The 72089-nt window shown below is 43.0% G+C and overlaps 2 protein-coding genes across 3 annotated transcripts in view; both read right to left on the reverse strand.

The window, feature by feature from the left end:
- Positions 1–12656: 12656 nt before the first annotated feature.
- Positions 12657–39168, reverse strand: Gcnt4 (glucosaminyl (N-acetyl) transferase 4). 2 transcript variants are annotated; one of them, XM_028790214.1, is made up of 2 exons: positions 38976–39168; positions 12657–14651 (listed from the first exon to the last, which is right to left on the reverse strand). In XM_028790214.1, exon 2 carries the CDS (start codon positions 14648–14650, stop codon positions 13244–13246), a length of 1407 nt encoding a protein of 468 aa, XP_028646047.1. In that variant the 5' UTR covers position 14651; positions 38976–39168; the 3' UTR covers positions 12657–13243. The 2 variants fall into 2 exon arrangements, with proteins under 2 accessions (XP_028646047.1, XP_028646048.1); XM_028790215.1 differs by lacking the exon at positions 38976–39168 and adding an exon at positions 38385–38568.
- An 11449-nt stretch (positions 39169–50617) lies between these two features.
- Positions 50618–72089, reverse strand: part of Ankrd31 (ankyrin repeat domain 31) — a 171945-nt gene continuing 150473 nt past the window's right edge. Inside the window, exons 22-23 of the mRNA XM_028752046.1 lie at positions 57122–57224; positions 50618–50849 (exon numbers count right to left, since the gene is read on the reverse strand). Coding sequence (XP_028607879.1) covers positions 50704–50849; positions 57122–57224 — 249 coding nt within the window. The 3' untranslated portion in view covers positions 50618–50703. The remainder of the gene's footprint in view (positions 50850–57121; positions 57225–72089) is intronic.

Here is a 72089-nt window from a genome sequence, read left to right on the forward strand (position 1 = left end):
TATGTGCCTTTAAATCTTCATTCCTTTGGGATATTTTACTCTTATCATCTTGTTAAAAAATTGAGTTACTTCCTCTGTGATTGTCTTAGTTAGAATGTCTATTGCTGTGAACAGACACTATGACTAAGGCCACTCTTATAAAGAATAACATTTAATTGGGGCTGGATTACAGGTTCAGAGGTTTAGTCCATTACCATCATGGCAGGAAACATGGCAGCATCCAGGCAGACAGAATACTAGAGAAGGAGATAAGAGTTCTACATCTTAATCCTCAGGCAGCAGGGAGAGATCACGAGACACTGGTGTGTCTTGAGTATCTAAGAGCTCAAAACCCACCCCCAGTGATACACTTCCTCCAACAAGGCCACGCCTTCTCCAAAAGGCCACACCTCCTAATAGTGCTACTCCCTATGGGTAAGGGGCCATTTTTTAAACCACCATAGTGACATAAGACTAGGATCTGAGTTGGTTTTATCATTTATTTTTCTATTACTGGGGCTCAAGACTAGTACTTTGTGTATGCTCTTTAAGCATCCTACCACTGAGCAGCATTCCCAAATTCTGGGAGATGAAGAATTAGTTTTCCTTAAGGGTGTGGCCTCTGGTAGGCTGTTCACACTCCAGTTGATAGCCCCATGCCTATGAGTCTGTGGATAGCATAAATTGAACTTGGTGGATAATTTTAAAAATAGAGAGGACCAAAAGTTGGGAAGGAGTGGAAACGTGGGAAGTGAATCCGGAAGGAGTTAGGAGGAAGACTGGGAAGATAAATTTGACCAACTAGATTGTATGTATGTATGAAATTCTCAAAGAACTAATAAAAATATTATATTTAAAAATTCAGTAGAAGCTCTCAAAGGTACAAGAATAAAAATTTCAAGTAGTTGAACAAGAAAGACAAAAAAGGAAGAAAAAACAAAATCATTACAGGTTTTGATTAAGAGAATAAGGTCTTTCAATTAAAAGTACCTGTGGAAAAAATAAAAGCTATCATGTAAAAGGGGACTGGAGAGATGGCTCAGTTGTTAAGGGCTGCTCTCCCAGAGATCCTGAATTCAATTCCCAGCAACCACATGATGATTCAAAAGCATCTACACTGGGATCTGATGCCTTCTTCTGTCGTGTAAGGATACATGCAAATAGAGCATACACACACACACACACACACACACACACACACACACACACACGCGTGCCTTTAAAAAGATACCATGTAGTAGGAAATTAAATTTACCAAATGGAGGCCCACATAGGCCTGTAGAATTGAAAGGATAACTGACTGTTCAGCTCTAGAAATCAAAAGACCCATGTAAGATGCATCACGACAAAATTGTAGAATGACTGGATAAAGGTTAAGACCTCAAAAATGAAAAAACATCAGGAAGGGGCTAGACTTGTTGGCTCAGCTGTGCAGAGCACTGAATGCTCTTGCAGAGGACAAGGATTCCATTTCCAGAATCCACATGATCGCTCACAACTGTGCCAGTTCCAGTTCTTGGGGATTCAATACCCTCTTCTGGCCTCCACAGGCACCAGGTACGCAAGTGGTGTACAGACACGAAAACAGGCAAAGCATCCATAAAATAAAATAAACACCAGGAATTGTCATAGCAACACAGGAAGCAATAGGACAATGCTGAATGCCTACAGCTCCTGAGGGAACATCATTTTCACTAAGAACTGTGAACCCAGAAAAGCTATCAACCAAATGGAGTACAGTGGAGTCGGTGTGAGAAGCTCACAGTAACAGTGGCTCTCCCTTCCACCTGTCCTTTCTCATGAAAGAGAAAATGATCTACAAATCAGTGAAAATTCCAGTGGAAAACACAGAGCCTGGAAGACCGTGAGAAATCTCAAGCAAGAGGTTGTAGGAAGACCCAGCAATGCTGGAGGGTGCCTGTAGGGCTATAGCTATGCAGCAAGCACAGGACAATCAGACTCCAGGCATGGCTTCCAGAGAGGATTAAAGGAACTGTATTGGCCTGTTGTATCTGTGGCTTCTTTCTTTCGGGATTCAACCAACCCTAGTTTAAAAATATGTTCTAAAACGGTATATGCATATAATGGACTTTTTATTTCTTAAAATTACATCCTAATACAATGTAACAATTATTTAAATAGCACCTACGTTGTATTTCATATCAGCAATCTATAGATTACTTAAAGCATCTAAGAAGATGACTGTCATTTAAATCCAAATATTTCACCGTTTTATGGAAGGGACTTAATATACGCAGACTTTGGTGTTTCTGGGAGTGGCTGGAATCAGCCCTCCACAGACATGCGGAAGGAGGAGAATTGTCTCATATAGTTTAAAGAGTTTTGTGTAGCATATTATTTAGCAGTTAAACGTGAAGGGTGGAGATGCGGCGAACGGATGATGGCTCAGACCCCATCATTGTCTAGAACAACCCTTTAAACACTAACAAAAAGGAGCCAAAACATGGTGAAGAGGGTTTAAAGTGGGTTGTGGGAGGGCTTCGGGCAGTAGCATTTTTAAGTTTCATACCTGTTTTTATTCATGTATTGTTTGATTTAAAAAGTAAGACATATTAAAGATCAAAAGGCCTAGAAATGTAAGGTCACAGACGCCGAAGACGCTCCTTATCTCCCACGGGATGCAATGTAACCCACCCACGTGCTCTGATCCCATAGGGCCCAGACATTACAGGCTCATCCCAGGTCCACAGCATTGTCTTTCCACCCTGTAGATCTGGACCAGTGACAAGGGATGCTGGATGCTAAGTCTAGGGGAACGGTGTGTGAGTTTGTGGAATTGTACCAGAAGGCCAATTAGTCATTTACAGGGCAAACACCGCTGTCCAGGATGCTGGGAAATCCTTAGTAACAAGTCTGAGGATTTCTCTTAATAAGAAAACATACTTCAGAAATACAATTACAGTTAGAGGTTGCTTGATACAGAGGGAATCACGACAAATAAGAGCCTTGTAGAGTTGTTAGCAATATTTCAACCAGACCACAATAGTCTGGGGAGTGGCTCCTTTAATAGTTCCCAAAGATCAGCAAATGTTTCCTATAAAGATACGCAATATTTGCTGTTTCTTAGGCTGTCTCTGGCAACCACTGACTATGAACTCGGTTATTTAATCACAGACTGGGCACAGATGGTACGTCCTAAACAAATATGGTTTTCACAGAAGCCTTTCTGGGCACTGTGTACCCAGGGCTGAGTGCTGGCGGCCAGAGCTCTACACCCTGTGCAGTCTGGAGCCAGAGTCTGCCTTTAACCCCCTTTCTCTAGATTTCATCATTCTACAATATTTTTAGAAATATTTATTTTGGAAAGTTTTATGTGTGTGTATGTGTGCCTGAGTATCTGCATGTGGACCATGTGTGTGCAGGTGGCCACAGAGGCTATCGGAGGGCGGCAGATCCCCCGGAACCAGAGTTAAAGTCAGTTGTAAGCCACCATGTGGCTGGAACTGAACCTGATTTTTGGAAAGAGCAGAAAATGCTCTTAACTGCTGAGCCATCAATCTACTCTTCCTCCATTATGTATGTGCATATATATATTATATGTATATATGTATGATATATTTATATATATGTATCGGTATGTATGTATAGATATGCATATATACATACACACACACACACACATATATATACATATACATATATATATATTTATTATGTCTTCAGACTCGGAGGTAATAATCCATCAGATCTTAGTTCTAAATGGCAGCATTTGGGTTAAAGAAAGAAAAATACCTTACAGCCCATATAGTGCATGAGCCTCTGGAATCACCCTGTATGGAAATATATGTAGGGGATTTTTCAGACCAGTGATGAACTTAAGTTCTTGTGCTTTTTCAGAGAGTAGGCGTTCCTCTCCCTCCCTCCTTTCCTGGTCACAAGCTTCTGTATTCTCAGTCATCATACCTTCTTTGTGTTTATTATAGAGCAATGGTTCCCAACCTGTGGGTCAGGACCCTTTTGGGGGGTCAAATGATCAACACTCTCACAGTGGTCACATATCAGATATCTTTCCTGTTAGAGATTTACATTACGATTTATAACAATAGCAAAATCACAGTTATGAAGTAGCAATGACATAATTTTATGGTTGAGGGTCACCACAACATGAAGAATCGTATTAAAGGGTCACCTTGTTAGGAGGGTTGAGAACCACTGCTATAGATGTTATATAAAGTGGTACCCAACTCTTTAGGAAGACGCCCAGATAAACACATGGTGGTAGTACCCAGCATTCATTTCCTGCGTGTTGGAGGAAAAGGGCCCCTGGAGGAGCATCCCTGTGTAGAACTGGGCTGCACCACAAAGCAGCACTAGCAGAGATGGACAAGGTATTGTCTATCTGTACATCCTTGAATATCTGTGCCAACACATGCTATGCACCTCAGGCTGAACTTCACCCTCACAAGAGGATGTACACTGCTTCTAGGTGATAAAGTAAAGTGCTTCCCTTATCCCCCAAGCATCAAAGGAGTCCATGTGCAAAGCAGGCAAGCGTTCAGAGCCAGGGCTTATGGCTGGATATCACACCGGTGGTAATTGCTTGCTTTTCCTTAATTCTCAGGAGTCTCGGTATTGATTCCATGAGGCTGCTTGCCTGGGATTTTATCCTGGGTGATCCCAGGATATGTTTTTGAAGCACTTATTCCCTTTTAGAAATTCACATCATATTGATCCAGAGACCTGGCCTCTGGCATATATGTCCAGCTCCAAGAAGAGGCATAAATCTGAGGGAGAAGCAGATGGTCTGAGTGTTTATTAATGAGCCAGGTTCTCTGAACAAGTGAAGTTTGTTCGTTAAAAAGATGGATATTTAAAACCTCCTATCTGTCAGGTGTTGGAATCTTGCAATTAGCAGAGCAACAACTATGAACATATACTTTATTTTAATTAAGTTTAGGTTATATGATAAGGAATGCAGGATCACACAAAATAGACAAATAGAGTTAGGTTGTAATAAGAACTATGGAGAGAAACAAAGTGGGCCAGAGGCTGAGGCTGTTAGAAGTCAAACGTCTGCTGTGTCAGTTAGACAGGGTGGTCAGTGATGGCTACAGGGGTGAATGCCATTGGTGCTGAGACTTAAATATACTGGAGGTGGGGCATGTGGGTGTGAAGAAATACTTGGGGTGGGGTGGATTGCATTTCTGGCAGACAGAAGAGTGACCACAATTCCCCAAGCACACAAGTCTCTCTCAATTGCACCCTCAGGAGTTAATACATGGTCACTGAAGAACATAGTAAGATCCCTAGAGGAGCAGCATACTACGTCACACTGGGCCACACAGGAGAAGCAGGAACATGGGTCCAGAGATTTTTATTGGGATTTTTTTTTTTATAAGAAAGGCAAGGCAAGATTCCAGACATCCATCATCCTAGCCCTCAGGAGACAGAGGCACAAGAATCTTAGTTTTAAAACTGCTGGATTATATAGTGAGTTCGAGGTCACTGGGCTACATATGGAAAAATGTCAAGGCCAACAGGGGAAATGACTTGGGGTTGGTTGCCTAGTACCTGGCCGTAGGTGGTTTAGTGTGGGGAGAATATTGATGTTAGACAAGATGGTATATGATACGTGTATTAGTCAGCTTTCCATTACTATAATAAAATGTCATAATAAATATATATTAATACATTATATTATATATTATATTATATATAGTTACTATAATATATAATAAAATAAAATAATCAACTTATAAAGAGAGGGCTTCAGTTCAGAGATTCCAGCCCATTATCAAATAAATGGATTTGCTGTTTCTGGGCCTGTGGTGAGGCAACAAATCAAGGTGGGAAACTCCTGAGATCAAAGCTGCTCATCTAGTGGACAGGAAGTCAGCTAAGAGAGGTAGGGGAGGGATTAGCATCCCAGTATCCCCAGGAGAGCAGGTTTCCAATCATCAAGGAGATTTCCCACTAAGTTTGGAGATTTTTTTTTCTTCTGTTTTCCTTTGTATAGGGGATTGAACGCAGGGCATACTAAGTGTGCTATAGCACTAGGGAATCTGGTTTCCAGGGGAACTGGAATCTGTTTAGCCCATTATGCTGGCCCTGTGATGGTAGATGCCGAATGGACAAATACAGACTCTATGGATATGCGGAACTCAATCATCTACAGTACTGCAGATCATATTAACGATTCCCACTGTGTAAGACTGGATAGACCAGGGAGAGGTAGGCTTGTCTGCTCACTGCAGACCTAGTCCCCAGGTCCAACGACTAGCGTGGCACTCACATCGTGACCCCCACCCCTTGGATGTAGTTTTCGTTAAGATTCCCACCTGCTTCCTGCCTTCTGCTGCGCTCCACATCCATGACAGATTGTACGGCTTATTATGCTTTCTCTAACGAATCTGTGGCTCAATAGATTATACTTTCTACTGGGCTTTGTTACTCTCCCAAAAGAAATAACAAAACTTCTAAGAAAAGACATTCTGGAAAAAGACTCTTGTTGGCCAAAATGTCCAAGAGAGCCTATTCATTTTCCTTTGTTACTAAACTTTCATTTACTAGAAAGAGGTCTGAGGACACCTGTACTCACACACACAAGCAAGTTAAGGTTTATTCTGTGACTCTACAGATGCTTTTCCAATTTGTATTTATTTATTTTGTGTTCACATGTATGTATGTATGTATGTATGTATGTATGTATGTATGTGTGTGTGTAGAGGCCAGAGAACAGCTTTCAGGAGTTGGTTCTATCTTTCCACCACGTGGGCATCAGGGATCAATTTCTGGGCATCAGGCTCATCAGCAATTGCCTTTACCCCCGAGCCAGCTGGCACATCCCTTTAAATCATTGCCTTCCTCCCTGGTTCCCAGCCTTACATTCATCTTATAATGAAAAACACAATTAAACCTTAAAGGCGACCATAGTGTTTAACAACTTCACAGTTTAAAAGACCAAAATCCATGCCTCATCTTAGGTCAAGGCAATCTCTTAACTGTAAGCTCCTGTAAAATCAAAACCAAGTTGTATGCTTCCAATTCACAATGGCACAGAATAATCATTCCTATTCCATAACAGAATTAGGGCACAGCAAGGATGATCAGACCAAACGTCTCACCTACTTTTCTATTGCTGTAATAAAACACCACGACCAAGGCAACTTATAAAAGACAGTGTTTAATTGGTTTATGGTGTCATGACAATGTTTTGTGAGGCAATGCCACAACCTAGACCATAAAGATATAGTTGGATTTATAGAACAGTTTTCATTACTATGCATAAAAAATAAAATGTAAATATTTTTATTTGTAATATTCATAAAAGCTCATTACTACATTTCAGAGAGTTATACTACATAGCACACAGGAGTTCTGTTCATGGTCCTGCTTGTTACTAAAAATGTCTTTGCATTAGTGTTTTGATGGAAAAACACGTAGTTGTGTAGGGAGTCATTGGGTGAAACCAGGAAGAGGCCTAAATATCACGGCAAGTGGGCATGGGTCGTGTGAAATATGAGATAGTACAAGGCCCAAGTGCCAATGCCAGGAAGGGAGGAGGGTCGTGAGAGGCTGGGAGGCTGAAGAGAATTCGAGGAGCCCCAGACAGATGAGATATTATCCATGCTGGGTTGAGACCATCACACAGACTGAGAGGCAGGCGGATGCAGGAAAGCACCCAGACACAAGTCAGAGCTCTTGACCTGTATGGATGCAGACACACAGACCTACAGAAAGAAGTACATACATAGGCAGGCTGGCAAAGGTGAAGGCCAAGGGGCTTTGGGCTTCAGAAAAGTATTCATTACTTATGTACAGAATATGTGAAATATATATATAATTACATCTAGCATCAGCCATTTTGTATTGACACACAGTCCCCTGGATACTCAGAGTCAGCCGTCTTGTCCATGCTGGATACCCATATCAGGACCATATGGTCTAAACATAAACTGGCCTTTACTGCCCTCTGTTCCATACAACATGACAACTCTTGTTCGGTTCTGTTGACATTTCTTCCCCTATTTTGAATTTAGGTTCAATATATTACATTGCTTTCTTCTCCACTGTTTCTATAGCATGATGATATCACATACTCATGTGTGCTCAGGTTTAAAGACTGGCTAGTATGGACAGGAGTATAACATCGTTCTCATTGTGGAAATTCACTGTGGATCTGAGGAACAAAATGGTGACAAGATAGCCAGAACCTAAATGTGACACCCTTTGCCAGCAATGCCTGATTAAAAGTTCAGGGTATGCGCGTTTCCATCAGGTAAGAGGATTACCTGACTTTAATTACAATTTTGGAATATAAAGAGATTGAAGTCTTGAATAATTCCAATGTCATCTTTTTACTCTATCCTACCATAAAACTTCCATGTTCACATTTTTTAGTTTTTGCTTTTTGTTGTTGTTGAGACAGGGTCTCTCACATAGCCTAGGCAGGCCTTGAACTTGCTCCATACCTGGGAGATCCTCGAACTCCTGATCTTTCTGCTTCTATCTCGTTAATTCTGGGATTATAGGCAGGTTCTCTGATGAGTATCCATGTTCATGGTCTTAAATAACTAATGAGATTCCAGCTAATGCAAACATTGCAGGCATTGAGAAAAATTCAGGGAGGGAGGGGGAGGAGAGCTTTGAGACCTACATTCTTTTTTTTTTTTTTTTGGTTTTTTGAGACAGAGTTTCTCTGAGTAGCCCTGGCTATCCTGGAACTCACTCTGTAGACCAGACTAGCCTCGAAATCTCGAACTCAGAAATCCGCCTGCCTCTGCCTCCCAAGTGCGCCACCACCGCCCTGCGAGACCTACATTCTAAACACTCAGATGCCCAGTGATTTCTGCTTAAACCCATGGATCTCAATCTGTGGGTCACCACCCCTAGGAGAGTCAAATGATCCATTCTCAAGACTTACCTAAGACAACACAGATATCTATATTACGATTGATAACAGTGGCAAAATTACAGTTATGAAGTAGCAAGTAAACTAATTTTATGGTTGGGGGTCACCACAACACGAGGAACTGTTCTCAAGGGTCTCAGCATTAGGAAAGGTGAGAATTACAGCTTAACCACATTTGCCACTCTAGTGAGAAGGGAGGCCAGGACTTGCATGTTGGTGGCATTGTTATTTAGACTGAGACTAGGAAGTCAGGGAGAATGGAACTAGTGACCACAAAAATGTTATCTTTTACCATTGACATATGACATTGTCATTTATGAACATGTGAGGTCACAGGTTGGACACATTGCTAAGTCATTTTTAGGAAGGAGTCAATTATCAATGTTAAACCTTTAAGAGCAGTATCCCAAAACAGCTCTTTACTAACCATACATTAAAATACTGTCTTTGGGTTTTCAGATGAAATCTACACCCCTACTTTAGACAAATGTCTTTAATTATTTTGAGAAACAAAATAGCTATTTATCAGAATAAGCAAACTGACACTCTATTTCACAGGTCAGAGACTATAGTTGACACACATTGATCAAGCATACTATGTAGCTTCCAGACATGGTGATTTGTAATATATGAAAAGCAATTTGAAAAATCCATTCTTTCCAGGATTGCACTTTGACTCTTAGAAATTAATAATCATAAAGTAATAATTGAAAAAGGGAGGCTATATTTGCAAAGCTGTTCACTCACATTACTGTTATCTATGACAGCAAAAAAGGAGGGTGGTTTACAGTCTAAATAGTCCAAGATAACAGAGAGCCTGAGTGAATTATGTTATAACATTATACAGCTGTAAAGACCATGAAGCCAGGTGGCAAAGTTCTGTCAATATATAGGCAGTGGGAAGAGACATCAAAGTGCTTATTATGTGCAAGTGTCAGATTAGAAGAGCTTTCAGACAACTAGTGATTTTACCAGCATGTTAGAACTATGGTCATAAGCTGTTTAAGTTACACACACACACACACACACATTTGCTATGGCAATAGTACAGGTTTACTCAGGTCTATGCCCCAGCTTCTTTTCTGCACCATTCATTCTGAGGCTCTCTCGGAAAGGCATCTTTGCTGGTGGGAATTCTGCAGGGCTAAGGTTAGCAGAGTGGCCTTACTGAGGTTCCCAAGTGCCAACCTGGGCCACTTCTTTGGTCACATCTCTGAAGAAAAGATCAAGGTATTATGTGGAGCATAAGAATATCTTCTAACCATATGGGAAATTCCCAGTTATCTTCTACTCTATTGTGCCAGGCTTTCCTCATAGCTGGGGTCAGGAAACTATGATTTGCTAAATGAATGTGGATTTATGGGCAGCAAAGAGAACAGAAATGTATGGAGCTTTCCATAGGGGTCCAATCTATAGTGCTCTTCCTTTGTGTATTTGAGATAAGGTCTCACCATACAGTGACCATGCTGGCCACGGAAACGTGCAATCCTCCTGCCTCTACCTTCTGAGTGCTGAGAATACACATGTGCATCAATCACCACTCCTAGCTTAGAGCTGACATGTGATCCTGTACCCACCCACGACCAAACACACCCAAGGTTTCCTGGAGTTCTGACGGCTGTCAGGACTCAATTTGGCAAGAGTTAGAGACACCCTTAGAGGAAGAAAAATGCTAATTTCTATTATGTTGATGATTCCTAAAATGGTCATACTTGTTGAAAAGGTTCCTGATCTATGTACAGGACATACATATATCTACATATCTACATATGCAGATAAGGTAGGTGTGTTACTCCTACAGCATTAGACAAGGTATTTTCCTATCGTCAGAGCCTGGGGGTTACCAGTAGGTGCCCAGCCCTACTTCTGCACGACTTTTCAACAAAGAACTCTTCCAAGAAAGAAAATAGCATTTTCCAAGGATTAAAGGGATAAAAAGTAGAGAACTCTCTTGGGAACTTCCAGAAAGTTATCAGGCAAACAAGATAATCTTCGAAACCTAGATAATTAGTCTTGGAAGAGAGGTCATGGTGAAGACTGATGACAGGCCAGTCCCAGAGATTCTGCAACTTCATCAAATAAAGATACCTGAGTTCCCTCCCTGTGTCTACACTCTGAGAGCGAGCACTCCAATGAAATGGACTCTGATCGCTAGGCCACTTCTACAAACAAGAACTTCAGGGGAGGCCAGCACATCCAGAGACAAAGTCCAAGGTGTTTCATCTTAGGAGCACATTTTATTTTGCAGCGCCAAAGAATGAACAAAATTTAAACAATAAATCACTATTTAAAACTCATACACGGGGAAATTTGTTACTAAAATGGTAAGGAACAAAGACAACACAGTAAAGGAGCTATGTGAGTGAAAAGGAAAAACTGAAACACTGTACCATTGACAGAAACAATGTATACACTTAATACATTCACTTCACATTACGTACTTAAGCCCGTATAGATTCACATTCTGGAAGCCAAGAGGCAGCTTCAACTTTAAACTTATTCTGCGTTGTATGAGTGTTTTGCTTGCATGTATGTCCATCTACATTGTGTATTCCTGTGCCTGCAGAGACCAGAAGAGGACATCAGATCTCCTTGAACTGGAGTTACAGATGGTTGTGAGTTGCCATGAGGATTCTGGGAATTGAACTTGGATCTTCTGGAAGAGTGGCCAGTACTCTTAACTGCTAAGGTATTTTTCTAGCCCTAAAATCTTTAACTTTCAATGAGATTTGTTAAAATTTAAAATAAGCAAAACAAAAAAATAGCAATACTGGCTTTTTGATACACACAGTGTCTATGATACAGTAGACTGCTCATATAATATATTTTGACAGCTTTCATTTTTCTTCTAAAATTCACATATAATTCGTAAACTCTCACCTTTAGTAAATTAGAGTCTAAATGCAATAAATACTACAGAAAGAACAATTATTAAACAGTGTTGTACATTCTGAGACTGAGGAAGGCTCATAGCAAATGGTTTTTGCCAGAATGAATTCTGAAGACTAGCAGGACCCTGCAGGATCCCTAAGGCCAGCGCCAGTGCTTTGGCTAGCTCCCTGAAATACGAGCAGCTCACATTTCGGAGTCCAGAGAAACATGTCCATGGGGAAAGGAAGGCAATACCACTTGGTCTGCCCATTGTCCACTTGAAAACAGCAGGGCAGCATGCAGCAACTTGAGACAGTTCCTAACAGACAGAGACAGGGCCCTTTCTCGGCAGAAAGGCAGAGGACCAGCAGATGCTACCTGCATGCAGCCCTTATAGTCTACTTGATGACCAAAGTCATAAAGATATTTTTTTTTATTAAAAAAAAAAACCCCAAGACCTTGTGAGTTTGACCCTACATGGTTATCAAAGTTTCTCTAATTCTCAATCCCCATCTAAACCATTCAACCAGCATGGGAATATGCTGTTGGCTGTAGAAGAAACTGCAAATGCCCTGACAGGGCTTTTTCTCACACCGGAATCTGGTGGCAGAGCTTCCGGTGACTGTGGCTTACTGACTTAGTACTTACATAGAACTATGAACCCTGTTGGAAGTGTCCAGCTGTGGCAAGGATACAAGCCTATCTGTAATGTTACCTTAGGAAATGACAGAACCCAGGCCTACGACACTTTGAGCTAGCTCTCGGCTTTATCTTAATCAGTGTCTGTGTTTTAAAGAAACAAGTGAATTAAAAAAAAAGTCATTCATGACACCACTGTATAACAAATGCAAAGCTGAATAGAGCCGGGTGTTCCTCTTCCCAGTCCTCCCCCACCCACCCCTCTGCTTCTCAGACAATCAATCATACCCTACAAACACCACAACACCAGCACTCCCTCTGCCCTGAGTCAGGGAAGTGAGGCACCGAAAGGTAAATTATACTTTGGCAAGCGGGCGATCGGACAGTTCTTTGAGCTTCTCTGAGGTAGTGGAATCTCCTCCTAACACTCTAACGGTTCAAAACCGCCTCAGTGGCTGAACTGAGAAAAGGGGAGGGCTGGCTTCAGACTCCCATGCTTTTCAGAGGGAGTGCTCGTATGATTAGTACACACCCCGAAGTCACCTTCAGTAGCACCCTCCTTACATGGAAGTAAGAAGCATGACAGTTACCATGTTAGGAGGGTAAATGCTGCCTCCCGAGGGCACAAGTCATTGCAACTTAGATTTAACTCCTTCATGTATTCTGATAAAGTGCCAGGTGCACTGTTAGGTGTTCAATAAATGTGATATCACTGAACATTTAACATCTCTGACTCAGCAAGACAACAAGCGAATTTAGCACTTAAACACCAGCCAACTGCGGCTAGAAGTCCAGGCATGGAAGTCTGTAGAAGTTTCAACCTTGGAAACTATTAAGTTCAGATGCTTTTGGGCAAAGTATGGGTGCATAATTCTCTCTCACTTAACTCCTTGGAACAGATTCCCTCAGGCCCGTAGTCATCTTATGATGTGTGGCTTTGGGGTTTCCTTCTGTAATGAACTTCTCTGAAGACAAAGCAATCAACTTTCTCTGTTGTTCTTCAAGCTTTTCTGCCAGACATTTAATCAAGACAGGGTCTACTTTAGAATCAAACTTATTCGCAAACCAGTGCCCTTCCTTTATGAGCCACCGTAGTTCTGCAGCTCCGTAAATACACACACTTCGAAGGTGAGAGCCAGTGCAATTGGGGTAGAAAAAGCCTTCATAGTAATTCCATTTGACCAGGCGGGTCTTACTCTGCAGGTCAGACACGTCCTGGGATGACCTGGAAATCCCTCCGGGTATTCCTGGTATCCGGATTAAGGTGGCCCAAAAGTGCTCATCAGGAGAGTACGTATCTTTAGACCAGGTAAAAAAGTCTTCAACGAGGGAGCTGTTGAAAATATATTTAACAAATGCTTGACTTAAAACAAAATAGGCACTGCCCACGAATACCTCAATGTTATGAGGGGGTGCCCCCTTGGAGATGTTTGTCTTTACTGGCAGCTTCATATATTCATAAGGCACCTGTCTGAGCTCATGGTGATAGGTGAACCTCTCCATCTTACCACTGGGAGGTCTCACTGTCTCTAACATACTCCTTCCTTGGAGTTTTTTCAGCTCTGACACTAATTCAAAATTTGACTTTAGGGGAAAGTCTTGCCCACATAGGTTGATGACATACTTCCACTGAACGGAAGACTTGAGAAGGTCTGATAAGCAATTCCAGTCAGCCTGGAGCCTGGAAATGTGGGCATACTCCACAGCCTCTAATTTGGAAGCAATGAAGATGTTGGGGAAGCAGTTAGCTAGGTTGTTCATGGCGGCTTTGAACGAGTCTGGTGACTTCCGGTCGTAATGGATACAGTAAAGGTTGTGCTGGTTGTAAATAGCACGGATTAACCGCTCAACCATGATGGCGTCTTTGTGGACGACCAGGGAGTAGGCTATAGGGAAGTCCTCCTCCTCTCTGGAAACGAGCTTCTCGTGGTACTGTCTTAGGGTCTGATAGACGTCACAGTCACTTGTCATCGCCACGACATCACTGTCCTCCAAGTCGATGATGGTCCGTCTTCTGATTTCCAGACTTTTGCCGATTTCCAAAGGCTCGTGCTCGTAGACCCCTGAGCAGTTAACTTCATCCCTGGCTGCGTCCTCCATCTCAGGAAACCTGTTCCTTACAAATGGTGAGGTACTTAGGGAGTATTCAACCAAGTAAATGTCTCTTTTAGGGAAGAGCAGCCTGCCCACATTTAGAAGCTTTAACAAGGAGAACAGCCATAGGGTTAAGAGGAGGACGAAGAGTTTCTGCTGGAGAGTGTATTTAAAACAACATCTGAATATCTTCATTCTGCAGAGGAGAAAGGGATAGTAACTGTTAATTATCTGATACAAAGCGAAAAATTAATTCAGTTTATCCAAAGTTTACTATGTACCACCTACTGTACATGCCACAGAATGCTGAATGCAAAGATAAAGGAAGCAAGTCCTTGAACAAATCCCCAAATAATGAAATAAAAATATAGTAAGCTGTGGGACCTTGTGACAGTCAGTGTTAACTAATATTAGCTCATTTTGAGAGATGCTGGCTATAAAACATAGGAGATAATAATAATCCCAGTTGTTCCCTAGTATGGCTGAGGGCTGGTCCCAGGACCTCCAGGAGATGACCAAGATCCACAGATGCCTACGTTCCTGACACAGAATGGCTTAATATTTGCATACAACCTACATATGGTGTCCTATCTTCCCCTTCTGTTTCTGGGTAATTTATAATACTACTGTAGTACTCACACAATACTTGTCTGCATGGATGTATTATAGCGCCTGAGGCAGGGAAAATTCTAAGTTTTGTTTCTAGGAACTTTCCAGAAGTTTCTTTTTCAGGTTTTTCAAATGAGAGTTTTGCTGAATTTGCAGACAAGCAACCCAGAGACGCAGAAGGCTGGCTATACAATGTGCCACTTGCAGCCTGCAGTCTTAGTGTATGTCAGGGGCAATGACTGTGGTTTGGGCAGAAGTAAAGAGAACTAGGTGATCAAGATGTCCTCAGAAACACACTTGAGGCCCCTCAATCATCTAACTTTATTCAACTTCAGATGCTTATCCGATGGAGGCCTGAAGTCTGTTAGAGCAGTCCGGAGAACCCCGTTTCCGAAATAGCAGCAAACGGATGGTAAGATGCAGATTCTAAAAATTGCAAAAGTCTTATTTCTTTCTTTGCTGGTCCCCATTTTCTCACAGGGTTTAGCATAATGGTCTTCAGACTGAGAAAAGTCCAGCACTTATTCAGAGTAGAGTTATAAAAACGTCCTTGGGCTTACAGTGTGTAGCCTTGCCTGTGGAAAAGTCAGTGTTCCACAGCTTGTAACAAGACACCTTGGCCTTGAGCTCCAGTGGCCAGGATTCACTCTGTGTTTGGAAGAGCAAAAGCTAAGACCCAACAATGTACCAACACCCCTGAACTGGGGCTGCCATTCAACAAAGGTGGGGTGTGGACCTGGCAGGGGGCGGAGAAGGAGGGACACGTGGGAGCGGCCCGGTTCTGCCCGCACTGAGCCAAGCCCCTTCGGATCCCCACATGGAAGCGTCCACCAGGGAACTAGAAAGGCCACCCACTCAAGCTTGGGTGAGGGGCGATGGCTGCAGAGAGATGTGTCAGTGACATAAATGTGGAACTGCAAATCCTGATGCCTGGGTGAGCACGGAGGAGATGGTGAGCTGAGAAAAGCACCCCAGGCAACTACAGAGGGTAGGCTGAGATGTGGTCTCAGGGAACGGGACTCGGCAGCACAGGCCAAGGGCGCCATGCTGCAGGCTTAGACACCTGCGCGTACACGTATAGAGGCACTGTGATAAAACAAGGAGGAGGAGTCCACTTCAAGCACACTTTATAGGTCAGGGATCTTAACGGACATCCGTTATTTATCCCTGTTGTAGTGGGAAGATGTTTAAGAACACCAACACAGACTTATCACCCACAATTCCCTCTTCTTTCTCCTCCAGCCGAGCAAGATGCCCAAAGGAAAGAAGGCCAAGGGGAAGAAGGTGGCCCCGGCCCCCGCCGTCGTCAAGAAGCATGAGGCCAAAAAGGTGGTCAATCCTCTGTTCCAGAAAAGGCCTAAGAACTTCAGCATTGGGCAGGACATCCAGCCCAAAAGAGATCTAACACGCTTCGTTAAATGGCCCCATACATCAGGCTGCAGCGGCAAAGAGCCATCCTCTATAAGCAACTCAAAGTACCTCCTGCCATTAACCTGTTCACCCAGGCCCTGGACAGGCAAACAGCTACTCAGCTGCTTAAGCTTGCCCACAAGTACAGGCTAGAGACAAAGCAAGAGAAGAAGCAAAGGCTACTGGCCCGTGCTGAGAAGAAAGCTGCTGGCAAAGGAGAAGTCCCAACTAAGAGACCACCTGTTCTCTGAGCAGGAGTCAATACAGTCACCACCTTGGTGGAGAACAAGAAGGCTCAGCTGGTGGTGACTGCCCATGATGTAGATCCCATTGAGCTCATGCTTGCTTCTAGTTGGTGGTTTTCCTGCCTGCCCTGTGCAGAAAGATGGGTGTGCCCTACTGCATCATCAAGGGAAAGGCCAGGCTGGGTCACCTGGTCCACAGGAAGACATGCACCACTGTTGCCTTCACACAGGTTAACTCGGAAGACAGGGGTGCTCTGGCTAAGCTGGTGGAAGCTATTAGGACCAATTATAACGAGGTATGACGAGATCCTCCGCCACTGGGGAGGCAACGTCCTGGGTCCTAAGTCTGTGGCCCGAATTGCCAAGCTGGAAAAAGCAAAGGCTAAAGAACTTGCCACTAAACTGGGTTAAAAAATAATGTACACTTAAGTTTTCTGTACATAAATATAATTACAAAATTATCTTCAAAAAAAAAAAAAAAAAAAAAAAAGAACACCAACACAGGCTCCTGGAGTCGTCGGGCCATGGTTAACCTAACTTCACATTCACATAAAGAGACACGGGTCAGCTCTGCCCCTTGCCAGGGCCTCAGCATCCTGTTCCTTCCCTCTGTGGGTCCAGCCCTGGGCTTGGAGAGTCTGAGCTGTCAGGGAGCCAGTGCTAGCTGCCCCAAACAGGCCAGTCCCAGAGGACTGGACTAGTGTAGGGGAGGTCCTGGGAGAAGCCCTCTGGAACAGGCTGTGACTCCCTGCTCTGGCCTATTTCGGGGAGGGACAAAGGTGAGTTTCAAAAGACAAAGGGGAGGCGCTGGGACAGCCCAGGCCTGTCCTGGCTCTGAATGTCTGTCCTGCTCCCCAAGGATCTTTTAGGAGGAAAGCTTGTCTGGCCGAGGGCAGCCTTTGATTTGAAAGAAGTACCTTCCAGTATTAGTATCCTGTCCCAAGTCAAAATAAAAACACCCCGATGGATTCCCAGCACAGTCCTTTAGCTAAAAGCATCCCAGTGTTGGGAAAGACAAAGTTGGGTGGCCAGGAAAGGGGGACAGCAGGTGAATATAATCAAAGCACGTTGCATAAAATTCACAAAGAACAAGGAAGGGGTTTGCAAAAGTCGAATTAAAAAAAAAAAACAAGAAGAACAGAAAGGAGGCGGGTGGCATGCCCTCTGATTTTAATGAGTTCCTGCCAATTACTAAACAGGGATGTTGGCCTCCTTCCAAGCTACTGGCCATGCTGAGAAATCACTTCTGATTCCTGGGTACTACAGAGGGAACGCTCCCCCAGGAGGTCCCAGACTAAAACCTCCAGCCTTACACAGCACCCTTGTACCTAGCCACTGGGTTCGGCAGAGACCAGAATGGCCCAAAGGACCTCCAGCTTCAGGGGTGAAGGTGGCCAGGCCAACATCTACAAATTATAGTCCCTTCTATCTTCCTGCCACCTGTACTGTAGACCTGAGGAAACCCCTGACACCTCAGACACAGAGGATATAAAGGAGCCCTGAGGCCTTACACAGGTCAGAAGGGTGGGCTAGGCTAAGCTGGCCCTCAAGCTGGCCACACTGTTCCTAGGAGGCCAGTCTACCACCTCCTGTAAACACTCCAGTGGCTACTTTTCTCTCTAGGCTTATGGGCAGGCAAGCAGTTTGCCATCTGGGAGTATATAACAGTTACACTATCAATGGCTTCTAATTGAAGAAGGGGATCTCCCTTCTCACCTGGGTACACTAGGAAGTTGCCTTGGGGAGTCTAGACCACATAGACACAGGTTCCTATGCCAATCATACTGCAAGAAGATAATTCCGGCAATGTTTGACAGCTCACATAAATAAGTGATTCAAGCGAAGACCATTCCTCACTAACGCCCAACAAGGAAGACATGAAGCATTTCCCTATCCACGCTCTTCTCAGGTCTCCCAGGCATCAGAGACAGAGACAGTGAGTGACAAGATCCACAGCAACTGAGTGCTGATACCCGCACGCAGGGCCAGTGGCAGCAGGCACCGGCAGCTGGACAACCATCTTTTAAGCTAACCATCTTGAGAGCCCAGGGCCATCAGAGCAAGAGAGTGCCCCTTTTTCCAGAGAAGGAAGGGGAATAGTAAATCAGGAATAAAAGTATGAAGACTGGGAAGAAAATTAATGAGTGAGTTTCAGCTTTTACCAACCAAAAACCGAAGGCTGACGGGATGTCTTAGTGGCTAAGAGCACTAGCCGCTCTTCCAGAGGATACCAGGGAGATCCCTACCACCCATTTGGAATCTTAAAACTCTCTGTTACTCCATCTCCAGAGGATCCAATGTCCTCTTTGGGCCTCAGAGGGCACTTCACACACGTGGTGCACAGACATACACGTAGGGGAAACACCCATACACATAAAATGAAAATAAAATTTCAAAAAAAAAGAAAAAAAAGAAAAAAGAATTTCACGCTTATAGTGCACTCTGGGAACTTACAGAGCTTGCCAGACATTGGAGAGAAAGAGATGGAAGTGGTGGGCTTTAGGATGTCACAGAGCTGGGCTTGAGGACTCCGGAAGAACACTCAGTAGCTGTGTCTAGGTGACCTCTCTGAAGGTCAGTGGTTTTGTTCAAATATGGGATTTAGAAAACCAGTCCCCCTCTAGTGTCCGGCATCTTAAATTGTATGCTGTATATGAGGTCACATAGCTGATTACAGAGTTCATGAAAATTTTAGTTACAATAAAAGATTTATGAAACCTTCCCTTACTTACAAGGCTCTTTCTTTCTCATGGCTAGCTTGCTTAACACATTCTGAAACTTTTTCAGTGCACTAATTATACAGGGCTTACTGAGTTTATCTATCTTAAAAGATTGACTTCTATTTTGTGGTCATATATATATATATATGTGTGTGTGTGTGTGTGTGTGTGTGTGTGTGTGTGTGTGTATGCATGTGTATCTGTATGGGGTTATATACACAGGAATGCCAAGTGCCCACAGAGGCCAGAAGAGGGCCCTGCATCTCCTGGAGCTGGAGTTACAAGAAGTTGTGAGTTCTGGGAACTGAACTCAGGTTCTCTGCAAGGGAAGTGCATGCTCTTAACCACGGAGCCATCTTACTGCGAACTAGCTTTTAAATAGAGAATCTGTAAGGTCCTTTTATGTAGGCAGTGTTAAGAACATGGCTGTCCTAGCCTTCTTCTGATCAAGATAGGAGGCAGCAATGTTCTAATTAATCTCAGACTTACGTTTATCCCCTTTGTTTTCTAGCACTGGAGATGGAACCCAGGGCCTCAGGTAAGCTAGGCCAGCTCCACTGCATCCAGCTCTACTGCCCATCTTCCCAGTCTACCCTAAAGCCTCAGTACAAATCCAGTATTTCAAAATCAGTGCCTGACAGCCTCCATCCCAAACTCTGTGCTAACTTAATAGCATTGTTGTGGGCACGGACTTACTCAGACCGCTGTTCCAACTCAGTCCCTTCAGTAGACTAATGAGTTGGTAACTGTCAACGTCTCTTATGAGAGAAGAGACTGTGGCACATGAGACAAATAAACTCCTACCCAAGAGCAAGGCAGAAATCTCTCCTTAGGGCGACTTCTCCATGATGGTGAGCTGAAGCTTCGTGGGACCCTACCAGCACCTCCCTGGATACTTTTCCTTTAGAGCGTTCAGGTCACAGCAGGTGATCAGGGATGCCCATTCTTTATGCATAATGAGCTTTCTTCTTACTCCAAGTCTTCCCAACTTTAAATTCATTTTTACCAGGGTCTCAATTTAAAAAGAAAATCTGCAAAAACCGCAAACTGTTCAAGGCCCTGATGTGAAAAGGCTGGAGCTTGGCGCCAGGAAGTCTTGCTCTCAGACCTACTCTACCTCCTATGTAACCCCATCGTTTGGCTATACAAACAAAAATTCTCCATATTTTCTTGACTGATGCTCCCGTTGAAGTCTTATATAACTGTATTGAAACAAAGACAAACGAATTCCACTCATGACAAACTATACCCGTCTGAGAAAGAATCCGCATTGGAGAATTAACCTATGGGGACCTAAGTGATATGTCACATTTCCCTCCAAGGCCCCAGGCCCAGGCCAATCAATGGGCTGACCGAGAGATTAACCAATCTTCAGTCAGTAGGATCCTTCAGAGGAGGAGGAACAAGCTAATTTTAGGGATCCAGTCACCAGTGATGCCTGGCTCACAGCTTGTCGCTATGCAGTTGGGGCTGTCTGAGAATTCCTAAATATTTTAGAAAACTTTCTGGATGTTCCCTTGAGGCAGAGAACATTCCCTCAAGGCACCCACCCTTGTTTTATTATATGTCAACTTGAAAAATAGGAGATGAAAAGCTTATTAACTTGGGAATGTCAGAATATTTTTCTAAAGCCTTACAAAGGAAAGTCATTATTTACCACATAAGGACAGAAATATAAAGATGATTATACTAAAAAGAGAAACAAAAATTAATAAAAACTCAAATTTCCTCCTAGACAGAGGGACCCTGACGGCCAATAGCTGGAGGAGCTAATTCGCTACCACAGAACCCGACCTCAGTGAGACCACCGATTCTCCAGGATGGCTTGCTCATCTGTAAACACAGAAAAATTCTGGACTGGGACCACTAGGTGGGAGGGTGACTCAGCTCTGGTGTATTTCCGTAACGCCTCCACAGTACCTCAAGAGCTGTGCTAAAGAGTCAGAAAACAAGGTTCTCCATGAGCTTACACTCGTTGTTCTAGCTTAGAAGGAATATTGCCAAGGCAAATAGCTGTCACAGCATGAAGCAGGTAAACACAGCACCTATATAAAATACAAGAGCCTCATGACTAGGCCAATAATGCAATGTATGTGAAGACAGCCAGCGCTGGAAGGGCAAGTAATTACAGTCTTTACAAGGAAAAGACAAGGGGTTTTCATTCTCATTTAATAAAACAACCAACCAACAAAACAACCAAACTCAGGAAGTCAGAGAAGCTGGTAGTAAAAACCAGAGCTTGCACTGTGGTGGTCCATAACTTGGCTAGACATTCCTTGGACAGCATGTCCTTCATGCCTGCCCCAACCCTTAACAGCAGCCTCACTGTGCAGGCTCTGTCCTACACAACATTCTATATGACCAGTCCTATTCTCACCCGAGTCTTTAACAGCAACAAACATGCTTTCCAACAGAACAACAACACTACGTAAATAACAGAGTTCCTTCTTCTAGGTCCTTTCCACCAATACTTAGCTAAATCTACAGTTTCCAAAGAACTAAATGTAAAGTCTTAAAACTGAAAGGGCTTTAATGGTGACTAGGTCCACAGCCCTCCCTGAAAGAAGCCTGCCTCACAGCTTCAAGTCAGTCCTGGGATGCTGGGAACACATTTTATCCATTACAAATGTGTCTTAGTCTGCTCCTGTTGCTATCACAAAATACCATAAAATAGGGGAGTTTATCAATAACAGAGTATTTCTGATGGTCCTGGAAGTTGGGAAGCCACGATCAAAGTTTGGATTCACATCTAGTGATGGCACTTTACTGTGGTGCTCTCCCATGGCAGAAGTCAGAAGGGTGCGCATGTAGGAGTTGTGAACAGCTTCCTCATACCTCTTACAAGGTCACTAATTCTGTGTGACACTGCCCTAGGCATTACTAAACTCCTATACGTCTTAATTCTATCACATTGGCAGTTAAGTTTCAACATGACTTTAGGAAGGACACATTCAGATTGTAGAGATATGCATCTAGCCAATGTTGTCCATCAAGGGACTCCACAGTGGGTAGGATCCCCAATCCCTTACAAGGGTTCTTCATGGTGGCATCCAGTGTAACCTGGGTCCCTACTCCTCACTACTAAGATAGTTTTGACCAAAGTCAACAAAATTCTCCATGTTGTCAGTGTTGCAGGATATTTGGTCATATTGTGAACCCCAAATCTGTGAACTGGAAAAAACTTGTTGTGGTGTGGCTCAGCGCTAGCACACACATTTAACTCAAGACACTGGGAGCTCTGGTTGGTTGGTATTGTTGCTCTCCCCATGGGGCCACAAATCCTTTCAGCTCCTTCAGTCTTCTCTCTCACTCCTCCATTGGGAACCCCATGATCAGCTCAATGGTTAGCTGTGAGCATCTGCCTCTGTGTATTTCAGGCTCTGGAAAATCTCTAAGGAGACAGCTATATTAGGCTCCTGTCAGCATGCATCTCCTGGCATCCACATCAGCATCTACCTTTGGTGACTGCACAAGGGGTGGATATCCAGGTGGAACAGTCTCTGGATGGCCCCTCCTTCTGTTTCTGTCCCATGCTTTGTCTCCATATTTGCTCCCTTGAGTATTTTGTTAACTCTTCTAAGAAGGGCCAAAGCACCCACACTTTGGTCTTCCTTGTTCATGAGCTTCATGTGGTCTGTGAGATGTATCTTGGATATTGGGAGCTTTCGGGCTAATATCCAATTATCAGTGAGTGCATACCATGTGTGTTCTTTTGTGATTGGGTTACCTCACTCAGGATGATATTTTCTAGTTCCATCATTTACCTAAGAATTTCTCAAATTCATTATTTTTAATAGCTGAGTAATATTCCATTGTGTAAATGTACCACATTTTCTGTATCCATTCCTCTGTTGAAGGACATATGGGTTGTTTCTGGATTCTGGCTATTATAAATAAGGCTGCTATGAACATAGTGGAGCATGTGTCCTTGTTATATGTTGGAGCATCTTCTGAGTATATGCCCAGGAGTGGTATAGCTGGGTCCTCAGGTAATGATATGTCCAATTTTCTGAGGAGCCACCAGAATGATTTCCAGAATGGTTGTACCATCTTGCAATCCCACCAACAATGGAGGAATGTTCTTCTTTCTCCACATCCTTGCCAGCATCTGCTGTCACCTAAGTTTTTGATCTTGGCCATTCTGACTGGTGTGAGGTGGAATCTCAGGGTTGTTTTGATTTGCATTTCCCTGAGGACTAAGGATGCTGAACATTTCTTTAGGTGCTTCTTGGCCATTCTGAGTTTCCTTACTTGAGTTGAGAATTCTTTGTTTAGCGCTATACCCCAGTTTTCAATGGGTTTTTTGGTTGTCTGGAGTCTAATTTCTTGAGTTCTTTGTATATATCGGATATTAGTCCTCTTTCAGATGTAGGATTGGTAAAGATATTTTCCCAATCTGTTGGTTGCTGTTTTGTCCTATTGACAGTATCCTTTGCCTTACAGAAGCTTTGCAATTTTATGAAGTCCCATTTGTCAATTCTTGATCTTAGAGCATAAGCCATTGGTGTTCTGTTCAGGAACTCTTCCCCTGTGCCTAGGTATTCGAGGGTCTTCCCCGCCTTCTCTTCTGTTAGTTTCTATGTATGTAGTTTTATGTGGAGGTCCTTTATCCACTTGAACTTGAGCTTTGTACAAGAAGATAAGAATGGATTGATTTGCATTCTTCTACATGTTGTCCTCCAGTTAAACCAGCCTCATTTATTGAAAATGCTGTCCTTTTTCCACTGGATGGTTTTAGCTCCTTTGTCAAAGATCAAGTGACCATAGATGTGTGGGGTTCATTTCTGGGTTTTCAATTCTATTCCATTGATCTTCCTGCCTGTCTCTGTACCAATACCATGCAGTTTTTATCACTACTGCTCTGTAGTACAGGTTTAGGTCAGGGATGGCGATTCCCCCAGAAGTTCTGCTTTTTAAGATGAGAAAATGAATCACAGGAAATATGTAATTTACTTTAGTTTGTAATATATAGAAGAGCCAGGAATTTCAACTGTGGCCCACTGATCTTCATCCACAGCTCAGCCCTGCCTTCCAGTCTCTCAGTGATCTGAAGGAACCCAGAGTCATGAATGATGTTATAAGGATCTACTAAGCCTGCTTAAGAAATACTAAGTTATACAAAGTAGAATTTAGCTAATGGAACACCCCTGTTTGTTTGTTTGTTTGTTTTTTAAATCAGGAAATGCTAATTCCGCCTTGGCTAACAGCTGTGTGGGAAAAGCATCCCTGATCCGTTGTCTGTGGAATAATATTTACATTTTAAGTCTCTGCATTCATCCAAATACAAACTTTTGGATTTCTGTCCCCATGAAACATGTTTAATTGCTCCAGGACTAACTTGGACCATGCAACTGTATACGGTGACAGCGGTTTTTTGTTCAGGGCTGACTCCCTTCTGTGCCAGAGCCAGATGTGTGCTTTTATTAAAGAGTCTTTAATAATTTCTAGGTGGTGGAGAGATTTTCATACTGGGAAGGTATATTAGCCCTATACTGTAGGAATATGGTTCCAAAATGTATTTCTGAGTCATATCCCATTTCCTGCTCTATCAGGGCCACTCTAATCCAAGCCACTTCGGCTGCATGAGAAAAGGCCTCCCAGGCAGCTCCCTGATTTCTTCTAGTCCATTCTTTAGGCGTAAATAATCCACGCCCCTACACACCTGCTCCCTATTGGCCAAACTGTTCCCTGAGAATGAATCAGCAGCCGTTCCCGCACAAGCACGCCTTGTCCTTCTACTCTCTCATAAGCTCTGGGTGACTCTGGTCTTCTGAAGCCTTCTAGAGAACTCCGGTCTCTTCTTGGCCTCAGGATCTGTGTTCTTGTTGTTCCTTAATGTAAACTACTTTTCCCTAGACCCTGGCCTGCTAGGGTTCTCAAGTTGTAGAAAACAAAGATATCATTTCCTTGTGTTCTCTCTGATTACCTTTTCCAGCTCTCTCCAGCCTATTCATACTCCTGTCCTCCAACCCCTGCCCTGCCCCCAGTCACTGCCAGAGCCCATTTGTGCTGGTTTATAATCTGTCTTCAGATAGGAACATGAGGTCCTGAATGGGTTACTCCTCCATCTCCAGCATCAAGTACATTCATTCCTGGTACCCTGCAGTTGTTTGGCTGGACAAAGCCAAAAGACCCACATTCTAGTCTGGGTTTGCTATCTAAAGCTTCCCCAAGAGACCAGCATGGTATTAATCATGGGCCAGTCTTTATGGCCCAAGTATTAAGCAGGATAATAGTCTTTCTGTCCTACAATGCTATTGTGAAGGCCCCATGACACAATGCCTGTAAAAGAGCTATAGGAGAAAGATGTTGGTTGGCAAATGTCAGGTTTTAGGACCTCAATAAGAAGAATAGTTTCCTGGGGAAACCCAGAGCCAATTCTTTGTTCCTTTTATTTTCCCCGAAGCAGTGCATCCATTATCCCCTGTACTCAACATTCTAAATCATTATACATTCTTTACTCTTTTGGCAACGTTGTTTTTGTTGACAGTAATCTTCAACTGAAGGTTTGGAATTCTCCCTGGGGCTTCAGAGTTATGTAGAACCAGACCTTCCCTGATTGTGAGAGACAGGAAGATAGTTGCTGTAGTCAATGTTTAGAGGTGGTTTCTCACTTCTTTTGAAAGACTGTGTGCCAAAGAATCTCTCCCAAAGGCGCCTAGGAGTACACTTAACCCCTCACCAGCAGAGGCCCAGCAGCACCGGTGCCCCGTGTGACAGTGCTAGTCATGTTCTGTGTAGCTACCGGAAGCTACAGATCTCTCCTCTCAGTCCCCACTCTTTTAGGGGTGACTTTCTGTGGTGGTTCTGTATTGATCTCAGTTTGGAAACGTCACTCCAAAGGAGCACAAAACCAGCAAAGCCATTCTGAGGTTTTTACAGCCATGTGAACACACAAAACATCCTCAGCCAGGGTCTTTGCAGAATCCTGTCACAAAGATCATATGTTCAATGACACTGTCTCAGCATGGTTAACTAGGCTCTATTTGAGGCAAGGGTGTGTTACTACTGACAGGTTTCTTGCTCAGTAGTTTGCTTCAAATGAGTATATAGAGTCTGACTGTTATCTTTTAAAAATAGCTACTTTACCTGCAAAACAGCAAGAACAGGCCTCAGTGGAAACACAGGACATGAAAGTCATTCTCCATACTGATTCTTTAGATCTCTATTCTGCCTGCAGTGCCTTTTCCAGAGTCTTTTGGGTCTAGGGAGAATCACAAGGTTACATGGGAAATGTGTAACTCCTATCAAGATGCTTTGACCAGACCAAGTGGTCCCTCAAGGTCACGGGAAATCTGGGTCATAGCAGCGTAACAAAGATGCACAGAAATCAGCTACTATTCTGCAGTTACAGCAATCTGGGAGGTCAGCTTGACTCTTGGTTTCCTCTTATGTCTCAAGGTAAGGAGCAGAAGCTGCTCACCACCCAGCTGGCAAGGTCACCTCAATGCCAAGAACTCTAGCAGGAGTTAAAATGCCAGAGACCACGAAGCCAATGACATTTCCAGTTCTTAACACTTGAGACCCTTACGAAGTAAAATATTGAGTTTGTCTCTAAATATTTTTTAGAAAGGATTCCCCAAATACCTATGCCCTCAAATGTTACTTGGATGGCAGCCTTCATGCCATGCCATGCCTGCCTGGGCACAAAAGACTGAAGAAGAGGGGCTGAGCAACACCTAGACCTTCACCCTGAGTTTCTTTCTCTCCCCACCTTCTGTCCTCCTCACTGAGCTTAGGAACAATGAAAACCAAGCTGCCTTTGACGTTCCATGTTCTAACCTTAAAATGTGGGTCAAAAATATGGTAGATTCTTTTTCCTATAAAGTAGAAAACTTGAATGTAAAACATTTGTTGTTGCTGCTGCTGTTGTTGTGAATGTATGAATTCTTGCATGTGCACGCAAAGGCCAGAGCAGGATAGCAAGTGTTCTCCAAGGATCTGTTTTTAACTGACTTGATCCAGGATCTCTCACTGAAATGGAAGCCTGCTATTTCAACTAATGACTGGCCACTGAGCACTGGGGTTCAGCTCTCTGTGCCGCCCAGTGCTGGTTACAGGTGCACACAGTCATGCCTGGCTTATTTGGTTTCACGTGAATAGTGGGGATTTGAACTCAGGTCCTCAGGTCTATCTGCCTTACCCACTTAGCCACTCACCCCAAGCCCTTGTCTATTTTTAGAAAATGAACTTTACTGTGTCAGAAAGAAAAGACCTTTCCTCATCAAAGGTGTGCAGATGTAAGCCCCCCCCCCCCTCTCTCTCTCTCTCTCTCTCCCTAGATCTCTGGAAGCATTTATTTTGGTATCATAGAGTCAACTCCATATTTTATTCCCCTAAATTAACTCTTTAAAAGCTCTGCAGCCAGCTGACGATGTGTGAATAACTCATTTCCACGTGTGCATTTATGACCTTAAATAACGGTATGGTGGGGGAAGTGTGTGTGTGTGTGTGTGTGTATGCACATATGCTGCTACACATGTGAAAATGAATACTGTAAATGTGCATGGGAGTGTCTGTGCATGTCACATGTGACACACGCATGCACACACATCGACAGACACACATATAACACCCCAATACACACACACACACACACACACACACACACACACACACGTATGTGCTAAGGTAGGGACCTGTCATGATTGCATGGTTCAGCCAAAGATCTGCTGGCTTCAAATATGCAAACTGCCCTGAAATCATGTACATAAGTTCCATAAATTCTAAGTTCAAATCCAGGAATTCAAAACTAAGTGGGGAGGGATAGAAGAAAATCCACTGTGCACGGGTCAATATGGCCAAGATAGGAAGCTCCAAAGCAGAGCTTCTTAACCTTTGCAGAAGCCCAATCCAGAACATCCCATGGCAACTGTGCAGCAGGCATCCCTGGGAAGGCTGCATTGGAACCGTAGTTCCCATAGGTTACAACAGGCTGTAACACACAGGTGACATGGCAGAGAAACACAAGGCTTGCTTAGCTTACTAAATGTTTAAGCATGTAGTTGTATGCAAAGCAGAAGCCAACATTCCGAGCAGATTTTCTGATGCACAGTGATGTGGTCAGTGCCCCAGCAGAGACACGATAAAATTCAGAACCAGAGCTATAGGGAAGACTCAGGCAGGCCGCCAGTCACCCTCAACAGTTATCCCCCCTTTCTTCTCTCCGAGTGTCCTCTATTGCTGGCCACAGAAATGGGCAACTCTGAAAACGTTCTTCCTACCTCTCATATAGAAGAGCCAGTGCTGTAAAGAATCTGAGGTTGGGGGGAACATGGTTCTCAGCAGGAAGAATGCCTTGCTTCTCCCCCTTTCTCTCTTCTACTTTTCTGCTTGGAACTCTAGCAAGATGGCTAGAGCCATTCTGCCGGAGACAGTATAGACCAAGAGACGACTGGCCTCTCAAGTCTCTGAGCCGACAGTAGCAGGTACACCCCTGAGCTTTGGCTAGATGAGAAAAACAAGCCCTCACGCATTTAGGAAACTTGCACTTTGAAAGATGAGCACAGGAAAAGGGTAACGATGCTTCTTCTCTCTCTCTCTCAAATGAACTTTAAATCAGGTCGAAGTGAGAACTTGCTCAACAGCACGATCCTGTATATAGTCAAGTGCAAAAATATGTCTCAAACATGCTGAACTTCTCATCCGTCTAAATTTGGAGGGCGATGGAGGCTTTAGGTAAACATCTGAAGGAAGACAGCCTGCAAGATTTACCAAATTAACTCCAGTGCTGGCGAGAACTGCAGTTGGCTGACGAGGCTTCCTTAAACACCCTCCAGCACAGGGCGAGCCGGCTCTGTGTGGCTGTTAGTCACTGGCAAGAGTCCACACAGTGTCCAGCATCGCGCTGTATGTGGGCTCCCTTCTTGAGAGGTTCTTATTGCACAGAGACTTTCAAGGCAGGTTTTTAATAAAAAGATGTCAGTATCAGGTGGCTCAAGAATACTCTGGGCAGTATTCTTGCCAGGAGTACACCCTCACCCCCCTTCCCTCTGGCCACATGTCCCAACTTGCCACACATTTCGCCCCCTCTAGCTGACCTTTGGGCACATCCTACAAGTTTGGAATTGAGAACTAGTGGTTCTAATCTGAGCCCCAAGTCTGCCACCAATGAGCTGTCCTAATGACCTGGCCTCTACCTCCTAGTCTAGGAAGAGCAATGCAAGCTCTGACTCCCACGGTGGTGAGACATGTAGTTGAATTAATGCCCCGAGTATGCTGTGGCAGGGCAATTGGATAGCTGGTTATCAGTATGCGTGTACGTGTACACACACACACACACACACACACACTCTACACTAAATGTAATCATTTTTAAAAGGTATCCTTTTTTTCTAATTATGGTGGTAAAATAAAGGGAACACAAGATGTAAACACTTAAATCTTTTTAAAAATATAAATTTATATGTATTAACTGTCTATATCAATGGGGCTTCCACAGATACGTGACTTCCACACATACACTGAGCATGCAAGGGTCACTTTAGCCGTTCCTAAGAGTCTGTGTCTGCAGCATCAAAGATTCATGTCACTGTGCTCAGCACTATCTGTTCCCTGGACTGTGTCTTTCCCAGCTGGACTCTGCCCACTGATAACAGCTCCCAGTTCTGCTGTATGCCCAGCCCACGGCAACTATGACTTTGATCACTCAGGAAGCCACACAATAGGAGTCACAGAGTCTTTGCCCAGTGTTTGGCCTACTGTAACATCTCCATGATTCATCCGTATTGTAGTATGTGCCAAAACTTTACGGCTGCATAGTGTCCCACTGTAGGATATGCCATATTTGGCTAACTCATTCCTTTGTCAGTAAATATTTGGGTGTGCTCTCATGTTGCTGTGAAATAATAACTTGACAGGAACATAACTAACTTGAGTTACTGCCTCACTTCTTTAGAATATATACTTTATTCCCTGCTTATTCTAAGGGAAGTTTTCTTTTGTTTGTTTGTTTTGTTTTTTCGAGACAGGGTTTCTCTGTGTAGCTATGGCTGTCCTGGAACTCACTTTGTAGACCAGGATGGCCTTGAACTCAGAAATCCGCCTGCCTCTGCCTCCCAAGTGCTGGGATTAAAGGTGTGCGCCACCACCGCCCGGCTCTAAGGGAAGTTTTAATCAATGAGAATTTAGAATTTTATGCCATGTGTTTTGATTTATTTACCCCTGCCCCAGATCCATCCTCACCCACTTGTCCAGATTTGCATCTTTTTAAAAAAAAACTCATCAAGTCCCCTATGTGCTGCTCATATATTGCTGGATCAGTGGTTTCCCACTGCAGTGTGGTAGAATTACCAGGGGCCACGCTCTTAAAACTAACCTTCCCTCGCCTGGCAGTAATCCACTGCAAATTGCTACTCTAGTTCTTCAAGAAACAAGAACTATCATTGCCCACCCATCCATCCAAGAGATACGTGCTGTGTGTCTTCCACATGGTTGGAAGCACTATGTAGACACACTGAACACTGTGTCGCCTTGAGAAAACAGAAATAGAATTGAGGTCCTTAGTGATGAATGGGCAGGGTTCTCCAGAAAAACAGAACAGGCACATGCACATGTGCACACATACACACACACTCACACACACACACACATATGCACACGGAGCCACACACACACACTATTTAAAAGGTGTAGAAAATTGGCATGCACAGTGGGGGTGGAGTTAATGATGGCTATTTACGTTAGAGAGGCAGACAGCCCAGGAGCTTCCCAGTCCTGGAAGCTGAGCCCTTCAGCAGTCCAGGTCTGGCACTGAAGCTGGATGCTCCCTAGAGAGACACGAGCACTGCATTCCCATTAGAATGTCCAAGAAGCTGGAGTTTGGCAACAACAGATGCAGCACAAGAGCTGTACTTATTTGGAAATAGGAACAGATAGAGGGACCCTTTCTCTGGGAGGCTCAGTGGAAAGGTGTTGTCCATCCTGAAAATATGTCATTGCCCCGAAGGTCAGTCCTCTCTGGAGACACCATTTCACCAGTTCAGACAACCTCCTTAATTCAGTCCAGTGGTTGATGACGGCCAATTGTCACAGTGAGTAGAGAGACAATGTTTTAGACAAGTGGGTAGCTAGCACTTGGAAATGTCTCTTTCATGGTTTGGTGGTTTGAAAATGCTTGTCCCAGGGAAGGGAATTATTATGAGGTGTGGCCTTGTTGGTGTGGAGGAAGTGGATCACTGTGGAGGTGGGCTTTTGAGATGCTCCTCTTAGCTGCCTGGGGGACAGTCCTTTCTTGGCTGCCTGTGGATCAAGATGCAGAACTCTCAGCTCCTTCTCCAGTGCCATGTCTGCCTGGATGCTGCCATGCTTCCTGCCATGATGGTAATGGGCTGAACCTCTGAACCTGTAAGCCAGCCCCAATTAAATGTTGACCTGTATAAGAGTTGCCTCAGTCATGGTGTCTGTTCACAGCAATGGAAGTCCTAACTAAGATGCCTGGGTTTCTTTTCTCGCTATGGTGATGGCTTTCTTACGATCTTTTCTTAGGCTCTCTTGTCCCATTCCACACTCTTTCCTTCAGCGGTACAAACTCCTTATCACTCCAGCCACGTTCCTCCTGCGGCCTAACTCATGGCCATTCTGTGTATCATCCCATCTGCTGCAAGTTTCTGAATCTGGCAGCTGAGGGAGGGCAGGATGATGGCTGGGAAGACTGCTGTAGAAGAAACCTGGTGGACCATCATGGCTACACTGAGCCAGGTCCTTCCTCTGCCGAGCTGGAGTGTAGGGGTGGATGGACTTGCCCTGGTCTTTCAGATATTCATACAGGCGCGTGACAGGATGGGAGAAGAGTCTGGTGCTCTTTTTGTGCCATTGCTACGGGCCCGCCAGAGTGCTCCTCCGCTGCCACTGCCATGTGCTGCTCAGTCCTGGGTCCTCTCCATCTTGTAGACCACCAGGAGACGTGGGAAGGCTTATTGACCCTTGGAGACAGACCTAAGCTGTGTATATGTTTCTGGGATGGATGACTATACCAAAGTCTTCTAACCACTGAACAAGGCTGCTCTCTCAATATGGGCTTGGGCTCGGAGCAAGATCTGCTGCCTCTGTGCAAGGCCAGAAAGAGTTAACTTCTACAAGTACATTAGCTGCAATCCATTTTAGAGCTTCACAAGGCAAGGCGAGGCAGAGAATTGCAGGCTTTAATGAGCAGCTCAGCCCATCAGGAGTTTGACCCTTAGTGACTCATGCTGCATTGCACAGCCAGCCAATCCCATGGAGACTTAACTCACACTAGAAAACTTATCCTTCAGCAAAATAACGACACCTCTGCCTAACCAGATAACTATCTGATAAGCCCTAAATAACTAGGGCACAGTAACATTGACTCGCTGCCTGAGTAGAAACCCCTACAGCTGCAGCCCCCACAATGCCTTTGGGCAGGTGGTTTAGCTCGCTGTAGCTATACTAGAGGGGATTTAATAAAGTCTAGTCCTGTCCTTTGTTTTGCCTTGATTTCTTTTACTACCTACATGTCACCACAGTTCCCACATAGCATAACCCATCCGAGACGAGGCAGGCTGAAGGGCACGATTAGATCTTGATCACATGTAGTTTCCCTTTACTAGATTAGAAGAAATCAAAGCTGAGTAGCAGAGGGAGTGACAGGCAAAGTCGGAGTGGAGTGTAGTGAGTTCATGTTCAGGACACAATATGCTGCCATCAAACATGTCACCCTTTTTTTTTTTTGACCTAATACACTTGACAATCAGAAGAGCAAGATCGCTCCAGCCCTCACATCCTTGAAAGCAGGAGACGAGGCTGAAGAGACAGGGTAAGAGCACTGGCTATTTTTGCAGAGGATCTGGGTTCAGTTCCTGGCACCTACATGCTGGTACATAAGCACCCGTAACTACAGTTTTGGGATCTGGACCCCTCTTCTGGCCTCTGTGTGCCTCAGGCATGCGTGTGGTACATATACGTGCATGTAGGCATTCATAACACAAAATAAAAAAATGACTTTTTTTTTAACTAAGAGACAATGTTCTCACACAAAATGAGCAAGTGCCCTGTGTATTATGGAAACTGTACAAAGCTTGCAGTGCTTGGCTTGTTCTTCCTGGTCGTTTTTCTTCTCCACCCACCTGAGGCCAAGTCTCTTGCCTTTGTCCCTTTTTGATAGTGTTCCATCGAATACAGCTCTAGTCTTCATTTTCTTATGAGAACTCTCTTGCCCCTAAGACTCATGGTGTCTACCCACAGGCTATTGATCATTCTTAGACAGACGGCATCAATCTTTAGGTCCTGCAATTAACACTAAGAGAATAAAGGTGACAGCCCCCACCCCCGCACAGGGGACTCCTGCAGGGAACTGAAATGAAGCAGAGAGGAAGTTTGATGTGCAAATTTTCCTTCCTGAATTCACTTTTATGATTCTACACCATTCCTCCCCCACAGGCCCCAAGCCAATGATACAAACACCCCCAAGAGAAGCAGGGCACTCTCACTGGTGGGTGCTGACCACTGTGACCAGGGGCTGCCTGCGTTTTCGGATATGGTTACATAAGCAGGGCTGATACTAAAAGAGGACTTTCAGAATAGCAGAGACTCAAAGGCGACCACTACCAGGAACCACTGACCAGGGTCATTCTCATGCTGGCTCCACAGGACTACAAAAGAGGCTCCAGTTTTGTGCCTCATTAGCTTCGAGAAGGGCCACTAACAAAGAAACTCACATGTCATTAATTCATTGGCCTGGACCTTAATGACCCAACTGCCCAGATAGTTTTGTCACACTTGGATCTGGAATGGTGACATCTAAATGCAGAGTGAATGCATTGGCCCCAAACATCAACTGCACGCCCACCACTGACCAATGCTCACTGCAGGGCGTCCGTGGAGAATGGTTCTTCGTTTTGGCTGACTGCACTTGGCAAGAGTCACTGTTCAGAAGGAGGTTGCCAAAGGAGAAAAAGAAAAAGGCAGTGGTACAAAGCCACCACTGCCCTGGATGGCTGAGAACCACAGGACTGCAGAAGGCTGAGGCCCTAAGTGAACTGAGCCAGCATTTATCCTGAGGTTAGAACTAGCCACCAGGAAGCGGCAGCTGACAACTGAAGGAGTGGCTCTGTGTCTCTTAGTACCCCCCTCCCCAAGGATGGTAAGGGAGGGATCTGAAGCAACCTGCTATGAAGACGGTGACCCTCATGGGGGAAACTGTGAGGTGAGGGACCAATGAGCAAAACAATCAAGAGAAACAAAAGCTGCTCTGAGGATCTAGAGAATGTGAGGGCTGGTGGCTGGCCCAGCATCTCCAGAGGTTCTCACACAGCGCCCCCCCCCTCCCAGTGGGGGCAGTCTCAGAAGCAGCACTTCTAAGTTCCCAGGTGACACTGAAGCAGCTGTCATGTCTAGGGACATACAGGAACACTGCTCCAACCAACAAAACTATCAGTTGTTTCTTGGGCTTATTTTCTTTATCATTCTAATTAACTATCTATTTAATGGATTAACTTATTTACATAGTTTCATATACTCCAGGCTAGCCTTGAACTGACTACATGGCTACGGAGTACCTTGAACTGGTCATCTTCCAGCTTTTATATGTTAGGATTGCATGTGTGCACCATGCAGGCTGCCTGGTGTTTGATACCGTGTGTCCCTAATATTTTTCCTAAGGCATAACGGCCTGTTTTCCAGTAAATTCAAATTTGGGGGAATTAGTTTTAAAAACTTATACATGTTTGTTTGTTTGTTTTTGAGACAGTTTCTCTGTATAGCCCTGACTGGCCTGGAACTCACTTTGTAGACCAGGCTGGCCTCGAACTCAGAGATCCACCTGCCTCTGCTCCCAAATGCAGGGATTAAAGGCATGCGCCACCAGACCCAACAAAATCCTCACATCTAAGATTATACGTTTTCTAAAAATTCAGACTGCTTAGTAGAGGTCCAGTCTTTCCCTTCTGACCACCGTAGGCTCTGCTCAGCCCCTGCTCAGCCTCTCAATGCTGCTCTCTGGCATTTTATATAACCCAGCCTCCCTCTGCGCTTCTGTTTTCCTATATTTTCTCACTACGTGCTCAGCAGAACAAAGTGGCCTGCTTTTATCAAATGATATCTGGCTCCTCTACCTTCTGAAAGAGTAAATACAGATCTAACCCTGTCCACTCTCCTGGCTATTAGGACAGGACAGCTGCATTTAATTCCTGATTAATCTTGTTTTTTCTCTTATCCTTGAAGTTTCAGACTTTAGACTCTGGTAGGAAAATTACCAGTATGCGGGAATGCATATCAAATGACATGCAAAGCAACGCAAATTACCGCGTTTTTTAAAACAAAAACAAAAACAAAAACAAAACTAGGCTTGGGCCAAGTTTGCAGCCCCACTAAAACCGATGCTACCTGTTCTGTCTCCACACACTCTGGCAAGCAGTAGATCCTGTATTGCTTTCATTCCTTCCTTCTTTCTCTCTCCTCCTCTTCTTCCTTCTCCTCCTCCTCCTCAGTTACTCTAGACTATTCTGAATCTATGTAGCCAAAGCTGGTTATGAATCCTCCTGCCTCAGCCTCCTGAGTCTTGGAATTCCAGATGAGTGTACCACGTATGGCTTAGATTCTCTTATTTTAGTTGGTCTCCAGGCACATTCAGCATCTGACAGACATGCTAGGGAGAGCAGCCCTTACTCAGAAGTTATCCAAAGTAACACGGCTTTAACTTGCTTCTTGTTGGTTCTATGGCCTTTGGCATTTCAACATTTCTAGGACTCAGATTATGTATTTGGAAATGATAGATATGACACCACAGAAATTATATTATTATTATATTCAAATCAATAGCATAGGGCTTAGTGAGTGTTTGCTATATGTCAGGCAACACCACACACACACATACACATGTCTATACACATAGAAACATGAAATCCTTGCAAACAGTCCACGAGGAAGAAGAGCCTTTAGCTGTAGGGTCACTTCAGAGACCAGGTCAAGTTACAAAGGCCAGGCAACCTGAGCTAGGACTCAAGCATTGGAAGTAGCAGAGCCAAGAAACAAGCTGTCAGAGCCTCTCTCCAGGGACCTTGACCTTATCCCTAACCAAAGTGCAACTGATACCACCCTCTACTCCTGATATCACTAAACTTGTGTCATCTACAAAGTAAAACTCAAACTGCAGCCATACTCAAAACATTGTATCTGTAAGGCATTGACATCAAATTACAACCCCAGCAGCAACAAACTTTTTTGTTTTAACTTGCTATCCCAAGGGAGGAATTCCTGCTCTTCTGGATGTCTTCTCCTGCCACTGGCTCCCTGTCATTCACATTTAAATAGCCATAAAAGGACATTCTTCCAGTTTCCTCTCCCCCTGGAAGCAGGCACCAGGCCTGGCCACCACCTCTGGAAGCTCTGCCCTCTGCTCTACTTTTCCATCTCCTAAGCCCCATCCCTCCTTCACACTTCGCCCCTATTGCAGATGGCAGCCAGCTTTGGAAAAGCACTGCTGTGGCCACAGGGGACACACTTCTCCCTGAGCGCCTCAAGAGCTGGTCAGACTAAACCCAAGGTGTCCTTCCTGGAATCTGCTCCTCTCCACTGCTCCAACTCCAGTGCTCCCTGTTTCTGGGAATAACAGCACCCACACTTCCGGAACCTTTCTGCACTCATGTCCTCTGCAAAATGATTTCCACGGCATGCCTCCAGTCTATGCACCAAATCATCTCCGCTCGGACCCAGCCTTGTGTACTCTACGCCATTCTCCGGGCAGCAGCCAGGGTGAGTGCTTATTGTTTGGGCTCAAGAGTCTCCTACACCAGCCTCCCAAGTAGCTAGGCCTGGGAGCCTCCTGCACCTGGCTACTTTTGCTTTTAATTACAACCATATTAGGACACTCAGCGGTGTGAAGCGGTTCCAAAGGCCCACCCACGCCGTCTCACTGGCCCCACCTCCCATCATTCTTCAGTAACACCTTCTCCATTGTCCTCTCAGGCTCGGTGGGTGGGACCTGGCCCTGACTGCTTCTGTTCTCTACTTTTAGCACAGGCCAGTCTCATTACTCCCCAAATCCCTCAGTTTAAACTGTCCCTACTAATCCTTAGCCCACCTTCCGTTTTCTAGTAAAGGGCTTGCACCCCCAAAAGGTGAGCTTTGGCCCATCTGTGCCCCGCAACAAGGGCGCAGCTCACTGTAACCACACAACACATTGGTTTGCCCAGCTGACTTTTGGACCCCGGGTTGCTCAATTTTATTGTCTCCAGGTGGTGTTCCTGCTGCACAAATCTAAGGAAAATCTCTGAAGCTTATCCAGCTGAACTCACACTATGTAGTGCTAATGATAAGCCCCAGGGAACAGGGTCACTCCCATCACCTGTGTCCCCTCAGGTCAGAGCAGAAAAGGCAATGTCATACAGCCTCTCCAGCCCCTTCTGCGAGTTTATTCCGCAACTATTTTCAGCCGGCCTTACCAGCATATGCAGTGTTTAGCAAATGACTCTGAAACTGGCCTCTCAAAGGAAAGAGTATACACACCTTCCCAAGGGAATTCTCCTTCCGGTCTTCCCAGTGCCACACACCTCTGCCCATCTCTCTAATACCAGTAAAAGAGAATTCAGTAACACTCAAGCTCAGCGTTTCTCATAGAGCTGGATAGTTACTAAGTGTAATACAGACAGTTCTCCTCAATAACTCACTTTTAAAGACCTTACTTCTTCCAGGCACTATTAACGAAAGCTGCCAAAACAGACTATTAGTTTCTAGATTTAGGCTTATAAATAACAAGGGCATGTTTTATGGGTATAAGATTTCTAAAAGGCGATTTCTCTGCCTCTCAGTCATACAAGAGACTCAATATTATTCCAGCTCTTTTATTCTTCTTTATTGCTCTTAAGTTTTAAAGGTTAAACAAAGGTGTGGGGTATGGGCCCCCAAACTGGTATCACCCCTCCACCTGCCCAGCACTGGAACACCACTCTACCTGGAAGCTTGGCGCTTTCATTCTCACCCCACGCTCACCTTGGAGGCACGCCCACGTCCGTAAGGGGTTCCTGCGGTCCCTTCCCTTGGGCTGGGAGTCCCCAGTTTCCCAGCCTCCAGGGGAGACGCCGTCACTTCACAGCGGGGGACAGCTTCTGGCGTGCTCTGCGGCAGGAAAACTCGACCTTAAAACGCCAGAAGCTTGTCCCTGCAGAGGCCACGGGCTGGGACACACGACCTGAAGCTTGACTCTCCCAGGACTTCTGTCCTCGCCACTCTCTGGAGAAATCCCGCGTGGAGCCGAAGCCAGGGAGGGCTCTCACGCGGGTTCCGGGAACTTCGCGGGGTCCCACTCACAGCTGCGGCTACAGTGTGGGGCTGCGAAGCGGCGGCATCTGCTGGGCGCTCACTGCGGTCGCCCTGCCGTCCTCTCCACCTCCCCGGGACCCGTGGGCTCTGCCACCAAGAAGCCCAGATCCAATTAGTTCCGGATCGCGCCGCCCCCGCCCCATAGCTACTGGGACGCGGCTTGCAAGTTTCCCCCTAGGGAAAGCAAGAGTGGCGGGCGGGAGAGGGGTCGCACGGGGCCACCCAGCACCCCTCCTTGCCTACGTGGCCAAGCCGACCTACCGGGGAACTGGGAAGCCGGGGCGCGAGGTCCCCGCCGCTGCGCTACACAAGCTGCCCCGAAGTCGTTCTCCCTCGGCCGGGCGTGGGACAGCACCGAGTGTCCCCGGTGACGCTGGAGAATGGAGGGGTGCGCCACCGTGCCTCCGCAGGGAGTCCCCGCACCACGCTGGAGACCGAAGTTTCGTAGCGCGCACGCCGGTAGGTCGCGCGGCTCTCCCGCCCGGCTACCCGTTTCTCTGCAGCTGCCCCGCCCGCAAGACACAACCAGGCTTCGGAGGAAAAGGATTGCAAAGTGATTTGCCCAAAGTACTTGAGAGGGCGGTGACAAAGCAACTCACGTCTGTTATTCCGGGCTGACCCTACACGCCAGGGTCGCGGGCGGCAGGACTCACTGTTGGTCCGATGCAGCGGGTTCTCCAGGGCCAGCATCCGCCTGAGCTGCCTGGCGAGGCGTTATCAGCGGCGTGGGAAGGTGGAGTATTGCAGACTAATTAGGGTACGAAGTTGTAGTTTTAATCAGTGCCTACATGTGGAATCCGCTTCTTCTTTCTCCTCCGGCGGGGGTGAGGGTGGCAGGAGGTGATGCTGCATCCGGCCGGGCTGGAGTTCTCAGAAAGACTGCTGGAAAAAAGATACACGCCCATTAAACCAACTGGGCCGCATCCGACTCCAGGGGTCCTTGTTAAAGAGCCTTGTGTGTTTGCTTATGTAAAGCAGGCACTGTAGGTGTGTAAGTGCTTCACCCCAAAGGGTCTTCCGAGAGGGTGGGAGTGGGAGACTGTTCTGGAATCTGCCTGCAGGAAAAGAGTAGCACTAAGCAAGTCAGTCGCCATTGACTTGTTCTTTACTGTTCCATCTTTTAAAATGGACTGGAAGGCTACAGGATGCTTGGCGGGCTGGTAAGGAGCTGGGTAGGACCCAGAATCCGGATTCGGCCAATTCTCTCAGCAGGGAGCCCCAGTTTCCCTACACTGGCTTTAACAAGTGTCCATTGTGCAAGTGTCTTCATGCCCATTTTACAATTGAGAGGCAAGTAGGGTCTGGCTTTGCCCACATCTCCTTTCCAGTGGGACCTCTACTCTCTGGAAATGTCATTAAACTAGCTCCATAATTCACCTAAGTTGGGATCATCTACGCGTGAGATCGAGAAGAAAACCACTGTTTCGAATCATCTCCATACTGTGCACTGTTCTAAGGATTAATACAGTATAAATAGATCCCGGAAGAACCTAGGCCAACAGGTCTGGAATTCATAGGAACCAGCAGCCATAATGAGCCCCAGCTCAAGTCAGGGAAGTCTCCAGTTATCTCAAGCAAGGCAGACTAGGAAACACCCACACTTTCCCTCCAACATAGGTCTGTTTTATTATTTCGAACATATCAAAATGGATATCCACTACTCCATTTCCTCAGCTGAGGCTCCTTCTTTTTAGGAGTGGACAATCAAAATTAACCATCATCCCTTTAGAAAATATCATCAACTTCATGTTCTTGGATCGTTATTATCCCTACTCAGATTATGGCCAGGTTATCTTCCTCTCCGTCAATGGCCGTCAGTGACTGTCCTTGTTCTCTTAAAGCCATGCAGTTTCTCCAGATCTTTTGAAAGTAAGTTTCTCAAGGCTAGCTTGTGACCCCCGGAGGAGCATCCCTTCAGTATGGTTCTCACATTCAGCAAGCATCCCTACAAATGAGATGCCTTAACAGTCCACAAGTGTTTTATAGGCAGGGGTGTGACTCCTCTGAAGGTTCTAGGTGGAGAATCCTCTGCCTCCTCCTGGTGGCCAGCAATCCTTGTTGGTGCTTGGATTCCAGCTATATCACTCTTATGGTGCCTCCCCTGCACTCTGGCCTTCTTTTCTGTTTCCAAATTCCTCTTTGCTTTAAGGGTAGCCAACTCTAATCCAATATTACCCATGTTAACTGGACTGTATCTGTGCAGGTTCTCCAAAGTGGTGGTCCACTTACAGGGTTCTAGTGGCCTTGAAGTTGGGGAAAATGCTAACCTGGTACAATGTCCAAAAGTCAGTTAATGATATACTTCGTGAACTGAGGATGCAAAGAGGTATAAATTGAAGTGCCTGCTCCCTTCAAAGAAACTCTGGCTACAAATGTAGGCCTTGCACTAAACATAAATAACCAAGAAAGGAATATTGAAAGCCAAGGAATTGGGGCCAGATGACTATCCATGGGCCAAATAACAGCTGTGGACAGTGGCTGGGGATCTCACTAGGGGATCTCATCCTAAAGCAGTAGTGGTCCAAGCATATCCTTGAAGGGAAGAAGCAAAACAGTCAAGGGAGGCAAGGATAGTGATACGTTTTGTAAAACTTGGTATGACGTAGCAGCAGAGGTGCCTTAGCAGCCTCATGGTGAGGCATCCCCCCACTTCACCCCCTCCCCCAACCCCACCCCCACACCCCCAGGTAGCAGCCATAGGACGAGTCTGGTATAAAATGAAGTTTATTTGGGACATGAGAAGGGAGTAGAGGCAGAGAAAGAGGGGACAGAAAAGGTCAGAGAAAGAGAGAGAGGGGTCAGAGAACAAGGGAGAGATCAATCAGTCTTTTTATAGCAAGCCAGGTTCTTGTACTTGGCTATTTCTAGGTAACTGTTGGGTGGAGCCTAGAAGAATTGTTAACATGCTAACATATATGCTTGTCAGCATCCCACACCTGAAGTGTTCCCAGAAGGCAGAGGCTAATGGAATGCAAGTATTTACCATACCACATGTAAGAACACTATGAATTACTCCTGGCCACAGTAGCTTGTCATAGCATTTAGTGTCAGGTCCGAAGGACCCTCCAGTTCCCTATACTCCAAAAGGCAGTTGAAATATCCAGAAATGAGCTCAACCTCGACTATAGGATTTCTGGTGGTTGTGAAGCCAGTTCCTGTCTACCAAAGGGAGTCATTTACCTCTAGCAAAAGGGACACGCAACTCTCCAATTAGCATGTAGCTGAGATGCCTACCAGCATGTCAAGGCCCATGTTAGCCTCCAGGCTTCCCGGTCTTTTTGCATCAGTACTTCTTCTAGCTTTCTTTCTTGTTGTTTTAATTTATTCCTCTCTCATACAATACATTCGGACCAGTTTCCCCTCCCTACCTTCTCATTCCAACCTCTTCTGTCCTCCAGATCCACTCCTCCAAATCCCTTCAGAAAAAAGCAGGTCTCCCAGGGATATCCACTGAACACGACATACTTGTTATGCATTTGAGAGTCCACTTCCAGCTCAGAGGTTTCTCTCTCCCCAGCTACCCACCCCACACCATACATAACCCTCGCTCCCCTCAGTATGCTGTTCTCCCCTCCTGAAATTCTCATTCTGCTCTCTATTCTCTGTCTGTGGCAATCCTTCCTTCCCTCTCACACACACAGCCTTGGCCTTGCCCAATCTACCTTGTTTTCTCTCTGCTCTGGATTTTTCCAGATGTCTCCAGCTGTTCTCTCGTATTTATAATACAACCCCTAACCATATCATGGAGTGGTCATGTTGGCAGCTTTTACTGCACCCCCTTGCATATGTTAAACACGAACTTTACCCTTCAGGCTGAGTGCAGCTCAGTGGTAGAGTGTTTGTTTAGACTCACAAGGTCCTGGGTTCAATCCCCAGGGTGAGAGGAAAAGTACCCTCAATACTTTGATCTTTCAAAATGTCCTGAGTATTACCAGAGAGAGGAATACCATGCCTTATGATCAAGCAGCCTGAAGCTTAAAGGAGTTTCCTAACTTGGTTAAACCACAGACTGGTCATAGAGTTAGTATGCGGCACCATTCTTGAGATTGCTTGTTCAGGAACTGTGCCACGCCTCCCTGCCCACACAGAATGATGTTGCTTTTCCACCACTGACAGCAGTGCTCTCCCCCTGAGGAAAGTACCTGAGGAAAACAGCCTCCTTAAAGTGGTACTAGTTCCAGCTGAGAAATGAAAGGGGCCTTCCTAGATACCTGAACAGACTTCACCTAAGTGTATTGGAGACTCTCTTTCTGAATCTCCAGCCCACACTGGAGGATCGCCATGTCTTGTAATCCAGGGTCCCAAGGCTCAAAGGGGTTAGCTGACTAGCCCCACTTGAATTCCAGATGAGTCATATCAGAGTTGGTATCAAACATACTAATCTAGACAATCCTTGTTCAGGGCCCTCCACTGGTCAGGATGATGGGAAGTCCCCCAGAACTCAGTGTTCACATCTCAGTGTCTAACCTAACCAAGGTGAAGCAGCACTTATACAACCAGATCTTGGCAACTTTTAAAAATTTTGTGGGGTAAGAATCTGCAACTATGACAAGCAGCTATAGATAAGCAGAAAGTCTAGCCTTAGGTTGAGGGTCTCACATATTCTTATGTTTTCTTGGATTTTTCTTTATTTATTGAGCTGAGCAACAAGCTGATAGACCATTTTAGCAAAGAAACAGACACAGCAGGGGAATCTAAGTCTCTTTTGGGGGAAGTGTAGGAAAATAAGGGTGGGGGTGACTCCAGTGGGGGCTGGTAGTCCTTGCCCTGTATATGGATTGAGGGGCTCCATTTAAACCATTCTACTTGGCTTCTATAGGGCAAGGACTCCATGTGGCTATGCGTTCTCTGGGTTTGTACTGCTGAGAATGTATCTTTTGTGGCATAGAGCTGGCATCTTGCAAACTTGGCCAATATTTTCTTCAACTATTTCATTTCGTTACCAGTATTGGACACACACACACACACACACACACACACAATTCTGGTTTTTTCCGCTGGCTCATTTCACAGCAGTTATTGTGTTGGCCGAAGTGCACAGAGAAGCTCTGTTGCGCAATGATAGGTGACTGGCTAGGCTCACCTACTAGCCTTACCACTTGACTTGCCTTATCACTCCCCTCCCTTCAGCTTTGAAGGACATGACCCAACTTCAGATCACAGACAAACCATCAAGACGTCATGGAACTTTAAGGTGTTCTATGCTGAAAACACAAATATCAACTGCTTTTGCCACTTACAAATACATTATTGACATTATAGCATCTTAAGTGCACACCTGCTGGTCTTCCCTTAAAACCTGTAGAAAGGGAGGGCTGGGCTTACAGCTTAGTTGATAAGTGTGTTTACTGGCACAAATCCCAGCACCACATAAACGGGGGTGCTGTGGCACTTGTGTAATGTCAGCATTTGGGAGGTGGAGAAAGGAGGATCAGATATTCAAGGTCATGGTGACTTCAAGGTCAGCCTATCTCAAAAGCAAAACAAAAAACTCCTGGTAAAGTAGTAATAAATGAGAGAATACAAGCTTACAGATATGTCTAAGGAATGTAGTAGTTAACCACAGTGGCTGTACTCGGGGACTGAATGAAGCCAGGCGAGCTGACTTGGCATGGTCTCCAATGCTGATCCTCTTATTTAGGTGGTAAAAGAATTAAGACTTGAGAACACTATGGCTTCAGCTGGATGAAATCACAATTCTTGGCTTTTACATGCTTAAGAATAAGGTTCCAGCCGGGCGGTGGTGGCGCACGCCTTTAATCCCAGCACTTGGGAGGCAGAGGCAGGCGGATTTCTGAGTTCGAGAGTTCGAGGCTAGCCTGGTCTACAGCGTGAGTTCCAGGACAGCCAGGGCTACACAGAGAAACCCTGTCTCGAAAAACCAAAAAAAAAAAAAAAAAAAAGAATAAGGTTCCTCCTGTAAAATAGGCTTTAACAAGCACTATGTAAACAGGAAAAACAAAGCAGCAACAAGAACCAGGATCAGAATCCAAAAATACATACGCTATTAGCTAAGGACTGTTAGCTCACAATAGATAAGAAATCCAAAGTCCCTTGCAAGCCAGGGCCTATGGCTCATGCAGTCATTCAAAGCAGCAAGATAGTTCTATGCAAAATTAGCTCAGTCATATTTAGAGCCTTGCAAGACAGAAAAACAAAGAACCTTAAAAATAGATACCAATGTGTTTATATTAGAACTGGTCAGCTGGACAGCTGCATTTCCTTGGCTACCAGAGAGAATCCGTTTGCCCTACCACAGTGAGCAAATTGACTTCTTTAAAATGTGTAGGTAGCAGGAGCCTGAGTCACCATCATGAGGCTGACACTGTTCCAATAGCTTAATATACATTTTGAAGTAGGTAACCGGCGGAGAGAGAAAAAATACACAGCATCTACTCCAAAGCCAGACTCCCAGTTTAGCTTTCTGTCTCTACCACTTGGTATTGTAGCTCTGGGCCAAGTTCCTCCTCCTTTCCTCAGATCACTCATCTTAAAATGAGTGACAGCTTTTCCTCGCACATCTGGTGTGGTGAGGGTTACATGTATTAGTACATCAGAAGTGCTTGTGATAACAACTGGAATGCATTATTGAAGACATTAGTTCTTATTCTAGCCCCTTACACATACCACCTACTGCACTTCCTTTCCTTCTTCCCTCCCCTTCCTTGTCCTTACCTGTTTCCTGACTGGCCCTGTGGGAGATTTGTGCAGCTGACTGCTCTCCTACATGTGGGCATACATTTCTTTCAGCAAATCAAGGCAATGCCACGTCTTCAGAGTGACGTACTGAGGAATGGCAGGTGATTCACCACAGCCAAGGGAAAAAACCAGCTTTCTTTAAGCAATTAAAAACGTATTTATTTAAGTGTAAGAGGAATGCCCACCTCCATGCATTGGTGGGTGCATGCTGAAGAAACCCAGAGACACTCCAGGGTGGGAAGAAGACACCCAGAGGTGCCATGTGGTGCCTTTGGGAGGCCCGCCTGCCCACAGGGAAGCCACTTTTTTTGGACATGTGTGTGTTGGAGAGCTGAGAGGGAAGTGGAATGGTTTGAGCACTATGAAGAGAGACTTGAGGGTGGAAAGGAATAGCCTGAGCAGCCTGGGTTGGCTGAGGCCATGATGAAGTGCTCGACTGTGTTGTCACTGAGGGCCATGACTGGGTCCATGTCCCTGCAGCAGGAGGGGTTTGTATTGATTTTCATGGCCTATGTTATCACCAAAGGCCATGCAGCTATCCCCAGTCTGGGCCACGTTAATGTCTGAGGGCTATGGAGAGCTGACCACATCCCTTGCCTGGGCAGCATGGGAGAGCTGGCCCTGCAGGTGTGGGCATGGGAAAGCTGTCCCCACCCCTATTCGGATCAGTGCTGAAGAGCTGGCCCTGGTGGCATGGGTGCTTGGCTGCTGCCACAAACAGGAGCTGTCCTCACCCCTCACCTGGGCAAAGCAGGGCCTGGTGGTTCGGGCAAAGGAGAGCTGGTGGGCTGAAAACCACAGCTATCACTAGGCTTGGATCAGGGCCTTGAGTTGGCCTACTCCAACATCTGTGCCATCTATGAACTGCTGGAGCACACGAAAGGGCCCGTCCTGCAGAACCCAGGCTGGAGGACCTCCATGACACAGGGCAATAAAAGGATGTCTCAGAAGAGTCCCAGTGAGGATCCAGTATTGACAGTGTAGCAGAAGCCAGAGGCCTTGAACCAGACCAATGACTCACTGAAGTCAACATATGCTAGTAAAACTGTCTGGGCAAACGGGTGTGTGACATACCACAAGACACGGCAGCTTCCACAGTGAGATTTTTTAAATGTTTTTTTTTTGTTGTTGTTGTTTTTAGTTTTTGTTTCTTTTTGGGGGTGGCAAGGTTGCAGTGTCAGAGAGTGGATATGGGGGTAGGGGAAGATGAGTGGGATTGAGGTACATGATGTGAAATTCACAGAGAATCAAAAACATTTTAAACAATGTGTTTCTGTGTTTTTGAGTGTGTATGCGCACACATCATGAGAGGATGACTTGTGGTACTCCGTTTTTTCCATCCTGAGTCTCTAACTCAGGTTGCCAGGCTTGTTGACAAGCACATTTCCCTGCTGAGCCCTCTTGCCAGACTATAACACAACTTTCTTGTGAGTGGAAGTGTTCAGGAAAGCTACTTCCCCAAAGAAGTGCATTGGAAGAAAGTTATCTCATTTCTAATGGTATTTTTCAGACTGTAACAGCAAAATCCCTGTGGAGCATGAAGAAGAAGCAATGGTAACATTGCTCAACCGAAGTATAGCCTTTCCTAAGTCCCTATGTCTTGGCATGTCAAAGTGACACTTAAGACATTCTTTAGTAAGATTTTCTGTTACTGACCTTGAAACACTATATGTAATCGACAGGAAATTCTGTACTTGAGATATTTAATAGGAAATACTAACTATATAGCCATGAACTAGACTCTTAATAAGGTTTTAAAAATGCTTCAGGGAGACAAACCATGAAAACTAAAATTAGGAATAGCAGGCACCAAATCTTAAGGGCTTGAATTGAGAGGAGCTGATGAGGCAACATGAGGTCATATTTGAGGGAGGCCTCATATATAACTATATGGTAAAATGTGTGAGAACTACAGATTGGCAGGGGAGCGAGGGGTAGGGAGTGAAGGAAGCCCTGAGTGAAGCTTTGAGCAAATGTGTACTGTTGACATGGCCGTGGCTGTGTTGAGGACCCCAGCGTCCATGAACCATGGAAAAATGACAAAGCCTCCCTGCCACCTGGGGGCAAGGGTCAGAAGGAAATGGCAGAGACTGTGTACTACGTTGGGCATAGCTTGAGCACATATCACTTCAAAGTCCCTCACCCACAGTGACATGTTTCTTCCAAGAAGGTCCTACCTCCTAATAGTGCCACTCCTTATGGATGGGGCATTCAAATACATGAGTCTATGGGGTCCATACTTATCAAAACCACCACAATACCAAGAAACTCCACCTCCTTGTCTGGCTTTGCAATAACCTGGCCTCTCTGTTCAACTCTGTACAATAAATATGCTAAGCTTCTTGGGAGCTGAAACGTTCCCAGCTGAGAGCTGAGATCACCTGATCCCAGCTTTTCTGTATTTCTTCATTCACTCACCACCCTGAGTTAGATCCAAGTCCCAGGAGCCATACTGGACAAAACAGAGAGCGAATGTTATAGGTGGGGGAAATACTGTATGTAAGGAAGGGAGATGGGTGTCAGATTGCATTCATTTGCTAGGATCACCGAAATGAAAACCCCACATACTAGGTGGCTTTAAATAAGAGACATCCATTTCTCAAGATTCTGGTCTACAGTCAGTGGTCTATTCCCTGCTGTGGCCATTTGCTTGTAGATGAACGCCTATTACTGTATTCTTACATCTTTTTTGTCCCTATGTGTCCAAGCCTCATCGTTCTGATTCAGGAAGACTGAATCATATAGAGCCTGCTGCTTTAATGACTTAATCTTGACTTAACTAACCAAGGCCTTTATCTTTCTTTAAAGGCCCTATCTTCCAAATACACTCATAATTGAGGAATTGGAGATTAGAAATTTAACACATGAATTTTGAGGGACACAATTCAGTTCATAACAGGGACCAAGAAATATGTTTAAGAGTTATGAGATTATTGGAAGATAAAACTGGAAGATTATATTAGGGGTAGACAAGTAATTAAAAATTTTGGCCTAGATTTTGTTGTGAGGCATCCACCAGAGAAGACCAACTGGACATGAGTTCAAGCCACCAGAAAGCCTTTATTAGCCAGCTTGTGACTACACTGGATTCATGGCACCTGAGTGCAGTCCCAAGTCTTTCTCAGGGTGGATTTTTAAGCACAAATTCATATCCTGCCTTGATATGCCTTGCATATCTCAGTTAGCAAGAACAGTTAGCTAGAAGTAAAACTTCAGAAGCCATAAAGCAAGGTTAGTACCTTTAGGGACTTTTTGAGAGCTACGGACTTTGAATGGATTAGGTCTTTGTTTTTGTTTTGGCAGATCTTCCTACCTATGCAGTGGGTTCCAAGGCCTGATGGGACTTTCCATCACACTGTCAGTCCTGCTAAGGTCTGGGGACCTGTTACAGTTTCACTCCTGCAGTAGCAAAGGGGACAGTGTAGATATTTAAGAACAATTAGGCAGTAGTATGCCATGGTGCTCAATCAACAAATAAGCTACAGTAAGCTTACAGGAACTGGCTAGAACTGCTGTTGGATAACCAGTCTACCCTGGTACTGATGAGGGATGAACTGAGGAGAATGAAAGACTCAGGCCAATGGGTCATGAAAATACTTGTACATCAATGCTTGTTGTACAGCAGTGTTCATAAAGGTAGGTGCCCAACAACAGAGGGATGGGTAAAGAAATGTGGCACACAGAAATAGCAACATTGTTCTCAGATACAAAGAGCTAAGTTATGCCACGTCCTGGTAAATGGATTTAAGTAAAGATAATGCTAAGGAAATTATGCCAGTCTCAGGAAGACAAATGCCATGTTTTCTCTCATGAATAGTTCCTATATTTCAAATAGGTAAAATCATGCATGTATATATGAAACTAGAGGCCAGACTGTCTAGGTAAAAGGGAACTAATGGGAGAGGGGAAGTGGAAAGAGGAAAGGGGAGAGAGGTGCACATGAGGGAATATACTCAATGTGCAACATATGCTTGTATGAAAATATCCTCATATAATACAGCACCACATATTACAGTGAATACATGCAGAGCATTTTTTAAAACTAGTTTCACAGAAAGGACACAAAGGTCAAGTAGATTGGATCAATTGACATTCCTCAAGGTCCTGTGTGTGGCTGAGGGTCGGAAACTTAAAAGGTTCACTGAGAACCCAGAATTGACAAGCATCTTATAAATACCTTCCAAACTGCCCAGGGATCTTAGAGAAGAGCCATGGCAGAGCAGCTCTCTCCAGCTTTGGTGGGAACAGCCTTCCTTTCTTCTCAATTGCCCAGATCTGTAACCCTAATCCCCCAAAGTCAGCTCTCAACTATATATTCTAAAGATATTTTCTAAATATTTTATAATTTGAAATAAGACATCCAAATACTCAAAGCTAACACCATATTCCCCCCACAAAATGTTCTACTGATTGAAAATGCTAAATCAGTGCTTTGTGTGTATTGGTGTTTTGTCTACATGCATGCCTGTGTGTATACATGCCCAGGGCCCACAGAGGCCAGGGGAGGGCACTGAGTCCCGGGTACTGGAATTACATATGGAGGGCTGTGAGCTGCACATGGGTACTAGGACTCTGCTGAGCCATCTCTCCAGCCTCCTAGTGATTTTTGTTGCCATTTTCACCTTTCTACACAATGACAGACAAGTGACAGAATAAGAATGTGAGGCCAAAGCTTACTTGGGAGTCAGAGATAATGAAGGATAAGAATAATTTGGTTATGAAAACATTAAGGAGTTTGAGAAGACTGACAAAGCTCCTGAGTATCTTACAAATGCTCATGACAGTGTGTAGAAGAAAAAGGTTCAACGTTGGAAAGCCGTCATCCCCAGTCAGCACTTGGTTAGCTTTCTGTTCTAAGATTTAGCTCTACCTATACTAATCTTACATAAAACTCAATTTCCATTGTAATTTTACATTTTTATTTTAAGTTATATATCAGAGTAAATGGGGGAATACATTCCAGGGACTCTCCAGGGATACTTACCTGTTAATTGTGTATGTGTGTCTTCACTTCCCTCACAGGAACGGTCACTCATGCACAGGTAGAAGTGCTGAATGCAAGATTAGTTTTAAGTTGATGACAATAAAAGTAAAGTGGGAGAGTCAATACAGTTTTATTCAGAAATGCCTTGATTCCAGAGGCAAAAAGCACTAAACTGACCATAACAGTTTTCTTATCACAGTAAATAACTCATAGTGCGGGTTAAGATATGTCCACCATACAAGATGGAGATGAAGGGCTGGTGATTATAAGAACAAATGCTAAATAAGCTACCAAGAAAGCAAGGCTTCAGAACGTTAGCTTCTTACATTCCACATAGAACTTCCAATGCTGCTCCATTACATGGCATGGCAGAAGCTCTTGATCGCTGATTAGAAGTATTTCTTTTATCTGAAGATAATGAGGGATGATTTGTATCGACTCTCTGGAAGTGCCTGCTAAAATATGCATCAAAATTAAAACAAGCCTTTTATAATGTAAGATTTAAACAAAGTCATTCATATCCTAGGATCCACTTGGTCCATATCAGAGCATACTTGATAGGTTTTCTGACTAGGACATTCATCACTCTATGCCTGAGACAAACCTATAGACCAAGAACTGGCTGACTTCTGAGAGAGAGAAAGAGAGAGAGAGAGAGAGAGAGAGAGAGAGAGAGAGAGAGAGAGAGAGCGCGCTCTGGGTGGGATGGGGGAGAAGGGATGTAGGAAAGGATAGACCTGGTTGTAGTTTAAAATTATAGGAGAAAAAGCATGAAGAAAGCTTCTAAAGGTAGTTGAATAAGGCCTCTTGTCCCTCAATTCCAGTAAGCTGAGAATAAAACAGCTGTGAAGACTGAGATTTTGCATGTGTACACTTAACACATTACTTGGCATATGACAAACAATAACTTGCTATTATTATGATCACTATTAATTGCTGATTTTGAGATGTTTTAGAATAGAAGACAGATGACCAGTTTTCTAGTCCTTTCTCTACCATACACGTAGAGTGTGGTCTCATGGAAAGCATACCACTTCTAGTTCTTTTATAAGTGTGAGGGTTCTTTTGCCTGTGTCAGTTGAAATGGTCCATGATGTTTGAGTTAAGGCATACCATATAGGCCATTAATGTTATCCATAGCCTCTGGATATAAATGTTTCATGAAATTAGGTATTTAAGGGCAGGAGTTTCAATGACCAGCACCTATTTGTATTTCCCACAGTAACTTGCCTCTATGACTATTCATTGCACCTTACTTAGTTTATGTTCTTTGGGCTACTTATTCTCAACTTCTTGATTCATTTACATCTGTGCCAATCAGTAGGCACTGACCCACATCCATTCAGAGGGAGGTGAGAGACAATGAGATTTCAGATGAATCTTTGGGGAAAGTCACATGTAAATCTTCCTTCCTAAAGCCTTGAATCAATAAGCAAACAGCCTTGGGTAGTGAGAGGCTATTAGGAAGGAACTAAAATGTAGAAGTGGATCTTAGAAATGCAGTGGCCTTTTCCCTTTCTTTAAAGATGGAGTCTCATGCATCTCAGGCTAGCCCCAAATTCATTATAAAACAGAGGATGACCCTCCACTTCTGAATCCCCTGTCCTAAACCTCCTCAGTGGTAGGATTACAAATATGTACCACTATACCAGGTTTATGGGATTAGAATGTAGAAGCTGGAAGAGGAGGAACTTTATGTTTAGTAATGTTGTTTGAATCTTAGATAAAGCCTTAGATCCCTCCCTGGCCTTTATTGACATGCAGATATCAATAAAATGCCACTTTCAGTGGTTTGAGTCAGTCTGAGTGGACGTTCAACTGTAACGTACAGAATGGGGTAATTGCTCAGTCAGTAAAGCACTCACTTGACTGCAACCATAAAGCACTAAGTTTAATTTCTCAGAACTCAGGAAAAAAAACAGAAAAGAAAGAAAGAAAAGAAGGAAGGGAGGAAGGAAGGAGGGAAGGAAGGAAGGAAGGAAAAAGAAAAAAAACAGGACTAGATGGTAGTGGTATATCTTTGTACTCCGGGTACAGAGGAGGCACTAATGCTAGGTGGATCCCTGGGGCTCTCTGACCACCCAACCTAGCTTTCTTGACAAGTTCTGGGCCTATGAGACCTTACTTCTAAAAGCAAAGCAAAATCAAAACAAGGTAGATTGGAATTGAAGAACAGTCAAGGTTGTCGACTTCCACCACATGTGTATGCACATTTACATATGCACATACCTAAGCACACACAAACCTGTTACTGTAATTGAATACTTTTTACATTTTGAAATATATATTTTAAATATATTTTATTTAAATATATATTTAATATATATTTCCATATATAAACATATCCCCATATTAACTATAGAGGGCAAAAAGTGCTTGTACACACAGAAAAGCACTGGAGATGCCAGGACAGTTACACTGGCAAGCTTCCTTCAAAGGAATCAGATGTTTAACCTGTCCTCCTGGAATGCTGGGAATGGTTGTAGTTTCAAATTGGTGATTCTTCATTGTCTGATGAGCCAGGCTCTGCCTCTATTTCTCAGAATTTATGTTTTACTTATCCCAGACCCGCTCTCCCTAAACCTTGAGCACTACTACTGGGCCATAAAACTCAACCTTGTGAGAGATGCCATTTGTACTTTACAACAGCCTAAGAGACTTGTATCCTGACTCCCAAGGCATTATGTTGCCCGGTCATTCTCCCTCAACAATTATCCTGAGCACTGTTCTAAGTTAGTAAGACCCATCTCCCAGGTGAAGCCGTATGCACTTCATACCGACAAAAGAGCTTCAGCGTGAACATCTCTTAAGCTTTGTAGTACTCACAGGGCTGAGTTAATTGTTAACCAAAACTTCTTTCTAAAATTTTGCTATACTTAAATTTGGCAAAAAATATATAAGCTGATGTGAGACCCTCAAAGTCTCGGCCGAGCACTGGTGATCTGAGTTTCATTCTTCCCTCGCCCAGACTGTTTCCCTACAGTTAACAGCTGTGTTTTTCATAGCTCCTGAACTGAACTGATGGCCTTTGGTAATCCTCCTGTTTCAACATCCCAAGTAATTGAGACTGTGGACATGTATCACCACACTCTGTTTTCAAAAACAAGGTGTTCCACAAAAGTTGGGGGTACGAGAGATAGCTCAGGCAAAACGCACAACAATAAGGCTCGCACTACCTGTCTTTCTTTACCTCCATAAGACACTGCACTTACTTTGGTTATGTTCTGAGAGCTTAACCCCTCTGTGACAGTTTCTGAATTACACGTTACATGTCCAAATACTTCTGTAGGACTGCTCCTTGTAAGCAAAGTGCCGAGGGTGAGGATGTGTGCATACTGCACATCTCAGACACGTGTGCCAGTGCCCAGAGAAAGCCCTCCTCTACACTGCCAGCATGTGAAGAGCTATGATGATGCCTAGTTTCCCCTCCACATTCTTACTAATACTGCATGGTATACATTTTTACAAGCACTCCCACTCTAGCTATACAAAGTAAGGCCACTGTTCTCATTGATACCTTCCTGATTACTATCTAGCATGAGCACCTTGCATACGGACTTACTGCCCTTTACAATAATTAGACCTAAGAGTTACCTATTAAAGAGTTTGTTGGCAATGATGCATCAGTTAGCAACCCAGAGTATGGTGTTGATTAGGTCAGGAATTTAATCTGCATATGGATCAAAATTCTGCTTTCAAACTGTATTCCTCAGCTCACTGGGCATGAAAGTAAAATGCTTAGTTAACTCTTGTGCTCCCAGAGGGGGATGTTTGTTGTATGTCTTCCTAACCAGAGATTCACAGAAGCTTCACAAAAGGACAGTTTCTGAGAATCTCTGTCTATAGTTCCTATTCTATGGAAACTAAAATAAAGAGGATTTGTATCTGTTTATTTTGAGGTGTGATCCCATTATATTGTTCAGGCTGACCTTGAACTTAGGGTTCAACTGAGATTCCTTAGTAGTCTCCCAAGTAGCTGGGACTATGGATGAATCACTCACCACCAGTTTATAATAGGCTTTGAGATGCTTCATTGCTATTACTATTTACTTGTGAATGTTTTGATAATAGTACATACATAATTATTTAGCAGTTCACAGAAATAAATGCTAGAAGCAGATTTAAGTTTTCATTATTGGTTCCCATAATATTATATAAAACTGAAAGCAAAATCCACAAGTTCATAATGCTTAATTCAAACACAACTGAAACAATTCTCCGGAAAACTGTTAAGAAGAAGGGATAACTGGGGGGAAGCAGGAATCTCCTGACACACCAAACTCAGGGACTCCCACTCTGGCTATACGTGTGGTTACAATGGGGCAGAGTACACCAGTGCTGATGCACAATGGCCTACCACTCCTGTAAAGGAGTCAGGGCAAGACTTGTTTACAGACTCCAGTTCTTCACAACTGCTCCAACTTGTAACATCCTAGGCTTGTTATTTACTTATTTATTTATTTTTTAATTCCGTTCTTAGAAAGGCCTACAGCTTCAATTTTCAGTGTAAAGTTCCTTGTAATTTGTGAAATTATCCAACATAACTTACTGTGTCTAAACTTTTATTTTCTCTGTATACAGTGTATGGACTGAATATGAAATGCTCTTCACAGGCTCATGGTTTGAATAGTTGGTTGAAAGCTGGTAGTGATAGTGAAAACTGATAGTGATAGGTTTTTGTCTTGGGTTGCCTGGTAGAGGACTAATCCTAACCAAACCAAACCAAACCAAACCAAACCAAACCAAACCAAACCAAACCAAACCAAACCCATTCCTTTCCTATACTGCTTTTGCTCATTATTTTATCACAGCAGCAAAGAAGCAAATTAGAACAATTTAGAACCAAACATCATGAATTACTGTAAGAAATCCTAGTTTCCTAAGCCTTTAACTTCCCATGTTCACTGATCTGATCTCCCAGACCAAGATTCTCCCAAATGATGAAAGCTGTCATTACAAAACTGGAAGAAGGTATCTACTATGATGAAGGTACTTGTCTTAGTTGGGTTTCTACTGCTGTGATTAAAGCACCATGACCAAAATGCAACTTGAGGAGGAAAGGGTTTGTTTGGCTTACACTTCCACAGCATTGTGCATCATTCAAGGAAGCCAGGACAGGAACCCAAGCAGAACAGGAACCTGGGGGCAGGAGCTAAGGCAGAGGCCATGGAGAGGTGATGCTTTTTGGCTTGTTTCTCATGGCTTGTTCAGCTTGTTTTCTTATAGAACCCAGGACCACTAGCCCAAGGACATCACCACATACAATGGGCTGGGTCATCTCCCATCAATCACTAATTAAGAATATGCCCTACAGGCTTGTTAACAGCACGATTTTATGGAGCCATTTTTTTTCTCAATTGAGGATCCCTCTTCTCAGATGACTTTTGCTTGTGTCAAGTTTACATAAAACTAGCCAGCCCAGTATTTTTTTCTGAGACAGGATCCTAAGAGGTTAAGGTAGATTAAGCGTAAGTTAGGAAAGAGAAGTAGTTTGAATTATGGAGCTCTAGTCTTGGTAGGACAACAGGAATCCTGTTTGGTTCCTGACCTTACTCATCACAATATCATCATTTTCTGTGTAGCAACTCTCTGCCTAGATCGTCACTAACTGGCATGGTAGAGACACTGGGATAAAAGGAGGGGTACTGTAGCAGTACAGGAGGGAAATAAATGTTGGTTATATTTGACTTTCAGGATTGTGTTGACTTGACAATCAAGTCAAGGTGTGACATTTGTGAGGCTGAATCTTTATGTTTTTCAGGATAATAGTATTTCCATTTCATAGGGAGTATTAGCTTAATAAATAAAGATTAATTTTAGTGCAAATTTTCAGAAAATATATGAACATACCAAGTCTGTCTTTGTGTGATACTTATAAACTACTCAGTGATTTTTTTTAATTGGATATTTTATTTACCAACTCAGTGATTTTAGAAATAAATTCAGATAAAGGAATTAGCAATAAAAAATGATATCGTCTAAAAATTTCCTAGAAGCAACTGTGTCTAGGACAATAAGACAACACAACTATTACTGGGGACATGGAGAACATGGAGTCTTTGGTCATTACTGTGAAATGTAAAGTGGTCCTGATGGTGTGCAACATCCCAGGTAGTCTTCACAAGAATAAACCTAGAGTTACTTCACAACAAACCAGTTCCACTTCTCTATACAGCCACAAGAACCTAAGACAGGTATTCAAAGACCTAAATGTGCACACATGCTTATCAACAGCATTCTTCACAATATCCCTGAAGTGGAAACAGCTCATATGCTCAAATGCTGAATAAGCCATGAAAAGGAACAAAGTACAAGCACAAACAAAGTACAAGCTACGATATGGATAATCCTCAAAACCACTGTGCTGGATAAAAGGAGGCCCCAGAGGCCACAGTGCACGGCCTCACTTCTATATCATATTTAAAAGAACACATCCATCCAGAGAGAAAGCACTCCTAGGGACTGTGGGAAGTAGAGAATGGGGAGCAATTGCTGATGAGTACAGAATTCTTTGGAAGTCAAGACAGCGTTTTGAAGCTACACAGAGGTAGTGTTGCACAACACTGAGAATACACTAAACGCCACCGGATTTTTATGCTAACATGGTTGATTATAATGACCTATTTGAATTTTACCTAATTGGGGAAAAAGAAGTTAGTACTTTCTCATTAGGCTTGGGTACGCCTGCCCAACAACTAACAAGTAGGTTTGGGGCCACATTTACCTGAGAGGCAAGGCTGATGTTGCTGAGGTGTGTTATACGGTTCTGCAGAAGTAGGAGCTTCTTCAGAAACATACTTCAAAAGTTCCTTTCCAAGGTATGTTACCTGTAATTTAAAAATCATACATTTTGTAAGAGGCAAATATACATATTTTCTAAAATATTGATTTTTGTAAACAATTTGCTTAATAAAACTGCAGACCATGGCCATGTCTAACATGCCACCTTTATTTTTATAAAAATATTTTGTTGGAATATAGTTCCATTCATTTACTTAACATGTCTGACTGCTTTGGGGCTAGAGGAGAATTAAGTTCTTGTGGCAGAAATCATGTATCAGTGATGTCCAAACTGTAATTTACTATTGTCACCTGTACAGAAAAACTCTGCCAGTCCGTGTTTACCATTAATACCCCACATCCAACAACTATTAATCTAGTACCTGCTGCTTTGTAACTTAAAAAATGAACATTACAACAAAACTAAAGCATACAAGTAACAGCACTTTTCAAGAAATGAGATGTCTAACAAATCACATCGATCACCTACTATTTAGGTCTGTATATATACATTTAAAAATGTGCTTGTGAGTTTAGATACTATTATCAGCTCAAAATCTCACAGCTTAAAAATAAAAGCTATCTACTCTCAGCTATAATGTTTTCTTCTAATAAAACATTCCCAGGGGGTAGGTCCAAGTGGACAATGTGTCAAGTTTCAATTGAACATTCTTCTCTTTAGAGCATATTTCTGTAACCTCTAAATGTAAGAATGATACCCACAATCAGCTCCTGTTTCTCACAGCATTTGTCTCACTAAAATGATGTAATGTGTCTTGCTTCTTTCTTGTCACAGAATGGAAAGGCCCCTAAATATTATCTGTCAGTTTTCAAAGAACCAACATTAGAAATGATGGGTTTGTATATGCTGTCTTTAAAGAGTGCAGGCTAAGTATGGTTGTGCTTGTACCTCAGATTTCACCACCATATTGCTACCAGGAAGTGCTGGGTAATTTTAAGGTGGTAACTACTATAAAGCGGTGTAAGCAAATCATCGGGAGTGATTCACACACACAGCTTTAATATATTAGACTGGATGTAACACACCTATTTAACCTATTATCCAGGACTTCAGAGGCAGAGGAGAAGGATCACCATCAAGTTCAAAGACAGTCTGGCCTACACAATGGTTTTCAGTCCAGCCTAGGTTACAGAGTGAGAGATTGTCTAAACACACAAACACACACCTCACCCAACAAAAAGCAATCAGAAAACACACTGAGTTAAAAATCTATTTTTAAAAACAGTATGTCATATATTTTATACATATTAAATAAGCCAGATCTTGTGGTTCTTCAAAAATTCCTGACGGGACAGAGGAGTTAATAAAGACAGAACATAATGAGCATTGACACATATTGTCTGAGACTTGCTGGTTGATTTATCTATAATAAAGACTTATGTAATTTCTATTAATAAAAGCCTTGTCCATCTAAGCCCACCAGATCCTTGTAAGATCAAGACAAAGTATGCTTCATTACAATGTAAGTGCCACAAAACAGAGCTTTATAAATTTATTTCATGTGTATGTGTCTTTTGCCTGTGTGTTTGTGTGTGTACTTAAGTATGGTACCACTTTTGAGCTCATACCCTCAAAGGTTAGAGGAGGGCACTGGATCTCCTAGACCTGTAATCACAGACTGTTGTGAGCTAGCCTGTAAACGCTAACAGCCAGTGTGCTCTTAACTGCTGACCCATCTCTTCAGTCTTCAAACAAGATTTTTTTAAGCTGTAAATCTTTTCTTTTTAAAGCCCTGAATTTCAAAAATAATTTTATTGCAACAAACTTACAAATAAAAAAATCACATAGCTAGATTATGGGAACCACTCAAACAAACATTTATCTAGTTCCACACTCTATGCGCCTCAGTGAACTTGCATACATTCAGAATGGCCGTTCTGAAGCAAAGGGACTTTGGTCACGGTTTTAAGCTTTCACTACTAATTAGATTTCTATGGGCTCATCCACAACAATAAAGGAAAGAAAACCCTTTGATGTAGTTGAAATTAGAAAAACAATCAGCTTTATAACACCCTTTACAACTCATGGATCCTTTGCTTGGCTCCCATGTCATCACTGAAGATTACCCTGTCTTAGTCTCTTGGGATAGCATTTTTTTTTCCCTTTCTGAGTCCAGGTGAGCTCAAATGATATGTATATTCCAAGTCTATCAACTTTGCTGCCAATTTCCTAATTCATTTTTCCTTCCAGCTGAATAAAACTCCCTTTTGTATATGTACCACATTTCCGTTATTGAGTCATTTGTTGATTGTCTTGTGAGATAATTCCATTTCCTAGCTATCATGTCATGCAGCTGTAACATGAATATACAAGTATCTCTAAAAGTAGAGCGTGCTCAGAGCATATGCCCAGAAGATAGCTGGGATATATGGTATTCTTTTAATTTTTTTGAGAAAACTCCAAATTGATTTCCACAATGGCTGTATTAACTTGAATTCTTACCAGCAGAGAATAAGATTCCTCTTTCTTACCTCCTCTCCAAGATTAGCTGTCAGTTTTCTTGATAACAGTATTCTGATGGAGTAAGGCAGCATCTCAAAGCATTTGATTTGAGTTTTCCTGATGACTAGGGATGTCAAATACTTTAAAAAAGACAGTACTGGTCATTTGTGTTTCTTCTTTTGAAAACTGTGTTTATTTCATTAGTCCATTTGTTAACTGCAGTTCGAAGGTATTTGTTTTGGTGTTTCTTGTCTACCCCAATGTCTTGAAGAGCATGCTCTATGTTTTCCTCTAATAGTTTCTGCATTTCAGGTGTTAAATTAAGATTTTTTTTTATTCATTTCAAATTGACTTCTGTACAAGGTGAAAGATATGTACCTAATTTCATTAGATATGTATCTAATCCAGTTTTGTTAACACCATACATTGAACAGACGTTTTTTTCCACTGCATGTTTTGACTCAGTTAACAAAAATTAGATGGCCATATGTTTGTGTCAAAGTCTATTTTTTATAAGGAAGTACACAAAGGGAAGAAAGGTGAAGACAGAAGTAAAGCTCAAGGAGATGTGGCTGCTGGTTTGACGGATGTTTGGGAATTCTTATACTGGAGCTGCTGTTTACCAAGTCAGTCAGTCAGTCAGTCAGTCAGTCAGTCAGTCAGTCAGTCTATTTATTTATTTATTTATTTATTTATTTATTTATTTATTTACAGGCCCTCCCTTTAAATCACCTGGGCTGTTCTGGAACTCCCTAAGTAGGCCAGGCTGGCATTGAAGTCACAGAGATCCACCTGCCTGTGCCTCTTGAGTGCTGGGATCAAAGGTGTGCACCACCACCTAGTAGGGACTAATCAAGTCTTTAAGAACAGGCAGCTCAACACTATCCCTTACCCAATCTCCAAATCTAGACGATATATTCAAAGCAATAGATGAGTAATTTTGCAGCACAAAAATGCAAGAAACGTGAAATGAAAGAGAACATGATCATTCCCCAAATATTATTAACTGGTCAACCACAGGACTCCAACATTATTCAAATAGTAAAATGCCACAAAATTCCAAAAGTTTTCTGGTAAGAATGATCAATAATTTGCAGGAAAACAAAACATGAATTAAATCTATCACCTAAATAGAAAATTCAGCAACATAGAGAAAAATGTTAGAAACACGGATAAGCAATATAGCAAGGACACTGATATTTTGAAAAGAAACAAAGTAAAATAGAAACATTGAACATGAAAACTCCAATAAATTCGATAGAAAATACAGTACAAAGTGTTAGCAATAGATTTGAACAAACAGAAAAAGCATGAGGGGTGAAACACAAGGTTGATGAAATACTGCATTCAGAAATCAGTAAGGAAGAAAATGATCATGACTGACTGCAACATCCAAGGACTGTGGGGTTCAACCTAAGAATCTACAGATTGAGGAAGAATTTGAGACAAGCAGGAAACACATAGAGAAATAAACATTCAAACACAAGAGGGATTGAGATCTCCAAACAGACATGACCAGATAAGTACTCTATTAGATTTTATAGCTAAGATATCAAAAAATACAGAGCAAAGAAAAACATTTAAAGTGAAAAGTGCCAATGTACCAACAAAAGCAGAAACATCTGGATAACATTAGATTTTTCTTCAGGAACCCACAAAGCTGGGAATAATGCTGAGAGATCAGACAAACTCCATCTTGGGTTCAGGTTCCATCTTAGAGAACCTGACCTAAGGTTGAACTTGAGTTAACCACCAGGCCTGCACCTAGCACTGGTCTCCAGGCCACTTCCTAACAACCACTACTCAGGAGGAAAGCAGAAGATACAGTTATACCTAAAGATATTTACTTATGACAGTTTATGGTTTGGCTCCCAGCACCAGCCAATCATTTTAAAGGGTAATAAATTTCATAATAGCCTCCCAATCAGATGTGTGCCAAGTTGGAAATCCCCTTACTTGTTTGCTTGCCAATATAAATGCTTGCTTGAAACTGGGCTTAGGGCTTCACTCTTCCATCCTGTTGTGTCAGTGACAATAGTGTGGCCTGAGCTTCAACTTGAATAGAGACCCTGATGTGTTTGCACTGGATTCAGCTCCTTGGTGGTCTTTGGGGGCTCAAGAAACAGGCACAATGTATTGCAAGCTCTGAAAGTAAAGAACTGCTAACCAAGAGAACTATATCTGGCAAAGCTGCCTCTAAAATTGACAGAAAAACATGGGCATTTCACAAGTCAAAGAATGGAAAACTATCACACAGAAACTGAAAACAAGCTCACATACCCTTCTGATACCTAATAAGACAGACTTTAAACCAAAATTAGAAAAGATAAAGAAGGCCACTACATGATAATAAAGAAAAAAGAGAAAACAATTTAAAATATATGTACCAAACATGGGGATCATAACTTTACTAAAAAAATTTTTCAAACAATTTTTTCAAATTATCACATACCCTCCCCAGGTATTATCACAAGAGAGGGATGGGGTGTAAGAGTCTAAGAGGTTGAGGCAGAGGATGACTACAGGAAAACAGTGGTTTCTGGATACAGCAGGGTAGTTGCATATATGAACTGACAGAGGTTGTGACTGTGTACACAGGGTCAAGCCAGACAAAATTGAAGTCGTCAGAAAATCCCACCCTAGCTGAGGAACTATTAGCAGTGAATGGCTGCTGAGACAGGAGAGTCAGTCTTCTTCAGGATGTGGTCCCTAAGAGGTTACTTGCTCTATGTTCCAGTAGATGGCCCTACTGCACCAATGCATATACTGGCACTAAGTGGGCTCCAGAGTTGAGAGAGGGCAGAGGAAGGAGGGAACTAAAAGGGAAATGCAGTGGCAGGATAGGGGAGAAACTGGATGGGAGGAAATGGAGGATGGACTTGATCAAAACATATTATAAGCTGCCCCCTCTGCACTCCATTCCCTGGAGGCCTGCAGAAACAACCAGGTGAGATCCCCTCACTCCACTTCCCTGCCCACTGGGCCACCCAGCAAGCACAGCAACCATGATGTCTGCCTAGTCCCTTCTGCACTCCATCTTCTGGTCCACACCTCTACCAGCAATCTCAGAGGTGTCCAGCTATAGGAACCATCAGCTCTGCCTACATCCCTTGAGGCCTACAGCCATCACAGACTACCAGCTCTGCCTGCATCCCTGGAAGCCTGTTGCCATCAGGGACTTCCAGCTCTGCTTGAATCACCAGAGGCCTATTGCTATCCAGGACAACCAGTTCTATCTCCAATTCCAGGGGCCTGCTGCTATAACCAGCTCTACCTGTAGTCCCAGAGACTTGCTGACATCAAGGACTACCAGCTCTGCCAATACCAGGGACAACTAGATGGCTAAAGGTCAGTGTAAGAACACAATCAATAAAAGCCAGGGAAGTATGGCACCACCAGAGCATAGCAACACTACAACAGCTAAGCCCTGGACCTCTTAACACACCGAAGGGGCAAGAAAACAACCTAAAATCTAATCTTATGGAGAAGACAGAGGCCTTTAACGAGGAAATGAATAAATATCTTAAATAAATACAGGAAAATACAATCAATCATGGAGAGGTTCTTAAAGAGGAAACAAAAGAGATACAGGAAAATATAATCAGACAGGTAAAGGAAATGAGTAAAACTGGTTAAGACCTGCAAATCGGAATAAAAACAATAAAGAAAACATGAACTGAGGCAATCCTGGAGATAGAAAACCTGGAGATAGATAGGAAGGAGAACAGGAACTACAGAGACAAGCATCATCAACAGAATACAAGAGATGTAAGAAAGAATCTCAGGGTTAGAAGATACAATAGAAGAAACTGATACATTGGTCAAAGAAAATGCTAAATCTAAAAAATTTTTATCACAATAGATCTAGGAAACTGGGGGCACCGTGAAAACACCAAACCTAATAATAAAAGGAATAGAAGATTCCCAGCTCAAAGGTCCAGAAAATATTTTCAACAAAATCATAGAAGAAAATTTTCCTTATCAAAAGAAAGAGATGCCTATAAACATACAAGAATCTTGCAAAACTTCAAATAGACTGGACCAGAAAAGAAAATCTTCCAGCCACATAATAATCAAAGTACTAATTGTACAGAACAAAGGATATTAAAAGCTGCAAGGGAGAAAAGCCAAGTAATATATAAAGTCAGACCTATTAGAATTATACCTGACTTCTCAAGATGCTAAAAGCCAGAAGGGCCTAGGCAGACGTGTTGCAGACCCTAAGAGACCACAGATGTCAGCTCAGACTACTTTATCCAGCAAAACTTTCAATCACCATAAATGAAGAAAACAAGATATTCTATGACAAGATCAATTTAAATGATACCTTTCCACTAAGCCAGCCCTACAGAGGACACCAGAAGGAAAACTCCACCACAAGGAGGGTAACTACACCCAAGAAAACAAATTTCACACTAGCAAAACCAAAAGATGAGAGTGAATTCCTTTCCCTCTCCCTCTCTTACACACACACACACACACACACACACACACACACACACACACTCTACTATCATAAACATCAACATAACAGGAACTAGTAATCATTAGTCATTAGTATCTCTTAACATTGATGGACTAAATTCCCCAATAAAAAGACACAGGCTAACAGAGTCAATTCAAAAACAGGATCCATCATTCTGCTGCATACAAGAAAGATATCTTAGCAACAAAGATAGATACAACCTTAGAGTAAAGGGCAGGGAAAAGGTTTTCCCAGCAAATGGGCCCAAGAAACAAGCTAGAGTAGCCATTCTAATATCTAATATCTAAGATAAGATATCTAATATCTAAAATAGTTGTTCAAGCAAAAATAACCAAAATATTGGGGAAGGACATTTCATACTCTTCAAAGGAAAAATCCACCAGAGGACATCTCAATTCTGTATACCTATGCCCTAAATGCAAGGGAACTCACATTCATAAAAGAAACATTACTAAAGTTGAAATCACACATCAAACCCCATAGATTACTAGGGGGAGACTTCCACACCCCACTCTTACCAATAAACAGGTCATTGAAACAGAAACTAAACAGAGGAATAATGAAACCAAGAGACATTATAAATCAAATGGACCTAACAGATATCTATAGAACATTTCACCCAAACACAAAAAAATCTAACTTCTTCTCAGCATCTCATAGAACCTTCTGCAAATTTGACCATATGAGCACAAAGCAAGTCTCAACAGATACAAGAAGACTGAAGTAACCCCTTGTATCTTATCGGATCACATGGATTAAAGCTAGACTTCAACAACAACAGAAACAATAGAAAGCCTACAAGCTCAAGGAAAATGAAAAATTATCTTCTCAATTACTACTGGGTAAAAGAAGAAATTAAAGACTTCAAGAATTAAATGAAAATGAAGGCACACATACCAAAACCTACAGGACACAATGAAAGAAGTGTCAAAAGGAAAGTGAAGTGGAAATTTATGTTTTTTCAACAACTCAGTAATGTCACATGATGTTTTTCTGGAAACTGCCTCGTGAGAGGGTTTGCGATGTTTTTGCTGAAAACAGATATGTGAGAGGACAATTGATGTTTAGAAAGAATATAAATAGAACCCCACAAACAGTGAGAGGATGCTCTTGCATTGCTACACTGTGAAATATTTTGCTGGATTTCACTTTGTAGAGAGAAGTGCACCGAAGAATTTCTCGTGGTAATCTAGCTGATTCTGGCTGCTTCTGTGGAATCAGCAGAACCTTGCTGTTTCTGCTAGATAGTGCTGTTGCTACTGATTAGTATCTGGTGTTTGCTATTGAACTTGCTATCCTGACAACGATGAGTGGAATTGCCCTGAAGAACTACTTCTAAACAGATCCACAACTTCCTTTTCCTATTAACCTTCAATGAAAGCAGTGCTAAGTGGAAAGCTCATAGCTCTAAGTGCCTGCAAAAAGAAACTGGAGAGAGCATACATTAACAACTTGACAACACACCTGAAAGCTCTAGAACAAAAAGAAGCAAATACACACAAGAGAAGTAGAAGGCAGGAAATAAACTCAGGGCTGAAATCAACCAAGCAGAAACAGAAAGAACTATACAAAATATCAACAAAACCAGGAGTTGGTTCTTTGAGAAAATCAACAAGATAGATAAACCCTTAGCCAGATTAACCAGAGGGCACAGAGACAGTATCCAAATTAATACAATCAGAACTGAAAAGGGAGACATAAAAACAGAAACTGAAGAAATTAAAAAAATCATCAGATCCTACTACAAAGGCCTATACTCAACAAAACTGGAAAACCTGGATGAAATGGACAACTTCCTAGACAGATACCAGGTACCAAAGTTAAACCAGGAGCACATAAACCATCTAAATAGTCCCATAACCCCTCAGGAAATAGCAGCAGTCATTAAAAGTCTCCCCACTAACAAAAGCCCAGGACCAGATGTTTTCAGTGCTGAATTCTATCAGACCTTCAAGGAAGACCTAATACTAATTCTCTTCAAACTATTCCACAAAATAGAAACAGAAGGAACACTACCCAATTTGTTCTATGAAGCTACAATTACACTCATACCCAAACCCTACAAAGACCCGACAAAGAAAGAGAACTTCAGACCAATCTCCCTTATGAACATCGATGCAAAAATACTCAATAAAATTCTAGCAAACCGAATCCAAGAACACATCAAAAAACAATCATCCATCATGATCAAGTAGGTTTTATTCCAGGAATGCAGGGATGGTTCAATATTTGGAAATTCATTAATGAAATCCACTATATAAACAAACTCAAAGAAAAAAACCACATGATCATCTCACTAGATGCTGAGAAAGCATTTGACAAAATACAACATCCCTTCATAGTAAAAGTCTTGGAAAGATCAGGAATTCAAGGCCCATACCTAAACATAGTAAAAGCAATATACAGCAAACCAATAGCCAACATCAAACTAAATAGAGAGAAACTTGAAGCAATCCCACTAAGATCAGGGACAAGACAAGGCTGCCCATTCTCTCCCTACCTATTCAATATAGTACTGGAAGTCCTAGCCAGAGCAATTAGACAACAAAAAGAAATCAAAGGGATACAAATAGGAAAGGAAGAAGTCAAAATATCACTATTTGCAGATGATATGATAGTATACTTAAGTGACCTCAAAACTTCTACCAGAGAACTCCTAAACCTGATAAGCAACGTCAGCAAAGTGGATGGTTATAAAATCAACTCAAACAAATCAGTAGCCTTCCTCTACATGAAAGATAAACAGACTGAAAAAGAAATTAGGGAAATGACACCCTTCACAATAGTTGCAAATAATATAAAATACCTTAGTGTGAATCTAACGAAGCAAATGAAAGATCTGTATGACAAGAACTTCAAGTCTCTGAAGAAAGAAATCGAAGAAGATCTCAGAAGATGGAAAGATCTCCCATGCTCATGGATTGGCAGGATTAATATAATAAAAATGGCCATCTTGCCAAAAGCAATCTACAGATTCAATGTAATTCCCATTAAAATCCCAACTCAATTCTTCACAGAGTTAGAGAAAGTCTCAAATTCATTTGGAAAAACAAAAAACTGAGGATAGTGAAAACTATTCTCAACAATAAAAAAACTTCTGGAGGAATCACCATCCCTGACCTCAAGCTGTACTACAGAGCAATAGTGATTAAAAACTGCATAGTATTAGTACAGAGACAGGCAGGATGATCAATGGAATAGAATTGAAGACCCAGAAATGAACACACACATCTTTGGTCACTTGATCTTTGACAATGGAGCTAAAACCATCCAGTGGAAAAAGGACAACATTTTCAATAAATGAGGCTGGTTTAACTGGAGGATAACATGTAGAAGAATGCAAATCGATCCATTCTTATCTCCTTGTATAAAGCTCAAGTTCAAGTGGATAAAGGACCTCCACATAAAACTACATACATAGAAACTAATAGAAGAGAAGGTGGGGAAGACCCTCGAATACCTAGGCATAGGGGAAGAGTTCCTGAACAGAACACCAATGGCTTATGCTCTAAGATCAAGAATTGACAAATGGGACTTCATAAAATTGCAAAGCTTCTGTAAGGCAAAGGATACTGTCAATAGGACAAAACAGCAGCCAACAGATTGGGAAAATATCTTTACCAATCCTACATCTGATAGAGGACTAATATCCAATATATACAAAGAACTCAAGAAATTAGACTCCAGACAACCAAAAAACCCATTGAAAACTGGGGTATAGCGCTAAACAAAGAATTCTCAAGTGAGGAAACTCGGAATGGCCAAGAAGCACCAAAAGAAATGTTCAGCATCCTTAGTCATCAGGGAAATGCAAATCAAAACAACCCTGAGATTCCACCTCACACCAGTCAGAATGGCCAAGATTAAAACCTCAGGTTATAGCAGATGCTGGCAAGGATGTGGAGAAAGAAGAACATTCCTCCATTGTTGGTGGGATTGCAAGCTGGTACAACCATTCTGGAAATCAGTCTGGTGCTTCCTCAGAAAATTGGACATATCATTACCTGAGGACCCAGCTATACCACTCCTAGGCATATACCCAGAAGATGCTCGAACATATAACAAGGACATATGCTCAACTATGTTCATAGCATCCCTATTTATAATAGCCAGAATCCAGAAACAACCCATATGTCCTTCAACAGAGGAATGGATACAGTAAATGTGGTACATTTACACAGTGGAATATTACTCAGCTATTAAAAACAATAAATTTGAGAAATTCTTAGGTAAATGATGGAACTAGAAAATATCATCCTGAGTGAGGTAACCCAATCACAAAAGAACACACATGGAATATATTCACTGATTATTGGATATTAGCTCAGAAGCTTGAAATACCCAAGATTCATATATATTCAAATATATTGGATATTAGTCCTCTATCAGATGTAGGATTGGTAAAGATATTTTCCCAATCTGTTGGTTGCTGTTTTGTCCTATTGACAGTATCCTTTGCCTTACAGAAACTTTGCAATTTTATGAAGTTCCATTTGTCAATTCTTGATCTTCGAGCATAAGCCATTGGTGTTCTGTTCAGGAACTCTTCCCCTGTGCCTAGGTATTCGAGGGTCTTCCCCACCTTCTCTTCTATTAGTTTCTATGTATGTAGTTTTATGTGGAGGTCCTTTATCCACTTGAACTTGAGCTTTATACAAGGAGATAAGAATGGATCGATTTGCATTCTTCTACATGTTGTCCTCCAGTTAAACCAGCCTCATTTATTGAAAATGCTGTCCTTTTTCCACTGGACGGTTTTAGCTCCATTGTCGAAGATCAAGTGACCATAGATGTGTGGGGTTCATTTCTGGTTGACCCACCCTTCTAAGCCTTGATAGTCTTAATCTTGGTGGATGGAGGAATGTGTTTTTAAAGCAAATTCATTTTCTCTCCTTCCTACCTCCCTCCCCCTCTCTGTATGCACATGTATGTGTTCATGTAAGCACACATATATACATGTATGTATGTTGGCCTTGGAGAACATAGAGAAAACTCAATGATAACTCTTAAAGAGTGAATCTGTATAGATGGAAATTCAGTGAGGCGTCTAGATATGCTCAGGAGAGTTCTCTGTAGTACTCTTTTAGTAAATACCCAAAAATGGCAGCCTACTCTTAATTTGCATCTACTCACTCTTGGCATCCCCAGAATTCTTAAAATTCTTATGATTTTCATATAATAACTTTACGATAAAAAGATATTTTTCCTTCCCACCAAGTACTAACCATGGCAAATCCTGATTTTTTTTTTTCTGAGACTGGATGAGACCAGGTATGTTCAGGGTGGTATTACCATAAATTAGAAAGACACTTTTCCTATGAAAGCCAGCCATTTTCTTTGCTGCACATAATAGACTACAGGATCTTGAGTAGAGAGCAACCTGTTTTCATGAAAGGAACGTGGGTCTCTCCTACGCCACTGTTACAAGTATAGGGAATGATGTATGGACCATCAGAAGACTAAGTTCTAGACATGACTCTGGTATTTACTAGCCATGATGCTATCTGGGTCACTTAGTATCCTAAAATTCCATTTTCATATGCATAACTCGGCATTATAGTTGATTTATCTGCCTCGTGAAGCATGTACAAAGCAGTGCATGCTGCTATACAAGTCTTGGAATCTCTATCTGGAGGCTAGCTGTCTAGCACTCTATAACTTAGACATAAAAATTAAATGTAAAAAGTATAAACAACTTGACCTAAGTCAAAGATTCTTGCTCCAGTCCATTTATTAAAGTCACACGGACAGACAACTTTTAGAAAAATATTGTAACCTGGGGCTGGTGAGGTGGCTCCGTGGTAAAGGCCTTGCTGTGGAAGTCTGGCAACCTGAGTATGATCCCCAGAGCCTACATAATGCTGGAAGGCCAGAATCAACTCCAAAAGGCTGTCTTTCAGTGCTGTGGCAAATGTCTTTCCTCTATAAATACTAATTTTTAAAAAATTCAAATACTGCTACCTGGTCCCTGGCAAAACTATCAGATGAAGCTGGAGTCCAGAAGTTTTTATTTTATATTTTTAAATTAAATTAACTATCTATCTATCTATCTATCTATCTATCTATCTATCTATCTATCTATTCACCTTACATCCTGACTGCAGCTCTCTCCTCTTCCAGGTCCCCCACATTATACCCCTTCCCCCCATCCCCTGTCTCTCTCTCTGTCTCTCTGTCTCTCTGTCTCTCTCTTTCTCTCGCTCGCTCGCTCGCTCGCTCGCTCAGCTATATAGTCTAGTTGTAATGGGACTTTTTGGATAGACCAGGCTGGCTATACTTGTCTCTGCCTCCCAAGTGCTAGGATTAAAGGTATGAGCCACCACTACTGGCCATGGTAGTTTTAAAGTTATTTTAATGTATAGCGGTTGTAAACACTGTTGCTTTGATCATAATGTATAAAGAATGAATGGACCAGGACTAGGTTGATTTCGTCTCACATAAAGATTGACTCTGATCACTGGAATAAGTACTAGCAGTTAAGAGGCAGCAGCAGTACCAAAAAACATTTGTAAAATGGGAGTAAGCATCCGGACTCCCTTCGCAAAGCTGTGTGGCGGCCTACCTACTCTCTTGGGGGAGGAATGGATCAACTCTGTTTAGTGGCTCCGCCATACTGTTTGATACAGAGCATATCCTAGTTTTCTGGTATTTGTAGTGGCCAACTGCATACCATCACCATTCTTAAAAACAGTCAGTTGAAACAGACACAATTATTACCATAGTGAAAAACTCCCTTGCATCTAGAAATGACTTTGACTTTAGGAGATCCTCTAAAGCCCGAAGAAGCAGGTGTTTATGGTAAGCTGTTATAAAGAAGCCATGTTTCTTAACCGTGAGCATTTACTAAAAGTGCATCAATGCCCTGTAGGAAGTGTTAAAGCTCTGCTTTTGCTCTTTCCACAGCCCTTAAAAAGTAATCTAAGGCTGTTCATGATCTGGATGAATGTCTTACACCAAGGATTGTCTTATTTTTTAGTGTCCACATTAGCATTTGCTTTACTCACACATAGGTGGTAAACCATATGACTAGCTGGTGCAGCTGATAAGAAACTATTAGGAACGAGATGATATATAAATGAGGCACTTGTACAGCAGAAGAGACATATGGAGTAGCCAGCGATTCAAATGTAGGAAATGCAGTAGTTCCAATAAAGGAAACGGTAGGCAAAGTGAGTCCTCCTGTGGAGCAAAGCATCCTTAAGTCAAAAGGCCAAAGCCAAACAATCTGCCAGACTCATGAAATAAGAAAAAATTCCGAGTCAGCAAACAGTATAATTTATCATAATTTTAAAGATGCTGCAATGAAAGGGATTATTAAGATGCTAACTGCTAACATTTAAAATGAATTCCACATCCATGAAAAGGACTTGGAAAAATGACTAAGGATGAACTGAAAGTAGATACCATAATGATTCCCAAGGGAGAAAAAGAATTGCTTTTTTGGTGGAGAGGAGCTGGGAAGGCACAGCAGACTATTTAACATACAAAATCTAAAATATGCTGATGTAAGTAGAACACAGTACTAGAACTACTCCCATAAAGATCTAGGATAGTGGTTCTCAACCTTCCTAATGTTGCAACCCTTTAATGTAGTTTTTTATGTTGTGGTGATTCTCAATCATAAAATTATTTTGTTGCTCCTTTATAACTGTAATTTTGCTGTTATGAATCATAATGTAGACTATCTGATATGGTATCTACTAATGGGGTCGAGCCCACAGGTTGAGAGTCACTGGGAGGAATGCAGAGTTAGAGGCATAGCAGGGACTAGGAGATAGCTAGGCTGGACAAAAATGAGAAGCTGCCTCTTGTTATTTGTGCTCTGAGGCTTATTCAAGTGGCCAGTGGAGTTTAGGTGTATCAGTTATTCTTTGAAATGATAATGGTAGTGTCTAGAGTTTCTATTGCTGTAATGAAACATGACCAAAAAGCGCAAAGCAAGTTGGGGAGAAATGGGTCTTA

The sequence above is a fragment of the Grammomys surdaster genome, unplaced genomic scaffold, assembly GCF_004785775.1.
Source record: "Grammomys surdaster isolate TR1022 unplaced genomic scaffold, NIH_TR_1.0 125876, whole genome shotgun sequence".
Classification (NCBI taxonomy): Eukaryota; Metazoa; Chordata; class Mammalia; order Rodentia; family Muridae; genus Grammomys; species Grammomys surdaster.

Bases quoted from the DNA above. Each gene is read 5' to 3' on its own strand.
- Gcnt4 (XM_028790214.1), bottom strand. From the start codon at position 14,650: ATGAAGATATTCAGATGTTGTTTTAAATACACTCTCCAGCAGAAACTC.